At 41.7% G+C, this 72,089-nt stretch overlaps 1 protein-coding gene across 1 annotated transcript; it reads left to right on the top strand.

Annotated features, from left to right (window-relative positions):
- The first annotated feature begins 4,454 nt into the window (after positions 1 to 4,454).
- Positions 4,455 to 48,478, top strand: LOC125461437 (protein-glutamine gamma-glutamyltransferase 2-like). The gene is made up of 13 exons (XM_048550219.2): positions 4,455 to 4,602; positions 10,408 to 10,602; positions 13,907 to 14,146; positions 22,436 to 22,554; positions 30,802 to 30,930; positions 31,773 to 31,950; positions 32,935 to 33,070; positions 34,164 to 34,267; positions 34,965 to 35,207; positions 37,298 to 37,567; positions 40,711 to 40,871; positions 42,817 to 42,953; positions 47,262 to 48,478. The coding sequence occupies exons 1-13, from the start codon at positions 4,584 to 4,586 to the stop codon at positions 47,410 to 47,412; spliced, it is 2,082 nt and encodes a 693-aa protein (XP_048406176.1). The 5' UTR covers positions 4,455 to 4,583; the 3' UTR covers positions 47,413 to 48,478.
- The last annotated feature ends 23,611 nt before the right edge of the window (positions 48,479 to 72,089 follow it).

Genomic DNA, 72,089 nt, shown 5'->3' on the forward strand with positions numbered 1-72,089 from the left:
CATTATGTTCTTAGTTCCAGATATTTACTGGATTCAAATTCTACATCAGTTGTGGCAGGATTTGAACCCCTGTCCCTAGAACATTACCTACTTCTCTGGATTAACAGTTCAGCATTATTATCGCTAAGCCATCAGGTCCTCAATGAAGGTGTAGCATTGAAATATGGAAGCATCCTATAAGTAGATTGGAGATGTGCCATGAAGGACCTTAGAGGTTGGCCGATGTCAGGTGAAAATGTCCGTGTGCCTGGAGTGCACAGAGTGTCCCCTGAGACATTCGTGCCTGCTGTCCAATACAGAGGTCATTTGGAACAAGCAGTGAGTACAACCTATTAAGAACCTGGTCTAGCTTTCATGTCGAGTTTTCCTGGTGTTTAGTTTGTTTTGGTGAGTTTAGGAAGGTTGTAATCAGAATATTAATGAAGTGAGTGTAGGTCAACAAGGACTTTGAGAAACATTAATCATTGTCAATTGGCAAGTCGCTACTTCTGAAATTTTACTAGGCCATTTGTGAAAAGCATTCAAAATGGTATAAGATGATGTCAACTTTGAGAAGAGCGTTGCTGGATTTCTTACAGATTCTGCCAGGTATTTTGCCATAGCTAATGTCCTTCAGACTCCTCTGAGATTCAGTCTATTGGCTTAGTTTAATTTTAGATTTGTTCTGTTGGGAATTTAAGGGCATCTGTTTGGGATTTTGTTTGAATGACTAAATCCCGTAATCCTAGGCATACAAAACTGCATAAATAGGATGGGATTTAATGGGTGTAATTATAATATTGCCCATGGGTTATCCATATGATGGGGAATGCCTCTGCCTTGGGGAGACTCAATGTAACTATGTGTCCATCAGGCACTTATTTGACCACCATTAGATTTTACCTGGGAGTGAGGACCCAGGGACAAACGTCCTGCCTACCAAGCACTGTTTGGCCAGTCAGAGGTCAGTAACATATTATTGCTATAGCACCATCAAGACTGGTGGCAAAGCATTCACTAAAAGTCCAGAATCAGTAAGTAATGCTTAACCAATGATGAGAGAAGGGTGGATGGTGGATCACAGATTGGGGGCTGGGAGAACTGGAAGGTTGGTTGAAAGGGAAAGCTTCCAGTGCTCCCTGCTCCTGATACTTTGCCACTCGACCAAAGGCAAATTTTTCTGAGAAACTTCTGTGAGACATGGGACAGCACGCTGATCTCATTTAATTTCTGAGCATTCATTAAAGTGCAGTGGGCTGAGGGATAATTGGAATCACTGAATCTTTTGTCAATTGGTCAATGAACTCAGTCCCATTATCGGCATGTCATATTCCCCCATCACACCCACTCTACCTCAAGTCAATTGGGGATAGGTTTCTTGATGTTGAGAATCTGTTGTAGATACTACAGTCCAATTCTCCCAATTCCACCACCTTCATGCCCAATCCAATCGTCTTGATTAAGTACCACCCATAGTTTCTCTTCATCTACCCTATTAAATGACCTACACTCCACCTCCCCATTGCTATTTTCCAAATGTTTTGTTGAAACCACTAGCCACTGATTGCATCAATGTGTGGTTAGACATGGAAAAGATATTGAGTTGATGAGTGAATTTGGGTGGAGGATTTGGCAACAGTTTATATGAATTTTACACCTACAGATTTCATAGGAATCACTAGATATTTAAATCTGTTTATAATGTCAGCATAAATTGAACAAAAAACAGTGATATTCAACTGAGTCATCAATCATTTAGAGGGAGATCAGAGGAGGGAAAATTTCTATTTTATTTATATTGCATGTGGAGCTTTAATTTGCCTAAAACAAGGATGAAGCTTGATGAAATATTCCAGTACACAGGGATACTGTCATGTCCACACCCAAAATGATTTCTCAGTTATTACAGCAAAACAATTCAATTATGCCAATACAAACTATGAGGCGTGTTGCTGGTGGAGAAATTCCAGATTTTCATTTCATTCAAAAAGTAAAGTATAAAGCCAAAAGATGTGAATTTCTTTGGTAGTTGCGAGAATGGATTTTTTTTAATGGTTTTGTTCATTAATGATGCTGGAATGGATTTGGTTTTGGTCTCTTATTTCAGTTGGAAGATCAGGTGCAAGTGATTCACACCTCTTGTGCTGCCCATGTGATTTCTTTTCTTAAAATGATGCAACTATTCAGACATAACTCTGGAGCAGGTGGGACTTGGATCTGTGTCTACAGGGCCAGAGGTAGAAACACTACCTAAGGCCTTTGGAAATAATCTTTGCCTTTTGACCCAGTCAGATCAAACAAAGTGCTTTTCAAAGGTCTTGGAGTGAGCATGTCTGTAATCTGTTTGCTTCCGTTTGGGTAAGCTTTCAAGAAGACCTTCAGTTTTTAAGTCTTTTGGTTCTAAGATGTGTGGATAAAGGATACCTGACCCGTTCTGTACACAAAAAAACCTGCCATGTTTACTATGAGATAACTCTGATTGCACGTCAAAACAATTTTATTTGCTTTAAAATGCTTTGTGATGCACTGAGATTATGAAAGCATATCTATTTTCCTTTCCCTTTTCTAGTCCTTCTCGGTTGTTACTGCCTCTTCAGGAAGGCAGGCACACAGCATGCTAAGAGCAGGTCCCTGTGGTAAGTGGAAAGGGGTGGGCTCCACTTTTTGCAAAAAGTTCAATTACCTGGCCCCCAACACCCCATCTTCAGCATGGACGTACAGACCCTGTACAACTGTATCCCCCAGATGGAGGGCTTAAAAGCCCTCTGCTTCTTCTTTTCCCATAGGTCCAACCGGTCACCTTCCACTAACTGTCATTCACTTGGCTGAAGTGATCGTCCCTCTCAACAATCCTTTGATTTCTCCCACATCCTACAAACCAAAGGGATAGCCCTGGTCACTCGCATGAGCCCGAGTTATGTCTGCCTCTTTGTAGAATTTGTGGAACAGCCCCTGTTCCGCACCGGCACTAACACTATCCCTCACCTCTTTCTCTGCTATATTGATGACTGCATTGGTGCGGCTTTGTGTTCCTATGGGGAGCCAGAGCAGTTCATCAACTTTGCCAACACCTTCCACATCGAACTCAAATTCAGCTGGAATACTTCTGACACCTCCGTCCCCTTCCTGGACCTCTGCATCTTCATCTTTGGAAATCAATTCACCACCTACATCCATTTCAAACCCACTGACTCCCACAACTAACTTGGCCACACCTCCTCTCACCCACCTTCATACAAAAGTGCTATCCCATCCTCTTAATCCCACCCCTCTGCCATACCTGGTCCCAGGATGAGGCCTTCCACTCCAGGACATCTCCTAATTTAGGGGCAGTAATTTCCCTCCACTGTAATTAATTATGCCCTCAAACACATTGCCTCCATTTCCCTCTCCCCAATGGCAGTAATGATAGAGTGCCCTTAGTCCTCACGTGTCACCCCACCAACCTCTAGCGCATCATCCTCCAATATTTCTGCCACCTACAAACAGACCCCACCATCAAAAAGATAATTCCCTCCCAACCCATCTGTTATCTAACCCTAACCCTAACCCTATCGCAAGTACCATTCATTCTATGAATCCCTCATCAGATCTATGCTCCCCACCATTTTCTCCACAATAACAAAGTGTGGAGCTGGATGAACACAGCAGGCCAAGCAGCATCTTATGAGCATAAAAGCTGACGTTTCAGGCCTAGACCCTTCATCAGAGTGGGGGATGGGGAGAGGGTTCTGAAATAAATAAGGAGAAAGGGGGAGGTGGACCGAAGATGGATAGAGGAGAAAATAGGTGGAGACGAGAGTATAGGTGGGGAGGTAGGGAGGGGACAGGCCAGCCTGGGGAGGACAGACAGGTCAAGGGGGCGGGATAAGGTTAGTAGGTAGGAAATGTGGATGCGACTTGAGGTGGGAGGAGGGGATAGGTAAGAGGAAGAACAAGTTAGGGAGGTTGGGACGAGCTGGGCTGGTGCCTTTCCCTGCAACTGCAGGAGTCACAACCCCTCCCCTCTCACCTCTATACAAGGCCCCAAACTATCTTTCCAGACAAAGGGTTGTGGCCCACAGAATTGACTTTCCTGTCTCTCGGATGCTGTCAGACCTACTGCGCTTTTGCAGCCTCACACCTTTAGCTTGGAGTAATGCTATAGTCGTTGAGACTGGTTATTTAATTTGTCTAAAAATTCAAATACAAAGAAAGCGTATCATGAATGATGTTCCTGCTTCATAAAAAGTAGACTATGTAGGAAAAAGGCGCTGTGCATTTCTTTTTCAAGGGGAGAGGAGCAAATTGATCTATAAGGATATTCTAATTCTAATTCTTATCTACCTTACTCAAATATTGTGCAATGAATCACCCTTGAGGAAATTTACATTATCGTATGGCAATCGAGTAAATAATGAATTTGAATTTCTTAACAGTGCCATGCCCTTTTTAATCATGACACATCCCACAGAGGTGTGGTAATTCACTACTGGGGCTACAAATAGACACAGACTGTTGCTGTAAACATATGCTCTGGATCTGTGAGCAAAAGCCATTTTCTGCTTGTGCAGTGCACGAAGGAAGTTGGTTTTTTGACAAATCATTTCGTTGAAAGTAATACCATGAGTGACATACCAACACGTAAGTCCAAAGTTTTAAGTCTTGAAGAATCACTTCCATTGATTTCCCCTTTGTCTCTTTTTGCTTAATCTTTGTTAATGGATTTTCTTTTATGCGTCTACGTGTGCTGAGATGAAGCATTTCATGGCATATTTGAAGGATAGGACTTTAAGAGAGGTATATATACTATTGTTAGCTCCAGATTGTACTCTCCTTGCTTTATATAGGAATCTTTTCCCCCCTTTCTTTAGGATCTTTTAGAATGTGGACAGAAATCAGTAGATTGAATATGTACAATGTATTCTGCTGCTTTTTAAAAAATGCATGTTCTTATCTCCCGTAGTACATAACGTTCAATTTTAAATGCATGGTTTATAAACTACCACAACAGAATGCAAAACTGAGTCTGTTTACTCTTGGCAGAGAGTGGGAAAAAGTATCACTCTTTGATGGTTGTCGGTAGACCCAGCCCTGGTCAGCACTATTTAAACCATCTTTCTCCATACAGTAGAATTATACTTCCCTAGGAGGTGTCAATCAGATGACCGAGGACATTTTTGGGGAAGACTTTTGTATTGTTTAGCTTCCATCTGGACTATCACTTCTGTATTGAAGCACATCTGAAATATTTTGCCGAAACCTCTAGACAAAGGGGAGTTAAATGTTTGCAATGAGGCCCTCAAAATGATGGTCACCTTCCTGTGCAGTTGAGTAGGCTCCTGATGAGAAAAAAAAATTGTGATTTGGCATCTTTTTACTGTTACCTGATGTCTGTTGTGCCAGCTGTAGAACTGGCAAGACAGCTGCTCCCTTTTAAGGAAGGCCTGATGGATCACATACCAATCAAAACATGCCAAGGCTACAGGTGGGTAGTCAGCTGGAATCCTCCAGGGGTAAATGTCCTGCTGAGGAAGAGGTGCTGGCCAAACAGAGGCTCGGAATTCTTGCACTCAACAGAGCCATTGAGGAGGCGGTGGCTCCTAATAACTGACCCGCCCCTCCCTACCCACAATCTCTACCACTCCCCGTGGAGTGCAAGATCATCAAGGCCACAGCTAAGAGGTTGTAGTGGGAGGTAGGAGGATTTGTATCTGTCTAAATTGGTGCCAGTTTACCACAGAATACAGTATCACCTTTGTTTTGTGAAGCCGTTGTTCAAAACACATTCTTGAACACATTCATTGGTCTGCATGTGACATCCTTGAGACCCTGAAAGAAAGAAAGAGTTGGTGATCGGACAATTTACGGAGAAGCCTGTCAAAATCATTTGGCAGATTATCTCATCACAAGAACTTTCAAGGAAGCATTAAGGCATAGCTGTGGTGGCAGTGAATAGGGCCCACTCCTTTAGATCCTTTACAAACGCCTCAGGTCTCAGCATTACAGCATGCTGCCCTTATGACCCTGCAGTGGGTAAGAGGTCATTGCCTACTTCTTTCTGAAACATGCCTTTGCAGAGAAGGTCTGGAAAGAGGTGCATTGCTTATTGTCAAGCTTTATTCTGAACAGCTCTGTTGCATAGCGTTCTGCTCAGTGAGCAGTTCCCTGGGTGTCCATGTTGCGGTAAACTTTACTTGTGGCTAGAGGACCATGAGCTCATAGAAAGGTGCTTTATGAACAAAAGCTTGATGGTCTCCCATAGCAAGTCGTTGTTTGTAACTAAGTGCTGTAGATTGGCACAATACAAGAAGATCCAGAGAGTCACTAAAGTCTGAGACGTCCTCTGCAAATGCTCATCGGGGAAAGAACACAGTGTAAGGCTGAAACCCCTCGGACAGTGTGTATCAGACAATGTTTGGTAAAGATTGTATATTATAAGCCTAACCTGTAATTAAAGATGTAGTGAAGCATCTCAATATGCTATTTCGGAAGAAACTGAACTGATCTGCATTTTAAGAATTATCAAATTTAAGCTGAATATGTTTGAAAAATCTGCTTTATATCAATAAACATATGAATATATAGCCATAGTTTTAAATATCACACTGCTGGGGGAGTGGGGCACTAAATCACCTGCTCCAGCTCTCTATACTTAGATATTAACAGAATTTCCAACTGCACACTTTGCTCTATAGTTGATTTCACACTCTAAATACACACATCAGTGTAAATAAATCCCTATGCCACCTTACCCTGCATCAGCCACTGTCAATAGCTCCTATTTGCAGTATAACATATCCATTGTGTGGACTTCCATTAACTTCTACAGTGCAGTAAAGGGTAATATTCAATGCTTAAATGCATTTAGCATATCCCTTTATCTAAATTATTCACCAAGAGAAAATATTGCACCAATAACTCATTCCAGTATGAGTTATTGCTCTGAAGTCATCTGACAAATATCTTGTCTTTTTGTTATACCTTCCACAATATCAGTATATTCCAAATCACTTTACAGTCAATGAAGCATGTTGAGTACTCAGATTGGTTACAGTGTGATTAAGTATGGACAAGCAATGTATTCAGTTGTAATAGTACTGTTATTAACCTATGTTGAATATCAAGAGTGGATTAATCAAGTTGCGTTAAGTCCAGCATAAAGCATTTTGTACAGTATAAGCACTTCTGAGAAAAAGGAAGATCACAAAATTGATCTCACGCTGAAACTGTTGATCTTAACTAGGGAAGTGGTGAAGAAACTGCAACCGACCTTGCTGCAATAGAGCAGCAAAACAGGAAATAAATCAGAAATTCTCTATACATAGTACCATCCAGTGACCTGTATTGGAAAGCCTAAATTTGCTCAGATGTCCTGGATGTGTAGAAGATCTGTAAGGAGGGATGGAAAAATTCTCAACTGTGATGCACTATCGCAATCTACCAAGAAAATTCATGGGTAAACTTTAACAAGAAAATGCCCTTTCAGATCAAATTGCACTCTTGTTTGCATCTTCAGGAAGGGAGAAGTGAAAACTGGATGAAAAAATGTTAAACTAGAATAAATCAAATGTGTAAGGAACTGTAAAAATTATTTCAACCTCAACAAATAGTTGTAGCAAACTTGAGGAGTACAGAAACCCGCAAAGGATAAAGATCACAGAAACTAGTCACGCAACTTAAAAATCCATGTCAGTGTTTACGTTATACTTGATCCTCTGCTTTTCTATTTTACCAAGCGAAACCTATTATTTAAACCATCTATTCCTTCTCTCTCTCTATCCTTGTTTAACTTCTCTTAAATGCTATTTGCTCTGACCACATCATGGGAAGTAAGTATTAAATTGCCACCACTTCTCTGAATTCCCTGTTGGATTTTGTAGAGCATATATTATAACAATAGCCTTGACTTTGTTCTTGGACCCTAAATGGCATATTCAAACAGAAACTAAGAGATACATACTTACCTTGTGAAGAGCGTTTATTGATAATACCAGATCAGTAGCTCTCACACACCAGTCCCAAGCTATTCTCCTCTTTCTATCTGGATATTTTAGTTTTGAAAATACACCACAAGTGAACTAATTAAAACAACTAAACCGTAAGAATTAACAAGCAAAGCCCACCAAGGGCTGTACAATATCAAAAGGCAAAAAGGTGGTGAAAACGAGGGAGGGACAAAATGAAAATATTGTGGAAGGGGAGATTGTAGACTCCAGTCCATGTGGTGCCCACTACATAACCAATTAATGAATGTTTCATTTGAAAATTTTTGCTTCTTAAATTAACATGGTTATGCCCTCCCTCATCAGAGGAAATGTTATCTCTGTACCCATTCAACAAATTATTTTTGACTAACCTGTTAGGATATATCTCTGGAGTAGGTGGGATTTGAACCTGGGCAGGCACAAGAGCCTGAAATGTGATGAGACTGCTGTGATTTGTACACACAACCTTCTGACATGGAATGAGATGCACTTCCATTGCACCACAAACACACCCAACTTTACAACACACCTCAGGAGGACGTGGGATTTGAACCCAGTTCTCTGATTCAAAGGAAGGAAATGAACACTGCCATTCTAGTTTCCACTCCATTGAATCATTTTACAAGACTGAATTTATGCTGAGGCGGGCTTACTGCCGGAAGAATTTTTTTAAAAAGAAGCCTAACCCTGCTTGGCTTAGTCATTTAATATTGACAACCAACTAGCCAGCATTTGTCTTAATCCCACAGTGCTCCCAGGAGAATAGCCATTGCTGGCAATATGGGCATTCCCTTGAATGAGAGGAGCCATGGATCCTGGAACAAGCTGGGACACGGTATTTGGCTCTCTATGTGCATAAAGAAGACTAAAGGGGATAAAAAGAGAAAGGGGTAATTCCTGTGGGGTGCCTCCATTGGGCTCATGGGACCAAAAAGGAGGCACGCTTATCCTTATCCCACCACATGGTTTCTGAATACTTAACACTTGCTTCCCCACTATACAGACAGTCCCAGAGGCAGCAGCAAGATGCCTCTAAATGACCATTAATTATTCACCTGAGGGTCTTAATTGGCCCATGGATGTGCAGGCTATCCAATGTTTCTGCCATTGTTAACATCGCAGTGAGCGTGGACAGACGGAAAAACAAGTAAGGAAAATGTATACTTGTAAACAAATGTTCCTATTGTATCTCCTTTTGGAGGTAGACAAGATGAGTTGGACCACTATTTGTCTTTCACAACTTTTATTGCTTTTCCTTCTGGGGTGTGGTGCCACTGCTCCATTTCAGATCTCCTTACACTACTCCTCAACTCTCCCACACTGTTGTTTCATCCTATGACAGTGCAAAATTCAGGGCATCATTTTAAAGATCCCTGTTGGGTCACCAATCAGCCTTCTGTTTTCAAGGGATGCTGACCTATCCTAACATACATAACCATGCATCTCCGTTATCAGCCTTGCAAATCTTCTCTGCATCCTATCCAGTGCCCCTGTATCTAAGCTATGATGAGGCAGCCAGAAATGCAGGCAGAATTCTATGCTGAGAATTGAAAGCAAAAAAAATCACTACATTATACTCATGAGAAGAGGATACTGATTGGTTAGGCGAGCATTGAGTGGAAATATAATGAGGACAGTTAACAGTCAATCTTAATTATCAGATCAGGCAGCTAGATTTAGGTTGTAGGGATATCATAGGGATGTGACAAAGTCTGGCTGTCTCTATGACCTCTTTTGAAAAGGTTGCAAAATGTGTACAGATTCCTTTTTAATTACATAAAGCGGGTGTTGCATATTTATGTATGTCTTGCACATACAAACGCATCACTTTGTGAGCCCAGCTAATAATCGTCAATCAGTTTCCGGTCTAACTCTTTGCACAATCCAGATTATTTAGTAAACGATTTCTAACAGCCAAATCATATCTAATGGTAGATGTGGTTTACTGAGAGTTGTAAGCACAGGCAAGTAGCATTCTGACAGCTGCAAATGGTCAATGGGACCTATTGTTTGATACTAGCTGCTGGTCATTGCGATGTAGGGCCTACATACTCACACCGGCACTGGAGTACCTACCGCATTACTCTTTTGCGTGGTTAGCAAAACGTCTTTTTGGCGTGGTGTTATCATTCTGTCAGTGGAGAAAACCATTCATGGATTTACTTCAGAAGTCTCCCAGAGTGTTCCTTATGATTCATGGATGCCAGCGTGAAAAGTTTTGCAATAAGCCAAAATCGCATTATGTAGTACGCATTTATTTAAACAGAAATGCACTTAACATGAAATTAATAATTAAGAGTTTTTTATATTGTACTTCTTTATTCTCCTCAGTCTCAAGTGGCTGCTCTGCTGGTAATGAGATCATCATTAAGCAGGGCTCAGCGACGTCAGTGAACTGTCCAACTGCTGCCTTCGGCACAAATGATGCAAAAGCTGTAAATATCATTTTACTATTTTTCAGCTGAGGATTTTAATCCATTTCCTGAAAAGTGCCAGGTTGACTTTCAATTTGAGAAGAATAACAAGGAACACAGGACTGACCAGATCAGCACCAAGCGACTGATCGTCAGGAGGGGCCAAACCTTTAACATTAAGGTGAACTTCACAGATGGATTCAATCCAGAAAGGGCCAAGTTGGAAATGGTCTTTGACGTAGGTGAGCAGGCAAGAACTTTTTAAAAACTATACTACTAATGAAAGCTTATTTGTTTTATAGAGAAACTATATTATATATATTTCTCCTTATTGTTTCCCAATCAAAACTGCTTTCATCATACTTTTTGCATCAAACCATATCTTAAGCACTGAGCCCATGCCTCTTCCTGGTCAATGCACACTTCAGATTGACTATAACTTTGGTATCCTGTTTGACTCTAAGCGACACAGTAAAGTGTCATCACAAAGTCCTCCTCCTTTAGCATCAGTCCACACTTTGGATCAACTACTGCTGAAACTCTCCTTTATGATTTCATCATTTATAGTCTTGATCAGTCAAATCTTCTTCCAAACTGCCTGGGAAAACTTAAACTCATTCAAAGTCCTGTTATTGTGCATTTCAGGTTCTACTTCATCAGAGTTCTACACACGATAAGAATGAACAGTATTGGGGGGGTTGGGGGTGATACATGAAAATGATTAGAAGATTGGCACATGAGCAGGAAACAGAAAGGTGGAATAAAGGGGTAATTTGCAGGTTCACAAACTATATCTAGTGGAGTGCTGAGATGACAAGGTGTGGAGCTGGATGAACACAGCAGGCCAAGCAGCATCATAGGAGCAGGAAAACTGATGTTTCGGGCCCAGACTCTTCTTCAGAAAAGATTTCTGAAGAAGGGCCTAGGCCCAAAATGTCAGCTTTCCTGCTCCTATGATGCTGTTTGGGCTGCTGTGTTCATCCAGCTTTACGCCTTATTGTCTCAGATTCTCTAGCACTGGCAGTTCCTACTACCTCTAGTGGGGTGCTGCTCGGATTACTACAGGGGTCTCAACAATCTATGATTTACTGGATGAAGGAGGCAACAGTGTTGCATTTGCCAACAAGTAGAAGATAGGTTGTGAAACAATTTGAGAGGAAGACATAAAGACTTGCAAAAGGACACAGACAGATTAAGTGAGTGGGTAAAGATCTGACAGATGGGATGTAATGTGGGAAGATGTGAAGCTTCCTACATTGGCTGGAATAGAAAAGCAGGGTATTATTTTCATGTAGACAGTTTACAGGATGTTGCAGTTCAGTGGGACCTAGGTATTGTTGTATATCAACTAAAAAAAATCTTTATGCAGATGCAGCAAGTAATTCAGAAAGTAAATTGAAAGTTTGCCTTTATAGTACGAAGGATAGTATATAGAAGAGGGGAAGTCATGTTCCAATTTTGTAGGACATTTGGGAGACCTCACCTACAGTACTAAATGCAGTTTTGATTTTCTTTCTTGAAGAAGAATTTTCCTGAAGCAGTCCAAAGAAGGCTGAGTCCTGAGACGAAGGGGCTATCTTATGAGCAGATTATTTGATTTGAATTTAGAAGAATGAGAGCTGCTTGTATTGAAACAATTCAGATTCTGAGGGGACTTGATTGGATGGATGCTTCATAAGGGAATCTAGAATGAAGGTTTTCAAAATAAGAGATTTCTCATTTAGAATAGAGATGAAAAGAGATTATTTCTTCAGGAGGGCTATTAGTCTTTGGAATTCTCTTCTGCAGAGAACATTGGATGCTGGCTTATTGATTATCTTCATGATTGGGTTTAACAGATCTTTGATTGACAAAGGAATCAAAGTAATGGGGAAAGATTGAGTTAAGAGCACATCAGATTGGCCAAGATTGTCTTAAATAGCAGAGCTGGTCCAAGGAACACATGATCTATTGCTGCCGCTCTTTTTTGTGTCTTTGTCGGTGTTCTTGCTAACTTGCTCTGTCTACGATTTAAATTTCTTGTCATTTTTTAACTTCCAGCCATGACCTTAGTTCTCCTCATCTCCTACATCACTCCGTCTGCCTGTGATCTGATCCCGATCTCTTATACACCTTCATCTCCATTCAGGATCCCCAGTCTCTTAGTGGTACTATATTTCAGTTCCTTGGTCAAAGAGCACCTTCATTTCACCACTTCTGCACCTTGATCCTTCCTTTCATGAATCTCTTTCAAGCGTCTTTGTGTCATGGCACAGTTTGCTTTGTCTATTGATGTTATGTCCATGCATTTACAGAACAGAATTCTGAGACTGGTAGCTGCAACTTGGGTCTCTATTTGACAGATCCTGACTCACTGACACTTGAGTCCTTGTTCCCAGCAAAGAATTTATACAGGTGCTCACTCACACATGCACAGCACCTCTGCCTGAAGTTAAATGCAACTACCAGCACAATGTGAGGATCCATATCTGCACTAAGTATTTAAAACTAATTGATGATGGGTGCAGAAAGTATCTGTGAGGATCAAAGCTTTAGTCTTTTTTGAACAAAAAGTATTGAATAAATGTGGAGTAAGACTGCCACCAAAGGGAGTTTCAAGGTATACACAATTTTACTTCGAGCAGTTTTGATTGCTCTGTTCATCACAAATCAAATGTGGTTAATTGAAAAGCTAAATACAGTGAATTCATTTCTAATTAATAAATCATTACTGAATTATAGACATTATAGTATTGGACATGTGTTTTGATGTGCTTATGTCAACAAGATGAAAGTATGTTTGAACTTCAAGCTTCTGGTGTGAGTGCTTTATTTCCTTAAACATTGAATGATTTGTTAAGTACATACACACACAAGAATCTCTTTTCACTTGCATGTGTCCAAATGTTTTCAAATAAAACAGCCAGAGCCACCAGTGGCACAAGGTAGCTGAACAATTTTTGACATCATTACTTTACTTTAGAGTAAGGTCAGAGAGCTGATTCTTGGTTTATATGGCGGAGTTAATACAATGTAAGAACCTCTTTAGATTGATGCCAAAGTTCTGTAGACAGTGTATCACAAATAACATGCTAATGAAACATGACAGGGCTATCGTCCTATACTGAGCTCTGAAGTATAAATAACAGTGTCTGAACCCCTCAACCAATATAGTTTAATATAAAATATGACAAGAAGAGTAATTTATATTTATGCAGTGTATTCAACATAATAAAGCATTCCAAGGTGTTTATCATGAGCTTTTCTAAAGCAAGGTTTGATATCAAGCTACATAACGAGATATTAGGCAGATGGCCAAAATCTTGGTCAGAGTTTCATTTTTAAAGAGCAACGGAGAAAAGCGAAGGAAAAAAATCCAGAGGCATTTAAGGGAATTGTAGAGTAAGATGTTTATGCTGCTGAGAAAGATTACAAAGATAGGATGTGGTAACAGCATGGAGTTATTTGAAAGCAAAGATGGAAATAAAGTTATATGATCAGTAAGTATGAAGGCATGGTGAAAAAAATCTTCTTGTTACACATTTATCTGTGTTTGTCTTGCTTTAGGTCCAGAACCTAAGAAATCAAACGGAACTAAAGTAGAAGTTCCAATCACAAATTCAATAAATGTGAAGAGGTGGAGTGGCATCATTTCCTCGTCCACCAGCAGTGAATTGTGCCTAACCATATCACCATCACCAAGGGCCAAGATTGGTTATCATCGTTTAACACTACAGCATTCTTATAAAACAGATGTGAGGTATTACCTTGGAACCTTTGTTGTGCTCTTCAACCCATGGTGTGCAGGTACAATTTCCTTTAAGTAACAGTACTTCTACAAATAGCAAACCACTATATTTTGTATGTTCACTCACAGGATGTGGGCATCACTGGCAAGCCCATCTGTCATTTCCTATCTCTATTAGCATTGAGAATGTGGTGGTGTCTCATCTTTTGGTGAAGGTATGTCCATAGTGTGGTTTGTGAGAATGCTCTAGAATTTTTCCTCAGTGACAGTGAATGAACAGCAATATATCGTGTAGTCTGGATAGTATGAGTCTTGGTGGAAAATGCCTATGCTGATATTTCTATGTCCCTTCAACTCCGTTTTAGTTGGCATCACAAGTTTGGCAGGAGTGATCAGAAAAAAATTGATGAGTTACTGCAGTGCACCTCCTCAACCTCCAGTGAAAAAAGTCTCGACTTATCCAACTTCTCCTGATAACTCAAACCCTCCAGGCTCAGTAACATTCTTGTAAATCTTTTCTGAACCATCTCTAATTTAATATTATACTTTCTACAGCAGGACAACCAGGCTGTACACACCACTCCAAAAGGAATCTTACCAACATCCTGTATAACTGCAATATGATGTCCCATCTCCTATACTCAATGGTCTGAGCAAGGAAGGCAAGGATACCAAATGACATCTTTACAACCCTGTCTACCTGTCATACAACTTGCAGGAACTATGTACCTGAGACCCTAAGTCTTTCTGTTTGGCAACACACTCCAGGGCTTTACCATTAACTGTATGCATCCTACCTTTGTCTGTCTTACTAAAATGCAACATCTGACATTTATCTAAATTTATCCATCTGCCACTCTTTGGCCCATTGGCCCAGTTGATCAAGATCCCGTTCTACTCTGAGACAACCTCCTTCACTGCACACCATACCACCTATTTTGGTATCACCCTCAAACTTACTAAACATGCTTCCTGTATTCTCATCCAACTCATTTATATCAATAACAAACAATAGTGGACCCAACACCGATCCCTGTGGGATACCATTGGTCACAGGCCTTCAGTTCAAAAAAACAGCCCTCCACCACCACCCTCTGTCTCTTATTGTCAAGCTAATTTTGTATTCAGTTGGCAAACTGTTTCTGGACCCCATGCGATCTAATTTTACTAACCAGTCTACCATGCGGAAACTTGTCAAGAACATTGCTAAAGTCCATGTTGACAATGCCTACTGCTCTGCCATCATCTATCTTCGAGGTCTCATCCTCAAAAAGAAACTCAATCCAGTTTGTGAGAAATGATTCCCCAGGCAGAAAACCATGCTGACTATCCCTAATCAGTCCTTGCCTCTCCAAATGCATGTAAATCGTGAGGGGCATAGGTAAGGTGAATAGTAAAAGTCTTTTCCCTTGGGTAGGAAAGACCAAGACTAGAGGGCATAATTTTCAGTTGAGAGAAGAAAGATTTACACAGACTCTGAGGACCAATATTTTCACATGGAGGGTGGTTCATATGTGGAATAAGCTGCCACAGGAAGTGCTAAGAGGTAGTTACAATTACAACTTTTAAGAGGTATTTAGACAGGTTCACAAATAGAAAAGGTTTAGGGGGCTACAGGCCAAATGCAGGAAAATGGGAGTAGTTTCGTTTGGGAAACCTAAATAGCATGAATGAGTTGAACCAAGGCGTCTGTTTCCATGTTGTATGTTCTTTTGTCTCTATGACAGTGTAAATATCATGCATCGCAAACACTGGCAGTAGAGTGAGTGAATATTTAAATTGGTGAATGTGGTAACAATTAAGCAGGTAGTCTTGTTCTAAATGGAGTTAAGCTTCTTGAGTTTGTTGAAACTGTGCTCAATTAGGCAAGTTAACATTCTGGATGTAAGTTTGCTCGCTGAGCTGGAAGGTTTGTTTTCAGACGTTTCATCACCTTTTTTTTTATTTGAAAAGATATACTTTATTCATAGAATGTACAAAAAATAAAACATTTATACACCTACCCAGTCATGCAAGCCACTCCGGGTTACCTGGGGGTACGTACACCAACTAAAGGGAAAAAAAAAACAAAACAGAGAAAAAAGAAAACAAAGCAAAGAAACCGCCCCGGCAGTCGTCACCCCGCACAGTCCCAGTTGGCCCCCTGACCAGTTGGGGAAGGCGCCAGCTGGGCCCAGTTACCAGATAGGATTCTTTTCCCTTTTCTGGACGAGGGGGCTCATACGGTGGTCTTTCCCCACCGCGCCTTGGCGGCGGCTGCCCCAAGCTTTAGCGCGTCCCTCAGCACGTAGCCCTGGACCTTGGAGTGCGCCAGTCTGCAACACTCGGTCGGGGTCAGTTCTTTCAGCTGGCAGACCAGCAAGTTGCGGGCAGACCAAAGAGCGTCTTTCACCGCATTGATGGTCCTCCAGGCGCAGTTGATGTTGGTCTCGGTGTGCGTCCCCGGAAACAGCCCGTAGAGCACGGAGTCCCGCGTCACGGAGCTGCTCGGGACGAACCTCGACAAATACCACTGCATCCCCCTCCAGACCTCCTGCGCATAGGCACACTCCAGAAGGAGGTGATCAACAGTCTCGTCCCCCCCGCAGCCACCTCGAGGGCAGCGTGCGGTGGTGCAGAGATTCCGGGCATGCATAAAGGATCTCACTGGCAGAGCCCCTCTCACCGCCAGCCAAGCAATGTCCTTGTGCTTGTTTGAAAGTTCTGGCGATGAGGCATTCTGCCAAACGACTTTGGCAGTCTGCGTGGGGAACCACACGACGGGATCCACCCTCTCCTTTTCCCGAAGGGTCCCGAGGATACTACGTGCTGACCACTGCCTGACGGCCTTGTGGTCAAAGGTGTTTCCTTTCAAAAATTTCTCCACGAAGGACAGGTGGTACAGGACGGTCCAACTACTCGGAGCGTTCCGCGGCAACGAGGCCAGGCCCATCCTTCGCAACACCGGGGACAGGTAGAACCTCAGTAAGTAGTGACACTTGGTGTTTGCGTACTGAGGATCTACGCACAGCTTGATGCAGCCACACACAAAGGTAGCCGTCAGGGTGAGGGTGGCGTTCGGTACGCCCTTTCCCCCATTTCCCAGGTCTTTGTACATGGTATCTCTGCGGACCCGGTCCATCCTCGACCCCCAAATGAAGTGGAAGATGGCCCGGGTGACCGCAGCGGCGCAGGTCCAGGTAATAGGCCAGGCCTGCGCCACATACAACAGTACCGAAAGCCCCTCGCACCTGACAACCAGGTTCTTACCCGCGATGGAGAGGGACCGGAGCGTCCACCTGCCCAGCTTCTGCTTAAATTTGGAGATACGCTCCTCCCAAGTCTTAGTGCATGCCCCAGCTCCACCAAACCAAACACCCAGCACCTTCAGGTAGTCTGTCCTGACGGTGAAGGGGATGAAGGAGCGGTCGTCCCAGTTCCCGAAGAACATGACCTCTCTCTTACCCCTATTGACTTTGGCACCCGAGGCCAGTTCAAACTGGCCGCAGATGTCCAACAGCCTACTCACCGACCGACGATCGGTGCAGAAGACGGCGACATCATCCATGTACAGGGAGGTCTTGACCTGAAGGCCTCCGCTGCCTGGGATAGTCACGCCCTTCAGGCTCACGTCCTTCCTGATGGAGGCGGCGAAGGGCTCCACACAGCACACGAACAAGGCAGGAGAGAGCGGGCAGCCCTGCCTGACTCCAGATCTAACAGGAAAACTGTCTGATTCCCACCCGTTGATCGAGACTGCGCTAACGATGTTGGCGTAGAGCAGCCGGATCCAATTGCGGATGCCCTCCCCGAACCCCAATTTGGAGAGGACGTCCCTCATGTAAGCATGAGAGACCCTGTCGAAGGCCTTCTCCTGGTCCAGGCTGACAAGGCAGGTGTCCACCCGCCTGTCCTGTACGTAGGCGATCGTATCCCTGATGAGCGCGAGGCTCTCAGCGATCTTCCTGCCCGGCACAGCACAGGTTTGGTCAGGGTGAATCACCGACTCCAGGACAGACATGACCCGGTTGGCAATGACCTTGGCCAGGATTTTGTAGTCCACGTTCAAAAGTGAAATGGGACGCCAATTCTTAATTTCTTCCCTCTCCCCCTTCCTCTTGTAAATGAGGGTGATGATGCCCTTCCTCATGGACTTGCACATTTCCCCTGCCCGAAGCGCACTATCGTACACCTCCAGCAGGTCCTGGCCGACCAGGCCCCACAGAGCAGAATACAGCTCGACCGGTAAGCCATCGCTTCCGGGAGTCCTATTCCTCTGCAAGGACATGAGGGCTCTGGCCAGCTCGTCCAGGGATATCGGCCGGTCCAGCCACTCCCTCGTGCCGTCGTCTAAGACCTCCGTGATAGACGACAGGAACGAGTCGGAGGCCGTGCTGTCCGTGGGCTTCGTGTCGTACAGTCCGGCATAGAAGGATCTGCTGATCCTCAAAACGTCGGGCCGAGACGACGTCACCGAGCCGTCGTCCTCCTTCAGCCGGCTAAGCACAGAGCTCTCTTTGTGCACCTTCTGAAAGAAGAAACGCGAGCACGTCTCGTCCTGCTCCACAGAGCGGACCCTGGACCGGAAGATTATCCTGGAGGCCTCCGCGGCGAAGAGCGAGGCTTGCTGGCCCCTCACCTCGCGGAGGTCCTCCGTGACATCGACCCCCATCAACTGCAGAAGGAGCAGGTTCTGCACCCTTTTCTGGAGTCGCGACAGCTTTCCCCGCCTCTCTCTTGCCTTCTGAACACCCTTGAGGACAAAGAACCTCTTGATGTTCTCCTTCACCGTCTCCCACCAGTCGCCTGGAGACTCAAAGAGGGGTTTCACGGTTCTCCAACCGGTGTACTCCCTCTTAAGCTCCTCGACGTTCTCTGGGGTCAACAGAGTCGTGTTGAGCTTCCACGTCCCCTTGCCGGCCGGCTGGTCGTCCTGTAAGTGACAGTCGGCCAACAGGAGGCAGTGGTCAGAGAAGAACACCGGCTCGACACCAGTGGATCTGACCGAGAACGTCCGTGACACAAACAGGAAGTCTATCCTTGAGCGGATAGACCCGTCTGGCCGCGACCAGGTGTACCTCTGCTGCGCTCCGTCTGCAGGGGTGCTGAAGACGTCGAGCAGCTTGGCGTCCTTCACCGTGCCCATCAGGAATCTGGACGTGACGTCCAGTTGACTCCCCCCACCCGCTGTCCCCATGCCGGATCTTCCATCTGCATCGATGATGCAGTTGAAGTCTCCGCCTAGGATGACCGGCCTGGACGTAGCCAGCAGGGGTGGAAGCCGCTGCAGGACGGCCAACCGCTCACTCCGTACCACTGGGGCGTACACGTTGATCAGCCTCAGGGGAGCATTCCTGTAGGTGATGTCAGCCACTAGGAGGCGCCCCCCCACCACCTCCTGAACTTGAGAGATGGTGAAGTTGTGCCCCCGCAGCAGAATAGCCAGGCCCGAGGAGCGACAGTCGTTACCCCCCGACCAGATCGAAGGCCCACAGGTCCAGGCGCCGGACCATTTCCCGTACCTGCCGAGGTGCGGTATCCCGCACTCCTGCAGAAACAGGAGGTCCGCCTTGATGGTGGTCAGGTAGGCCAACGTGGACACACATCTCGCGGTTGACTTGACGCTGCGCACATTAATGCTCGCAATTCATACCCCCATTGTGGGCAGTGACCGCAGTACCCTCCCCAAGTCCAAGGTCCAGCCCCTCCATCTGTCCCTTCATGCCCATTGCCCGGGCTAACTGCTGGACGCTCTCTGGGCTCAGGAAACCGTCTGTGCTGCCTTCCGGGTGGCATCCCCCCGTCAGGGGTGCGGAGGCAGGAGGGTCCGGCTCCGGATCAGGCTGGGGACGTGCTGTTTCCTCCTTCCCGCCTGGAAGTTCCGGGGGGCCCTCCAGTGCTCCAGCGGCACTTGACTGGGTGTCGGAGTGAGCCTCAGGACGCCTCCCGTCACCTGGAAGCGGGGTGCTGCTTTCCTTCCCCCTCGAGACCTTTAACTTCTGCTTCGGGTGGGCCCTCTCCGAATCCTCCTCGTCAGAGGAGCTCTTATAGCCCCCCTGTAGCTGTCTCTTCCCTCCTGATTGTTGCGGTTCCTGGGCCCGTCGACGCACCTTCCTCCTCGCTTTCCGGACTGTAGTCCACTCCCCTGGGTCACCTGTCGCCGCCTCCATTGGCTCCGGGTTGTCGGGGGGGGGATTGGAGCCTGCAGGGGTGCTTTGCTGGCCTCGGGCCCATCCTGCAGGGCTGGGCCCTCCTGCACGGCCTGGCCCTCCTGCGCATTAGTGGGGTCCTTGCTGGGTCCTGGTGCCTTCCTCTCCTCCGGGGGGGCTGGCCCCGCATTTCCCCTGCCGGCGACCTGGGCGTAGGTGGTACCCCGCCGCGGGCATGCCCTATAGAAGTGGCCCGCTTCCCCGCAAAGGTTGCAGCTTCTCTCTTGTGGGCAATCCTTTGCAAGGTGTCCCTCCTCCCTGCAGATGGTGACTTTGCAGTCGGCCGCCATGTGACCTGACCTACCACAGGCATGGCAGACTTTAGGTTGCCCTGCATAGGTCAGGTAGCCCCTGCTCCCGCCGATCGCGAAGCTGGACGGTGGGTGTGCGACATTCCCGTCTGCGCCCATCCTCAGTGTCACCTTGACCTGCCTCTTACTCGTCCAGATGCCAAAGGGGTCCACCATGTCAGTTAGGTCCCCTTCCACCTTCACATACCTTCCGAGGAAGGTCAGGACATCAACTGCTGGCACATGCGGGTTGTACATGTGTACAGTCACCATACGGCTCCTCTGTGCTGGCATCACAAACAGTGGGACAGCGGTCAATACAGAGAGGGGGCCCTCACCTCCTTTCTCCTTGAAAACCTCCAGGAAGCGCTCGCAAAGCTTGGCACTCCGGAAGGTCACATCGTAAAAACCCCCTCCGGGGAAATCCTGCAGGCAGTAAATGTCCGCAGCAGCGAACCCACAACAGTCCAACAGGACCCTCTTCACGAAGAAGGTGCGGTCCACAGGTGCACCTTCATCCACCTTCTTTACGGAAACACGGATGGTGTTCCAGACCCCCTGACCTGGGGCACGAGCACTTGCCGCAACCATCGTTGCAGGTTGGCTGCTCCCCTGAACCAGCGTTAGGCCGAAGCCAGCATTAAGATCCACTGGTCGCAAGGGTGCACAGCCAACCCGACGTCCTCCTTTCACCTCCAAGACTGGACTCTCGTCCTCTCAGTCCACAAGAGAGTGGGTCTTTATTGTGTTCGAGATGTGAGCTGGTTCACTGAGCTGTCAGGTTTGTCCCCAGATGTTTCATCACCATTCTAGGTAACAACATCAGTGAGCCTCCGGTGAAGCGCTGGTGTTATGTTCCGCTTTCTATTTATGAGTTTAGGTTTCCCTGGGTTGGTGATGTCATTTCCTGCATTGGTGATGTCATTTCCTGTTCTTTTTCTCAGAGGATGGTAGATTGGCTCCAAATCAATGTGTTTGTGGATGGAGTTCCGGTTGGAATGTCATGCTTCTAGGAATTCTTGTGCGTGCCTCTGTTTGGCTTGTCCTAGGATGGATGTGTTGTCCCAATCAAAGTGGTGTCCTTCCTCATCAGTATGTAAGGATACTAGTGATAGTGGATCATGTCGTTTTGTGGCTAGTTGACGTTCATGTATCCTGGTGGCTAGCTTTCTGCCTGTTTGTCCAATGCAGTGTTTGTCACAGTTCTTGCAAGGTATTTTGTAGATGACGTTCGTTTTGCTTGTTGTCTGTATAGGGTCTTTTAAGTTCATTAGCTGCTGTTTTAGTGTGTTAGTGGGTAGCCCACAAACCCAATATCTCATATCAGGAATCCAGCTCTATCTTTTCCATGTTTGCAACAATAAGGTTTGAAAATATGAAGTTTTGCAGGAGCAAAAGCTGATCATTGCTAAGCAGGTCGTTGTGGATGCGCATTAATGTCAAAAACATCTTCCATCACTTAATTTATCATTAATTGCTTACAGGTGTAACTGCACTGAGTGGTTTTTCCTGAGGTGCAGATTGTTCTAGAGCTCAGGTCTTCAGCACTAATACTGGAATGTTATCAGGGCCTACAACCTTTGTTCTAGACAGTATACTTAATCTTTCTTATGTCACATGGAGTAAAATCAATTGCTTGAAGAATGGTATCTCTGATAAAAATTGAAAATGATCATGCCTTAAGTGTTTCCAGTTGCAAATACATGCTATTACTTCAGCTTTGTCGCACGGGAGTGGTTACCTCACTATTGTGTGCATCCAAATAATTTTCGTACATTTATCTGGAATCAATGCATTTCAGTTGTAGATCAATAATTGTTATTTTGAATATATATTCCACATGGTTTTCTCAATATTCCAATACTTTCAGAGGATGAGGTTTTTCTGAACAGTGATGTTAAGCGAGAGGAATTTGTGATGAATGAAACTGGATCTATTTACGTTGGAAGCAGTAACTACATCCACAGTATTTCCTGGAACTTTGGCCAGGTATGTGAAAATGGGGGAAATTTCTAATTCATTTTGAATAAGCAGCCAAAGTGAAACCTTTCAATATTATTAAACATTTACGTGCATTGTAGATTAGAAATTTTGTTTAGTTAAATTACACAACTGATACTAGGTGAAAATTGGCTTTATGCAATGTTTTCACAATGTATAAAATTCCCAAAGATACACCAGGCTTTTATAGCTTTGTGCTGGACGATTTCAGAAAGTAATCCTAAACAGCGAAGCTATCCCATTGTACTTGTCATGTCACATGTAGCTATGAGATAAAACTGTATGTAGAGTCATAGAGTCCTAGAGATATGCAGCATGGAAACAGACCCTTCAGTCCAACTTGTCCATGCAAACAGATATCCTATTTAAATATAGTCCCATTTGGTCCATATCCCTCTAAACCTTTCCTATTCATATACCCATCCGGATGCCTTTTAAATGTTGTAATTGTACCAGCCTCCACCACTTCCTCTCACAGCTCATTCCACATGCACCACCCTCTTCATGAAAATGTTGCCCCTTATGCCCCTCTTATATCTTTCCCCTTTCACCTTAAACCTATGCCGTCTAGTTTTGGACTCATCCACCCTGGGAAAAAGACCTTGCCTGTTTACGCTATCCATGACCCTCATGATGCTATCAACCTCTAACGTCACCTCTGACATTTCAGGGAAAACAGCCCCAGCATATTCAGCCTCTCTCTATAGCTCAAACCATCCAAGCCTGCCAACATTCTCGTTAATCATTTCTGAACCCCTTCTAGTTTCACAGCATCCTTCCACTAAGCGGGAGAGCAGAATTGCACATCAAGTGGAAGAACTGATTTCCCTTATTGGCCTAAGAGGCACTGCATGTGGGGTCATTGGTATAAAGTGGAGGTTGACCCCCTTCTGATAACTAAAACTGAAACGCCCAAAGAGGAGCATCTCGCCTTATAATCTGTTAAAAGGGACTGCGAAAAGTGGTGTAACCTACTCTCAGCAACTTCTAGTGGTTAAATAAAACCAGTCCCTGACACTGACATTACAATCATCGAATAACAATTTATTTATGTGACTCTAACAGTGAATAAATTAGCTGAACTATTAACAAACCAAATAAACCCCTCTAACCACTAACTATTCCTGAATAAAACAAGATTCTGATGATAATAAAATGTGAGGCTGGACGAACACAGCAGGCCAAGCAGCATCTCAGGAGCACAAAAGCTGACGTTTCGGGCCTAGACCCTTCATGATGAAGGGTCTAGGCCCGAAACGTCGGCTTTTGTGCTCCTGAGATGCTGCTTGGCCTGCTGTGTTCGTCCAGCCTCACATTTTATTATCTTGGAATCTCCAGCATCTGCAGTTCCCATTATCTAAGATTCTGATGATATATTGTTCCAATAAATACAAGCCCCACTACTACAAAATTTTAAATAAACACAGACTTCAGCCAGATGACATATCTTCTGTCATGCTCTGTGCCTTCCCTGTTGAATGGCCTATCAGGAACGCCTTCTCAGTCAACTTTTCTGTCTAATAGCTAGTTCTGCCATATGTATTTTTGATTTAGATAGTGCTTTCTCTAAAACTTGGAGAAGACTGTGAGAGCTAATGATTCTGTCTTGAGAGCTGAGAGCTATTAACTCTGGCAGATGGTAGTTAATTCTCCTGATTTTTCCAATTTCCCGTTCCTTTTATACCCTTGATGACATCTCAATTTCTTGCAGCAAGATTGTCCCTTTGTTATCAAAACCATCAGATTTAAATTTACTTGTTTTTTTGGTTTCTAAGTGCCTGATTCAAATTGTTGGCTAAAATCAAGACTTCATAACAAAACAAAATTACTGCTTAGCCTACTAAGATGATGGCTTTTTGATTCAAATGTTTCAATCACACTCTCTGTGCACCTGAAGCCCAAAGCTGCTGCCCACAGGCATTCTGTTTAAATCTCTAAGCAAAGAAAAACCATGTTTTAGGGACTACACACTGCTTTCCCCCGGCATTTATAAACGCCAATATTTTACAAACACCAAATTCCAACGTCTTGTCTCCCAGTCCACAAATACAGTGCCCAATTTCACAATACCTCCCTGCTAAAGGAGAGATCTTTATGAAATTATGAAAAAACCGGCTTTATTTTTATTTGAAACCTTAACTCCATTACACTATTACATCCACAGCTCATTAATCTAGTTACAATTTCATACTAATTCTACATTCATATAACATTGAATTTGTTTCTATCTTATAAAAACATTTTTCCTTTAAACCTGTGTCAATGCATCCACAATAATGCTTTCACAACCTGCAACATGTACAATCTGTAAATTAATAACTTGTAACGTAAGACTCCAAAGAAATAATCTGGTGTTCCTGTCCTTAAATCTTCCCAGAAATGGCAAAGGATTGTGATCAATATACATACCCATCTCTGATGCATTGTTTACAATGCAATTGTCGTAAGGCCATTACCAAACTCAATAACTATTTTTCAATGATGGATATTGAGGTTTTTTTTTGAAAACTAGTTGATTTGACTTTCCACAATCATCCTCCTGTAACAACACAGCTTCAACTCCTACATCACTTACATTGATGGCGGAATTAAATGGTTTCAAGAGATTTGGCATGGATAGAACTGGTGCAGTAGATAACACTGCTTTTAAATTCTCAAATACCGCCGAGCATTGTTCTGTCCACCAAAATTTTATGTTCGTTTTTAACAAATCTGTCAACAGCATCGCCACATTTCTAAAGTTTGGTACGAATTTCCTGTAGAACTTGGTCAATCCCAAAAATCGTAGTGCTTCCTTCTTTGAGGGTGGTTTTGGAAATTACTTGATGGCCTTAATCTTCACTTCCTCAGTGTCATCCGTCCATGTCCAATGTTGTGTCCTAAGAATATTACTTCTGCCTTCATGAATTCTGTTCTTGCCAAGTTTATGACCAACTTTGCCTCCTGTAATCTCTCAAAGAACTCTGCCAAATGCTCTGTGTGATCTTTCCACGAAGGCTAAAAATCACTATGTCATCTGTATAGACAGCACAATTAGTCAATCTGGCAGCAGCTCTGTTCATAGGTCTTTGAAAAGTGGTTGGTACATTTTTCATTCTAAAGGGCATGGCTTTACATTGATACAGTCCATTTGAGGTTACGAAAACAGAAACCTCTTTTGCTTTCTCTGACAAAGGCACATGCCAGTAACAATGAAGTAATTCCAACTTTGTGATGTAAATGGCTTGCCCTACTTTTTCCATACAATCCTTCAGCCTAGGAATTGGGTATGAGCCAGATTTGGTCACAGCATTGACGTTCCAATAATCTATGCAAAATTGTTGAGTGCCATCAGATTTGGGAACCAAACACAATCGGCAAACTCCATTTGATTTGACTCAGTTCCATGGTGTCATCTTGGAGAATCACTTCTTTTTCCTTCTAAACCTGCACTACTTTGTGAGGATTAAGACTGTAGGGGTGTGATTTTATTGGAACAGCATTCCCTTTTTCAACTTTATGTATTATGGTGTCAGTTTTCCCCATCATACTGCTACATATGTCCTCATAGCACTGCAACAGATCTTTCAATTCAGTTCCCTGTTCCTGGAACAGATGGCTCACTATCCTATCCCATTCATTAAGGACTTCTTCGTTATTCAACTTATTCAGAAGAAAATCAAAATCCAAGTCATCTGGATTTGATTCCTCACTCTGAGTGGCATTAACTAATACCTGTTTCTCTGGTTCCCTTCCCCTATCATAGTAATGTTTCAGCATGTCCACATGACATACCCAATAATTTTTACCCCCTATCTGGCATCTTTACCAGATAATTCACCTGACTTAACTTCTTCACAATCTGATAAGGACCACTAAACCTTGCTTTGAAGCATCTCCTACTATTGGTAACTGTACCAATACGTTATCTCCACGGGCAAACATACAAATTTTGGATTACGTATCAGCTTCTGTCATGGAGAATGATCAGGAGATGTAGAGAGCTCTTCAAGAAAATAAGCCTTTATTTGCAAACAAAGGCTGTGACAATCAGTAAGTGGTTTTCCGATCGTCCCCGATCCTCGGGGCTTGTTATCTTTTATAACTTTTCATTTATCATGCTCTTTCTCAGGTTGTCAGCATAACCAATTGTGTTAATTAGCGTTATCTCTCCAAACTATTCATCTGTTGAATCATCTCTGCTACAATTGTTTCTCAACTTATTAGACTATGATTATTTTCTGCCGCAATGGTCTCCCACTCCGCACCTAATTAGTGTTATCGTGGCTTTCAAAATTTGAGATTACATATCACATGATGTTACTATCCTAATCACACTGTGCTCTCATTGTTCCAGTATACCTAGTACCATCTAATACCACCTAATCTATTACATTATGTCATTATGGCCCTCAGCCTGTTCACCTTTATGTCATGTTATTTGACTTAACTAATCTACTCTTACTGTCTTCCATTCATATATACTTAATTTGTTCTACTTAACTTGTTCTATGTAGCCCTATGTCAATTATCTTACTGCTTTGTATGTTCCATTTTATTTTCCATACTTCTTGATTTATTATGTGCTGTGCCAATTTCAAAATTTGTCTAGCTAATTCACCTACACTGTTTATTCTTTCTCCTGCCTCAGATACATAATTCAACTATGAGATCTCTGGATTCAGGCCTATCAACTTTTCTTTAATTAATTTTAAAGGCCCTCCTACTTTGTGTCAAAATATCAATTCAAATGGAGTAAACTGAGTTGAGTCATTTGGAACATCTCTAACAGAAAATATTTTAAAAATGGATGTCTTTATCCCTATTATTTGTGTAATCCTGACAATAAGCCCTCAGCATTGTCTTTAGGGTCTGATGTCACCTTTCCAATGCTCCCTGGGACTCAGGGTGGTACGTACTTGATTTAAAGTATTAGGTGCCTAAAATATCCATGGCCTCCTTAAGTAGTTTTGCAGTAAAATTTGATCCTTGGCCTGACTGAATTTCCCTGTGTAGTCCTGAATGGCTGAAGAAAGGAAGCAACTCCTCCATAACATTTTTTGCCTTGACATTCCATAATGGAATTACCTCCAGAAGCCTGGTATACACATGCATTATAGTTAGTAAATATTGGTTCCCACCTTTGGTTTTAGTGACTAGGCTGTGCACTGTCCTGCAATTCCATGACATCTCTTGGGATTGCCTCCACTGCCTCAATTAATCTCACTGGTTTATCCTCTTTTACCACATCCTTCTTCCCAGTGCCTTTTCTAATCCACCAGCACTGTGACTGTGTGTCCCACCTTCATTATGGTGAAAACACCTGACGTTTTTCATCACTTTTCCACCCGTTGAGTTTCTTTTTTCACTAGTGGCAAACTTTCCAGTATAATCTAAATTTTGTTTTTCATTGAAGAATCTCCATCTTTCCCAATTTCTATCCCTCACAGAATGAAATTGCTGATGGAAGCTAGATTTCTTGTTGTTTTATTTTTCGTTTCCTCAACATAGGTTCTTATCACTTCTGGAAGTGTGCTTTTAACCTTCTCCAGCAAATAACATCTCTAAGATTCTCATATGCCTTTTCTATCTTTAATGCTCTCACCTATTTATCAAAGTTGCTCAGTTTAATTCTTTCAAACTTCATATACGCCTGACCTGGTTCCTTCCTTATATTTCTGAACCATTGTCTATATATTTCTGGTATCAATTGTTGACAGTCAAGGTAGCCTGTTTTACTGCTTCATATTCTCTTGACACCTTCTCTGACGGCACTACAAATTCCTCACTAGCCCCGCCGACCAACTTGATCTGAATTAACATTACCCACATAGTCTCTGACCAGTTCATCTGTTTAGACAATTTCTCAAAGGAAATGGAAAAAGGGTTCTACTTTTTTTTCATCAAATTTTGGTAATGTTTGGACATTTTCTATATATCCCCACTGGGCCTTTAGCTATGATGAGTTTGTTCATCATCACTTTCCTCGTCACGAAGCCCACCTTCAACCTTCAGCTTCATCCTTGTAAATTAACTTTCCTATCTTATAGTCAACTTTCAAAGTTCAAACTCCGTCTCTTTTTTTTCTTCATGTCCAAGCTGCTTCATATTTTTCAACTTGAACATTCTTTCCTGTTGTTTCTTTTCTGCCCTGGCTCTTCTTTATGACAGGTCGGCACAACATCGAGGGCCGAAGGGCCTGTACTGTGCTGTAATGTTCTACGTTCTATGTTCTATGTTCTTTTCCTTTCTTTATCTTCAAACTTCAGTTATCTAATTTGGAATTTAATTTTGTCTAACTCCACTGCACTTAACTGTTTCTCTGATATACCTAATTGCTTGACCAACTCGGTTTTAAATTCAGCTTTCCTTTTATCCCCAGCTAAACCCAATTCTAGCGTGTCTGTAAGTCCTAAAAGTGTTTTCTAAAAACTTACTTTGCAAATTTGAGAAGCATCTTCAAGCCCCAGAACGTCTTTAGCAATATTAACAGCCTTTCCCTAATTTTGATCCAACCAAAAAACAAGCAACCAAGTTTACACAGATTTTCCACTTGTCACTGATATTTTTATTTTCAGAAAAGATCTAGGACACTGGTCTCCACGTATGTTTAAAGCTGATGGGACTTTTCTTAACCTAAATCTGGTCAAAGCTGCCAAGATCGCTCCAGATCTGTCCAAACTGGTCCAAATCCATCCAAATCCTGATCTGGATCTGCTCCAACCTGCCCATATCCCAGACCCAAATTGGCCAGATTCAGGACAAACCCCCAATCTGTTATAAGGCAGAAGTTGACCCCCTTCTGATAACTAAAACTGAAATACCCGAAGAGGAGCACCTTGCCGTATAATCTGTTAAAAGGGATTGCGAAAAGTGATGTAAATTACTTCTCAGCAACTTCTAGCAGTTAAATAAAGCAAGTCCTAGCCACTCACTTTAGAGTCAACAAACAACTATTAATTTGTCTAACTCTAACTATGAGCAAATTAACTAGACTATTAACAAACCAAATAAACCCTTCTAACTATTACCTATTCCCAAATAAAACAAGATTCTGATGGTATGCTGTTCCTATAAATAGAAGTCCCACAACTACAAAATTTTAAAAAATCACAGACTTCAGTCTCTCGAAATTTTAGCCAGAAAGTACATCTTCCGGAATGATCTGTGCCTTCTCTGCTAAATGGTCTGTCAGGAATGCCTTTTTGGTCGAATTCTTCTGTTAGAATTATTAGCTAATTGTGCCATTAGTACCTTTGATTTAGATGGTGCTTTCTCTGAAATTTAGAAGACTGTCAGAGCTAACAATTCTCTCTTAAGAGCTGTTAATTCTGGCAGATAGCTGTTAATTCTCTCAATTTTCCAACTACCCACTCCTTTTATAGCCTTGATTACATCTCAAGTTCTTTCAACAGGGTTGACTTCATGCTGTCAAAACCATCATATTTAAATTTACTTGGTTTTTGGTCTCTAAGTGCCTGATTCAAATTGATTGGCTAAAATCAAAACATGATGTCTTGATAAACTGCAGCTTAGCTTGCGAACTATTTGGCTTTTAGATACAAATATTTTAATTTGAGAACTCTCTGTGCACTTGCAAACCCACAAGCTGCTGCCCACAGACATTCTGTATAAGTCGCTAAGCATAAAACAAGCGCATCACATTCAAAGGGACCATGCACTGCTTTCATCTCAGGCATTTTATAAACACCAATATTTTACAAACACCAAATTGAAATGTCCTGCTTCCGAGTCCACAAGTACTTTACCCAACTTTGTAGAATAATCAAACAGTTTAATTCAATAAACATGGGCACAAAACATTGATCCATGGTGCAGAGATACTTATATGAATTAAGCACTACAGTGGGCCGAGGATTGTAGGATTTTGTTGAAGAAATCAAACCAGAATGTAGTGCACTACGAAGTCTGAAAGTAGGTGAGATGAGGTATTTTGAGAAATTGTATTTAAAAGCTGAAGTTCAAAAGTTTGAATAGAGGAGAAATGTTTGCGAGTAATGAGGTGTTTGATGATTCTGAGACTCTCCGAAAGAATAGACCACTTCAAGTGATCTAAATTTGCTTATTGAGGCAGCAAAGTGAAACATAGTCAAAGTCAGTTCATATATTATTGCTTAATATAGAAAAGAAATGTACAATTAAGTGGAATATTGTTGAGTGAGAGAAACCTGAGGACTGAATTTCATCAATGGCTTCTAATACAATTTGCCAATTGATTTATGTGTATAATTACAGTTTGAAGAAGATATTTTGGACATCTGCCTCACATTATTGAACAAAACACCCACTTACAAGAAAAATGCAAATAACGCCCTTCGAAAAAGAGGTTTTGCAGTTCATATTGCTAGAATTGTATCTGCCATGGTAAGTGTTTGAACAGATCTTGACAGGGGTAAATGGTAAAAATACAGCTGTCAACATTCACAGAAATTGATATAGATCAAAGGGTGAGAAGCTTTCCCTTTGCCCAAATTTTCTGTTTCTTAAGCTGGTTTAATTAGTTCTCCAAATATGAGCAACTAAGATGTTAGAGAGAATTCTATTGATGGCCATTGCTGCTATCATGATTTGATGTTGTCTCCAATCGGGAAATTTTAATGGATGCAGCAATGCTCATGTTAATGCATATAACATAAGGAACTAGACATTTATATTGAAGAAGCCAATGAATGTTTATTACAACCAGTTGTTGTATGAAAACATTACATCCACAAGCTCATCTGTGTTTGGGCAATCACTAAAATGTCAGATTACAGTGGAGAGCTTTCAGTAGTACAAACTAAGACGAGATGGCGTCATAACATAGTGACAATGTCACAATCTTATCTCTTGAAGTTATACTGGCATATTATGTCTCTTAAAGGAATACTGACATACTGGCTATGGGACATAATGCAGTAGTTTAGAATGTTCCAAAGGGTTTCACAACCAATAAAATATTTTGGTATGTAAACGTGCAACCAACCTGCGCACAGTAAAACTCCCCCCAATCTCTCAGCAATTGAAATGCAATGTGGAGTCAATCTTGATCCCACAATTTATTGCAAAAGGCTGAACCAATAAGTGTTATTACCAGACAAAGAAGAGTTTTACGGGCAATCTGTGTAAATGGTTGCAAACTATTGAATATCATTGATTTTATCAGTTAATTTGTCTTTGTAAATATACAGTAATAACAATAAAAATTACCAATGTTATCCTTTCAGGTGAATTGCAATGATGACAGAGGAATACTTCTCGGCAGATGGAGCCCTCCATATATTGATGGAGTGTACCCTGGAAAATGGAATGGAAGTGTTGCTATTCTTCGTAAATGGTTTAAAAGCGGCTACCAAGCAGTTCGCTATGGGCAGTGCTGGGTATTTGCAGCAGTCACCTGCACAGGTAGACAAGGACAATGCATGCTCTACCTCAAAAACAAGATTTACAATTTAAGTTCAATGGTGAATGGTGATATGTACATAGATATTTTGAAATATATTTATACACAGAAGATTTGTAGGAAATATATTAATAGTGGAAGAAGGTTTTGGCCTGGAACGTCCTTCGATTCTCCTGACTTGACAATCATGAGAAACATCATGAGAAACTGCAAGATCATCATTGCAACACTTACATTACTTCTCCAGGATCTTTGCTAATCTTTTGTTGAAGTAATTACAGTTCAGATGAACCCACAAGAAACTCCAGATTTTATTTTAAGGACATGAAATTTCCATTGAATGTTCACTGACACAAAATTGGCTAAAGTGCTGTTGTAGGAAAAACAGGTTCTATTTCAGACTGAAAATCAACAAAAAAACTCTCAAGAAATGCTGGCCTTTGTATCAAAAGAAATAGGAAAATTAAGTTGTCCCTCAGCTGGTCAAATCAAGCCTAAATTGGTCTACCTCCGTGGTGCTTGGAACCTGATGAATAAATTATGAGGAAGGATTAAAAGGTTATGGGCAAGAGTTCTTATTGGCAACATCAAATCCAGCCCAATGCCAATGTCAGAATGGAAAAGACCCTGGTAGAATTAATTCACCAATCAGTGATTTTGCAATAAGGAATGATATTTAATCTTTTACATTAATTGTTGTTATTCGTACCGATGTTATTATGCATTGTGTAGGAGTCAGAAAAGCTCTAACAATTAGACTTATACTGCATGTTAATTTGCTAGCCAGAATCACACTTCTTGCATTAACAGTAAAGTTTACATTGAGAAATGTATTTTTTATATCTATTTACATCTACATTTTGAACACACCGACACAATCTGCATCCAAGTGTAAGATGGTCAAATCAGTTGTGAATGTAACAGGATAGTTAATTTAGCACTATTGAAAATGATGATGTAAATTAATTACCTTTTTCATTCTTTAGTTTTGAGATGCTTGGGAATTCCTACTCGTGTGGTCACAAACTTTGATTCTGCTCATGATACTAATGCAAACTTAACCATTGATGAATACTATACTGTAGGAGGAGAATCTATGCGATCATCCAGTGATAGCATTTGGTGAGTTGAAGACCAAATGCATACTAAAGCTGCATTGTATCTTATTAACAAATGGAAGCTGCATAAAATAACTTTGGCATTATAGTCAAACTTGGTGTGGAGAAAACTTTATGGCATCAATCACTAGGGCTAATGGAAGCAGAAGTGAATGAATAATTGTAATACGAAAACAAAAGTTTGACTGTCCATATTTAAATAGGGATGCAGCAGTCAACATTTCACATGGATTAATGAACAATTAGAAAAGTTTAATTATTGTGCTCTGACAGTTGAGCAGACACGAAAGAGATTCTTAATTTTCATTTAATAAGCTTGTTAAAGGTGATTCATTTGTATCCTCCCATGTTGTGGGGCTGTCCATTTAGCCACCTATTTACACGAGCTTTATCATTCATGGCCCATTAACCTTAGGGTTTTTGCTAAAGTAAGTGTTAATATAAGCAGTGTAGATCAGGGGAAAAAAAAATGAATTTGACAGAAATGTTTTTCATGCTTTCCTGACAGTGCATGCCTCATCACACATGAAGTAGTTATTTGGAATATTTAGTAACCAATTTATTAATTCAATGTTAATTGCAAAAAAACACATTTCTGGATACTGAACATCATTTTCTTTGGGAGTTGGACATTAATTAGTCCCTGATATTGAGCAATGATCAAAGATTTTGAATTTGGCAAGTAAGGGCTAAAATTATAATAGCCATTTTAGAAACGAATAAGTAGTCCTAATCATAACTCTCAACGTATAACAAATGTTGCCAAACTGGAGAGAGGAAGTCTCAACTTATGCATCAGATCTTCAAATTTTTACGTTAATTGTTTTTGCAGTAGAAGCTTTCTGTTGCTGGTTAATAATAATAAATAATTTCTGGAAATACATTCTCATTGTTTTGGGTAGGTGTTTTCTAGAGTGGGTCAATATACGCAATAAAAAGTCATAATCTGTAAATTATTATTGGTTAGGTTTTCTCGGAGACTGTCAGTATTTGGTGTTCAGAATCTGTCAGCATTTATGCTGTTTCCTTGGATAGAATGGATAGATTTTGTGAGAGTTTCAGCAATATAATGTCTTACATTTTTGTTTTGGCTTTAGGAATTTCCATGTGTGGAACGAAAGCTGGATGGCACGATATGACCTGTATCCAGGTTATGATGGATGGCAGGTAGTGGATGCAACACCACAGGAGGAAAGTGATGGTAAAGAACCAAAATACGATTCGGGAACATAGTGTGGATTATGAATGAAAATTCAACACTTTAGGGATATAGGAACAAGGGCTGACCATTCTGGCCATGAAGTCCATTCTGCCAATTGATTAGGTTGTGTCTGATCCAAATCATAATTCTATCTACCTGCCTTGATTCCATAGTCATCAATATTCTTACATAACAAAAACTTAGCAATTTCAGCTGCAAAAATGTTTTGGGGAAGATTAGCATGAATTTTGTGTGAAGAGGTATTTTCTTACATCAAAATGTTCTAGATCAAATTATGACTCTTTTTGTACTCATTCCAGAAAAATGTATTTTTTTCTCTGTCCTCTCAATTCGTCTAATTATTTTAATCTGAATTAGATTGCCCATTAATCTTCTATATAATGAGAGCAGAAGCCTCATCTATATAACGTGCTCATTTCTTAGCACTTTACCCTCATTTAGGAATAAAATGCAGAGATTATGAATTTTTGGTACCAAAGAATAATTGAATTGCAGCATTCTTGTTAAGCTGCAAAGTAATGAAAATTATTGAAATCCTTATTAAAGTGACAGCTCTATGTTCATTGGAAATGCACCTAATGTGAATGTGCATGTGATAAATATCCTGTTTAAGTTCCATGTGCAGACCATAAAAACCTTTTAAAATTCTTGTTATTTTTCTATAATTGACTTTTAGGAATTTACTGCTGCGGACCAGCTCCAGTAAAGGCAATCAAAGAAGGAGAGGTTGATATGAAATATGATTCCCCATTTGTTTTTGCTGAAGTAAATGCACATTGTGTTGATTGGTTGGTTTTTGATGATGGAGAGGAAATGAAAATAGATGTTGAAGAATCACGCGTGGGTCACAATATAAGTACAAAAGCATGTGGTTCTGACGTACGTGAGGACATCACCAGCAATTACAAATATCCTGATGGTAAGAATTAAAGCAAATTACAAAAGGAAAATTTTGTTAAAGCTCTAATTGTATTTAAGACTGTTGTTTGCAAAATAAGTTGGTGTACAAGAGCACTTTGTGTGAAACAGTTGGTAACTGAATCCAGAATCAGAAAATTAGGAGCATTTTAAAAGCTTGGAAGGGTGATCAAAACTAGATCAAGAGCAGCAAAATAAAATATGTAAGTAAACTAACAAGAAATATAAAGGATATGTATTTGATGGGGGAGTAGCAAACCACAGAGACATTAGATTTTTTTGTTTGCCTTTTCAATTAAAGTTACAGAAAATATGTCAGAAATAGCAGGAAGTCATGGATCTAATGAGAATAAAGAAATCAATATTTGTAACAAAAACTGGCAAAGTTAGCAGGAGTATATATCAAGGAGTCCCTGCACCTGATGGTCAACATGTTGCTACTCTAAAAGAAGTAGCTGTAGAGATTTGAAACTGTATTAGTTTTGATTTTACAGAATTCTCTATGTTCAGATGATTGTTTGTGTGCAGTTTGCACGTTCTCCCATACCTGTATGGGTTTCCTCTGGATGCTTCGGTTTCCTCCCACAGTCCAAACTTGCGCAGGTTGAGTAGTTTGGCCATGCTAAATTGCCCATAGCGTGCAAGGATGTGTAGACTAGGAGGATTAGCCATGGGAAATGCAGGGTTACAAGAATGGGGTGGGGGTATTGGATCTAGTGATGCTCTTCGGAGCATTAGCGTGGGCTCAAAGGGCTGAATGACTTGCTTCCACACTATAGGCATTCTGTGAATTTCCCTAAATTTCATCTGCCTCACATTTTTTCCATACATTTAACTTGTCTAAATACCTCCTTTGACTGGTGTCATTGCCATTGCTTGTCTTCACATGTACTTCTGTGTCATCCTCAACCTAAAGGGGAATTTTCACTAAGTTAAGACAAAACTGGTTGTTGCACAAGGTTAGGACACATGAAGGAGTATGTATATATGATTTTACTATGGTTACAAACTATTAAATTCATTTAAAACAGGACACTAAGCGGGATGGTAGTTATTTGTGATGTAAATTATGATAAGAAGCTGGTCTATGTGCATGGTCCATGTAGTAAAGAATTCACTTTTAAATCAGTAGTCTAATTTGTCAATGGCACTGCCTATAAAACTGTCAGAAAAAATGTTGTCAATAGACTACATCATAAAAATAGGCAAACTTGTTTGGTACTGGACAAGTTGAATGAGTGGGCTAATGGCAGATGAAGTGTAACATGAGGTTTTCCACTTTGGTAGCAAAAACAGGAAGGCAGGTTATTATTTAATTGGTGATAGGTTTGGAAAAACAGACATGCAATGAGACCCGAGGGTCTTTGTACAGCAGCAACTGAAATTAGGCATGCAGGTGCAGTAATTGTTGAAGACGGCAAATGTTATGTTTGCCTTCATAGAGAGAGGATTCGAGTACAGCAGCAGGATTGCCCTGCTGCAATTCTATACAGCTTTGAAGAGACAACATGTGGAGTATTGTGAGTAGTTTTGGTCTCCTTATCTAAAGAAGGATGTTTTGGCTAAAGAGGAATGCAAGAAAGGTTTACCAGACTGATTTCTGGGATGGCAGGGCTGATATATGAGGACAGATTTGATCGTTTAGGACTATATTCATCGAGATTTAGAAGAATGAGGGGTCATCTCGTAGACACCTATAAAGTTCTAACAGGACTAGACCAGGTAAGCACAGGAAGGATGTTTCTGATGATTGGAGACTTCAGAAGCAGTGGTCACTGTTTAAGAATACAGTGTGTTTGGAGCTGAGATAAGGAAAAGTTTCTCCCTCCACACAGCTAGTCTGTGGAGGTCTTTGCCCCCAGTAGTGGTTGAGTGTAAAACATTGACATTTTCAAGAAAGCGTTCAACATAATTTTTAGAGCTGAAGGGATCAAAAGTAACAAAGTGGAAAGAGGCTACTGATTTGGAACATCAGCCATGTTGGTGCAGCAGGCTTGAAAGGCTTAATGTCCAGCTCCTGTATCTGTTTTTATGTTTTTTTTTCAGTTTTATATTCTCTCATTTACAAGAGGATTTTTTTAAAACTCTAAGGCTCCCTGGAAGAGGCAGAAGTTTTTGAAAAAGCTAACAGAACACAAAATCTCCCAATGCCAGTCAAGACATTGGGTTTGTCTATGACCACTGAGATGCCCGCTTACAATGGCAAACCAGTTGCTGTTTCCATGGTTGTTTCCAACAAGACAGCAGAGGAAAAGTCCTGCAACCTCCGATTTTGGGCAAAGAAAAGAAGCTACAATGGAATAACAGAGAAGAGATGTTTCAAGAAGCATAAACAGGAGATCACTATTGGCCCCAATAAAGGTGATGAAAGAACTGTTGTCTTCAAACTTAAACATTAGTAGTAGTTATATGGCAGGACTGATGAATGTTTACCGATTTGGATCAATTATTAAATAGTCATATGCATTAATTTAAGTCCCACTTCAGGGTTTCTGCGTAGTTCTGAGGGCGTTCTGTATTTTCAGAAACACTGTCCGTTAGATGAATTGTGACATTGAAGTATTGTCTGCCTGTTCAAGGCACTTATTAAAGATATTTACAGAACAGTAGGTAGTTCTAGTTCTACATTAGTTATCATTCAACTCAAGCAACTCTTTCAAATTATGTTAACTAGTTATCTATTTCAGCACCAAGCACGACTCCATATTATGAGCAGACTAACTTTTATACTCATGTGCACAGCATGTATAACTACAGATTATGCAACAAAAACCAAAGTTGCTGGAAAAGCTCAGCAGGTCTGGCAGCTTCAATGAAGAGGAATCGCAGTTAATGTTTCAGGTCCAGTGACCCCTCCTCAGAACTTTGCAAAATACTTAGTTTGTGCAAAATGGTTTAAGATGATTCTTCTGAATGGCAATTTTTTAATCTATAATTTTTCAAAGATATACAACTCTGTTAAAATAATAAACTGTGATAAAGCAACAGCATATAGATGTTAGCATCTAAGTTAGTTTCTATTGTTGCCGATTACAATTTCTGTTGAGAATTGTTTAAATCTGTAGTGATCTTAATAAATTGAGGATCAAATGCATATAGTAAATCAAAATACCACAAAATCTGAAAATCTGGAAGTGCTTAGCTTGTCAGGCAGTCTGTACAAACAGGCAAAAAAGGATTTATAAACCAAATTTGCAAAGCATGGTAATTGTCCAGGTAATTCCCAAGCCCTGACTTTATACCTCTACTGCATCCCTCACACAAAACTCCTCTTAGTTTAAATGCGCTGAGGAATAATTACGATCTTGTTGTAATATCCTTGGGGAGGAGCCAGGTTTTTGTTGAGTTGATAACTGATTATGAGGTGTGAGGAGTAGATGACATGAAAATTCAGGCCTATGTTTCAGGTCAAAGATCTTCCATCAGAACTGATGAAAAGTCATCAGCCTGCAATGTCAACTCTTGGCTGAATCTTACAGTTTTTTTTGGCTAAGGGTGAATGGCATTGAGTTTAGTGGAGTGGTTCCCATTGCACAGCCAAGCAAGCTTTTTCACTGCAGTAATTACCATTTCATCTCTTACGGTGAGTAACACATCCAACTCCCACCCCACCTTACCACACCCCATTCCCGGAGCAACTCCCCACTCATTGAAGAGTGGACCAGCATCCCTAACAGCGTTGTGCACCCAGACATGCACTGTTCATCTGAAGCTGCCCTGCATGGTTCTTGATTTTTGTCTTCTATATGCCAGACTGGAAACAATGTACAGCCCACTGTGCAGGCATGGTCTTGAAGCTCTTGCTGGAAAGGTGGTACACAGATGGGACTTCCTCTTCACCCAGGACCAGCAGTGGAGTCCATGATGCTAGAACATCCCAGTCTGGTCTGAGGTTTCTACCTGGTTCAGGGCAATGTCGGCATCTGAAGGAATGCCCAGCCTGTAGAAAGAAGGGCAATAACCTTCTCCACTCTGGCCAGGGCAAGTTCCCCCATCTTGTCCTGAGACCTTACTCTCATTGTACTACTGGTCCCCACCTCCCACCAAGGCTCCTGATCTATCGCCAATATATTTAATATGTCACCTGCTTCCGATCGTACCATAATTTGGGTCCTCACACTTTATTAGCAGAGATTTCTGACTCTGACAGCCACAAGCAGGACCTGGACTGGTATAGGGGGCTACCCTTGACTTACTATGCCAAGACCTGTTGAGTGAAGGTGATCCCCCTGAATTGGGCTGAGGCTGCTGGCAACAGTGGTAAAATTCCTGGATTTTCGTCTGCACTAAACAGCAACCCAGACAGCAGTAATATAAGCTAGGTATCTCTGGCTGAGGGGGCAATGCCCAAAAAGGAAATACAGTGCAAGACATGGATACCGAAAGCAACCAGGTAGATTCAGAGTAAGTGAGCACTGAGACCAAAGTGAGCAGCCTGGAGATACAGCCTGATTCAATCCGTGAGCTGTGTGTGTGCCCTTGAGTACAAAGTGTACTTGCTCCACCACTAGCTATCAAGAAAAATGCAGATTGATGTGCAGCATCGAATTGTGGAAGTATCCCTTAAGTGGATCTGAGATGTGGTATGAATATTGGTGTTTGTGTCCATCAGAGAGGCTTCTTGAAGCAAACAATGAATCGAAATTGCTCTGGTTTCCATGCTGAGTTTTTCCAATGGCCAGTTTGTGAGTTGAGTTCTCAGTAAGATTGCAACCTGAGATGTAATAATGACCATTAATGGGGGCATTACCTTTGCCTAGCAGAAATCTTGCCATATCACTTGAGATAAACATACAAGATGTGATGAGATGACCTTGATAGTTTTGACGCAAACATTTTTTTACCGAGAATTTGAAATGCACTGCCTGGGAGGGTAGTTGAGGTGGGAAACATTGCAACATTTAACAGTACTTGGATGAACACTTGAAATGGCTTAACTTTCCAGACTATGGGCCAAATGCTGGAATGTAGCCCTACTACATATTTAGAATAGGTTTTGCCCCCACTGACTGTGGTTAGGCACATGGTGGATGAAAAGCTGTTTCACCACATATGTCAAAAACACATGATCCTCCTAGGATTCCAGATATATAGAGTTAACGTTTTGGGTCTGGTCATCCTTCCTCAGAACCCTTCGGGTCACTGGGCCCAAAACGTTAACTCTGTTTTTTTTCTTCACAGATGCTGCCAGACCTGCTGAGCTTTTCCAGCAACTTTGTTTTTGTTCCTGATTTACAGCATCCACAGTTCTTTCAGTTTTTATTAAATTGCATTGCTGAGGGTGGATGCTTTGTAATAACTTGTCTAAAGTATTATTTCTCCTTGCAATGAGTTCCCATATTCACCAGCAATGTCAGCAAAGAGATTTGATTTGGGTAGGGTCTTTTATAATGTTAATCCATATTTTTAGTAAAGTACCATTTTTATTCATGTACTGTGATTTAATTCTTCAAAGTTTAAACACCTCAATTTTATACTTTTTTTTCCTTGTATCCTACTTTAAGATTTGGAAATCCCTTTGAAAATAGATTTCAAAGAATATGGTTCATTCCCTGACATGTACAACACGATGAAGCTGATGTCTATAGTAACTGATGTAAAGTCAAAGACCAGCGCATCTGCAATAAAAGACATTTCTCTGATCAACCCTTCCCTAAACATTAAGGTAATGGTAAAGAATGGTTCCAGCTCATTGAATCTCCACCATGGAATCCAACATTGACTGAGGAACATTTATTCAGAGTTCAATTTCTCTTTTTACCTATTACATAAGGGCAGAGTTTACTTTTGTGGATTTAGTCACAGTGGTGAGCATTATGATAACAGATCATTACTCAAGTTTGCAAAACAGGAACAGCAACTTGTATGTGTTCTTCTGTCATGAGGGCTTGTGCCTAAGCTCATGAGTTGGGTTCTTGTTCAATACAGACTGCTTAAGAGGGAGACAAAGACAAGAATTGTCTTTGACTTATGCTTTTTAGGAACTCCATTTTTTGCATATTAATACTAAATACAATTAAAAGTGTGAGCTCAAGATATACCAGGCTTTAATGTTATAGTTACATCATTAAGACTGTTTGCTACATGTGCTCTCTCTTCAAATTTTCTATATCTTCAATCTCTATTGAAACAACTCCACCCATACTCTACTATTTATGCCCAACGGGAATCAACCCTGTGACATCATTTCAGACCTTACATTACAATTACTAGAGCATTTAACATCATAAAATGACCAAACTTAATTCACAGAATTAAAAACAAAATTTGATATTTTAAGACATGGGAACAGTATTAACGATACATGACAGGGTGTCTAAAAGCTCGATCAAAGAGGGAGATTATGAGGACCATTCTAAATAAAGCAGCAATAGAAAGACAAAGCATGTTAGGGATGCAACTTCAGAGTGTATGGCCTTGGGATCCAAAGGCATAGCTGCCAGTCGTGGTGCAATTACAATTGGAGATATTGAAGTGTTCAAAATTAGATGGGTGCCATTGTCGGATGGATTAGAAAGATACATGAAGGTTTTGAAAACAGGTCTGAGAATTTTAAAATTAGAGTGTTGCTTGACCAGAAGCCAATGTCGTTCAGTGAACAGAAGGATTGTGAGGCTTGATGTGAATAAGGAAGCAAGGTGTAATAAACAGAACTTGTATGTGTTTACAGCAGGCAGTACTGCATTAGAATAGTAAATCCCATCGGTAACAAATAAGTATTTCAACAGTTGTTGAGCTAAGGAGTGGAACTAGATGAAGAACTGGATACTGTGTTTGAAGCTAGCCAAAATATTTGCCATACAAAATATATAGCTCATCACTAACATACATTGCACAATTTCTCATTGTTTATTATGGGATTAATCTGTGCTTAACATGCACAACCCCCAAAAAACCAACAATGAGCAATTTTAGACATTTTTTTTTCTCTCAGAGTCGTAGAAATTTGCAAAGCTCCCAAAAGGCTATGGAGATGAAGGGAATAGTATATGCCAGAACTGAAATAGTTTGTTGCTTGAAACCCTTAGCAAATAAACAGGAAGCAAAGCTGGGAAAACGGAGTTGAAGTGCAGACCAACCTTAAACTAGTTAAATAGCAGAACAGATCTGAGGGACTGAACATCCTTCCCCCATTCCTACTGTTCTCGCTCCTGATCAGCATTCACAACATGTATTTAGTAGTAGAAATGCTGAAAAGCAAAGCACAGTATGCTAACTAGATTCTGTAGGGCTGGGCCACTCACCTGTTACGCATCTGTTCATCCCTGAAGGCCTTAACTGCCAATGCCAAGGATGGCTGCCTTCACAGACAAGTTGCCTGAAAAGACACTAATGGCCTTGAATGGTCAATGTAGGAGGGACAACTATATTTTCTTCTTGTGAATTGCTAGTTGACCTTTGCCAGCATGTTATGTTATACTTTGGAAAATATCTGAATATAAATCCACATTGTGTAACACAGCATTTATAGGTAGGGAAGACTTCTGTTTAATTCCAAGTATTATGTCACAGATGAGATGTATGTAAAAGGCCATGTAATTATTAATCTTGCTTGTTCAAAGTGAATGAAAGATAGTTTCAGTGTATTTAAATTTGATTTATTTCATTAGGTGTTGAGTACCTCCGTTATGGTGAATAAAGCTGTGTACCTAGAGATCAGCTTTCAGAACACCATCCCTGATACTCTGAAGAACTGTGTCATGACTCTTGAAGGAGCAGGTCTGATTAAGGATGAGCTGCTAGTACCGTAAGTAAAGAATCCTTTAAAATGTATCTTCAGTGTCTGGCTTTTGATGACATTTTATTTGACCTGATAATTTTCCTTTATTGAAGGAAGGATGTAAATATGTTGGAAACAGTTCAGAAAGGGTTTTACCGGACTAATACCTGGACTAGGCATTTAGTCCTAAGCTGAAAGGTTGTACAGGTGACCTTTTGTCTGCTGGAGCTTACAAGTTGAAGAAGCAATTTGATTGAAACACATACATCTTGAGAGGTACTGAAGGGTTTGTTGTGGAGAGGATGTTTCTTCATTGGCAAAAATTAAGACATCAGCATCAAACTTGGGGGAGTTGCTCCTGTAAAATGGAGATGAGGTAGTGTGCAAGAGGATGGCCTTTCTGCCTAGATGCCAATTTTGGTTGTTCAGCCAGTATTTGAGAAAACAAAATTTTCGAAATTTATTTGGAATCTGCCTTATTTTGGTCCCATTCTTTTCTCCAAATCAGTGTGCCATGGAATTATAGCACGAGATGTATGGAATCTTGCAAACCTTTTACATGGGTTTCCTCAGATCTTCCCAAGGCTGCACCACTTACCACTTGTGCCACCATAAATTTTATTTGGGACTAGTTTGTAATAACATTAGTCATAATAATTATGATCAGAGATAATGGGAACGGCAGATGCTGGAGAATCCGAGATAACAATGTGTGGAGCTGGATGAACACAGCAGGCCAAGCAGCATCTTAGAAGCACAAAAGCTGATGTTTCGGGCCTAGACCCTTCATCAGAGCCATAATAATACTGTGTTTTCAGTGCCCTCATTGTCTCATTTAGCCACAAATAACAAAACCTGTTACATCCAGCACATTTAAAAGGTGCAGCAGGATTACTTTCAGTGCTGTTGGAGACTGCTGTCCTTTTTTTGACAGGACAGAATTTAATGAAGGTACCTAAGACTAATGCTCCTTTTAACTGTGTCACTATTCAACTTCTCGGAGGGTCTGCACATACCTTGGTCATGGTCAACTGGCGTGCGAGCACTCTGACTTCAGATTGTGGAATTCACTGTAACATCTGAACCTTGGAGATTCCATGCAGCAGCAAAAATAATTAGAGGGAACATGAGCGGAGACCTGACCAAAATCTGAGATTGTCCGAGTCAGCCTCAGAGAGGCAATGGCCTAGTGATATTGCTGTGAGACAATTAATCCAGAAACTCAGATAATATTCTGGTACCTGGGTTCAAATCCAGCCATGGATTAGAATTGAATAAATAATCTAGAATTAAGGGTCTAATGATGACCATGAAACTGTTGTCAATTGTCGGAAACACTTATCTGGCTCTCTATGTCCATTAGGGAGGGAATTCTGGGCTACATGCGACTCCAGACTCAAAGCAATGTGGTTAACTCTTAACTGCCCTCTGGACAATGAGCAATAAATGTTGACATATCCAGAGATGCCCCCATCATATAAATGAGGAAGAAATACCCTGATCTTAGGAAGACTAGACGGAATTAAATCCCTAACGGACAGCAAGAATCTGCCACGTGTAACTAAGATAACAGGGTGTAGAGCAGGATGAACACAGCAGGCCAAGCAGCATCAGAGGAGCAGGAAGGCTGATGTTTTGAGCCTAGACCCTTCCTCTGGGTCTAGGCCCGAAACGTGAGCTCTCTGATGAAGGGTCTAGGCCCGAAACGTCAGCTTTTGTGCTCCTGAGATGCTGCTTGGCCTGCTGTGTTCATCCAGCCTCACATTTTATTATCTTGGAATTCTCCAGCATCTGCAGTTCCCATTATCTCTAGGCCTGAAACGTCAGCTTTCCTGCTCCACTGACGCTGTTTGGCTTGCTGTGTTCATCCAGCTCTACATGTTGTTATCTTACCCTTGGAAGACTGTTGTTGCACTGCCAGTGTAGATCCTGATGGGGGCAGTGTTGGACCATATCTTTTGGAATTCTGACATGAGTTTGAATCCCAAACAAACGATTTTCAAAGGGAATTGGTATTGTCAAATTCCTCTTTGTTTTATCGACTTGGAAATATCAGCTAAGGTTTTCAGTAAATTTTCTTTATTAATAAAAGAAATATCAGCAATGGTGGCTCAGTGGTTCGCACTGGAGCCCCAAAGCACCAGGGACCCGGGTTCGATTCCAGCCTCGGGTAACTGTCTGTGCGGAGTTTGCACATTCTCCCTGTGCCTGCATAGGGTTCCCTCCAGGTGCTTCGGTTTCCTCCCACAGTCCAAAGCTGTGCAGGCTTGGTGGATCGGCCATGCTAAATTTCCCGCAGTGTTCAGTGGGTGTGTGGGTTATTGGGGGCTGGGTCTGGGTGGGATGCTCCAAGGGGCGGTGTGGACAAAGGGCCTGTTTCCACACTGTAGGGAATCCAATCAATCACCATGCTTTTCCTTCTTCTCTGCTGTTTCAGTTCGGTGGGAACACTAAACGCAAAGTTTTTGACTGTGGGATACTTGCTTAATTTAGGGAATTGAATAATATATAACTGCCCAAAAATGATTGAGTGAAATACCACTTGGGGTCATATATTCTGGAAAGACATTAGAATGCCACAGTGTGAGGGGCAGTTCACTGCAGGCAGCATCTGAAGTTGTGTGCACCTGGACTTTACATACTATCGCAGTGTTGTAAAGCCTAGAAAATCCTGACAGCAGTGAGTGCTTCTACCTGTCCTGTCACTTGATTTCATATGAAGCTGTCATAGGGCCGAGCAGCATAGTTGATGAGGTGAAGAGCAAAGTAATACGTGAGAAATGCCACGTTGATCCATGGCAAACTGGGCACCAAGAACCTCACTCAGCAAAACACTGTTAAGATCCCATTTGATCATACTACCGGGCAAGTCTAAACCTAGAATGTTCTCTGGCTTGATAAGTGAAGCATTTTTATTTTTGTCGACATGGTGGTCATTCACTGAAAAGTAGTCACATGATCATACAGAGTTTCTTCAACACCAGATCAAAGGTTTATTAAACAAGATTCAAAAACACAAGGAAAATAAGCTGTTTAGCTGTGGAAGACAGGTTAGAAAATTTTTAAACAAGTATTTTAATCCATTTTCCAACACTGAGGCTTTCCAGAGATTCAAAACCAGAGAGGCCACCCCATATGTAAAATATTAAAGTTCCATTTAAGTGGTTCCCCTCAGTTTCTGTGAACTGTGGAATCTTCATATGTGAATGCCCACAAAACTGAAAATTTCCTTAAAAGCTAATCATTTCCATCCAAACCCTCCTGATCTCATTTCACAAACTAAACATTTCTACCGAGATGACTGTCCTCCCTGAACTGCACTTTCCTCCTTTCCAGGGGGAAAAAAACTTTGCTTCTGCTTCACGTTTTCTCTAAGCATCCCTAAAGTCTGTCATTCTATGGGTTTCATAACTACCCTTAACGAAAAATAAGCTAATCGCTTTCAATGTTTCCTCTACCTATTATAAAATTACCTAAGTATAAACGTATTTAATGTTTACAGTCACAAACTATCTGACACATACTAAACTAGGTCATTTTTCCAACTAGACTGTTTAACCTAGTTATAGAGTCATACAGTCATATAGCATGGAAACGGACCCTTCAGCCGAAAGAGTTCATGCTGAACATAATCCCAAAATAAATATGTCCCACCTGCCTGTGCCTGTCCATATCCATCTAAACCCTTCCTATTCATATACTTATTCAAATGTCTCTTAAACATTGTAATTGTGCCCACATCCGTCACATTTTCAAGAAGTTCATTACAGATGTAAACCATCCCCTGTTTTAAAAAAATTGCCTCTCATGTCTTTTTTTAAATGACTCTTCTCTCACCTTAAAAATGTACCCTCTCATCTTGAAATCCCCCATCTTAGGGAAAAGGCACCTACCATTAACCTTAGCTGTGCCCTGCATAATTTTATAAACTTCTGTAAGGTCACCCCCTCAACCTTCTATGCCCCAGTGAAAAAAATCCCAGCCTATCTAGCAATTCTTTATAACTCAAACATTCCGTACCTGGCAAGGACACGGCAAATCTCTTCTGAACCTTCTCCAGTTTAATAATATCCTTCCTACAATTGGGTGACCAGAATTGGACACAGTACTCCAGAAGAAACCTCATCAATGTCTTGTAAATCTTAACATGGCCTCTTAACTCCTATACTCTTTTCAAAATTTTTCCAAAATTAACCAATACCTACATAGCACTATTCTGAAAGTTTAATGTATTTTGTGTAAATATACCATTCATCACACTGTATATAGAAAAACTCAGCTTAAAATCTTTGTCTGAGAATTCTAATGTTTTTTTTCTTTATTTCTTCACTTTAGGTGTTCAAATGTACCACCCAATGGTACAGCAAAAGTGAATTGTGATTTTATTCCTTTTAAGTCCGGGATGAAGAAGCTGCTGGTGGACTTTGACTGCAACAAAATGCAAAATGTGAAAGGATTCTTGAACATATTTGTACAAGAAAATTAGAGAAAAGATGAACAAGAATAAGAGCTCAAATACCCAAACGTTTATTTCCTGAATGCGGGGACTGTCATATAGGGATATGTCAGCTGGTTTATTTTCACACAATCATTAGACATAGCAGTCAGTTCACATGCTTAAATATTTTATTCTACTTCCAAGCTAAAGTCATCTTTAACATTACATGTTTTTGGTATAATGTAGGATTGTTATGCATTGGGACTGTAGTTTTAAGTTTGGAGAAAAATAAAGGAGTCATGTGCATTCTTCTGGAGTCTACCTGACAATAGCCATGAGTAACTTGATAAGAGTTCACAAAGGGGAATATTAATTGGGAAGAAGGTGCAAAATACTTATAATTGGAGACAATAATCACAGTCCCTGAGTTCCAAATGAAGAGAAATAGGATTTCTTAAAAGTTGTAGAAAGTTATTAATGGTATCGAGTTATAAACAGTGGTGCTATAATATGTCTTTCCATTTCCAAATTGAAAAGGAGCAGGGGATCAAAAATAGCTAATTAGCAATTCTGTCCAAATTCAAGTTCAGTGTAGTTCTGGTTGCCGTGGAGAAGTGGGCAGAGGAATGCATTTTGAGATTGGGTTACAGGCTTCTCTACAAATCCATATATATCACAGAAAGATAGCCTTTTGTGGGATTGTCAGCAACCTTTCAAAGGGCCAAAGCCATGTGATAAGTAGTTATTCCAAGAGGTGAAGCAGGGACCATTGCTGATGCTATTGTTGGCCATGCAAAATGTAATCATAGCTTGTATGTGATATCTGGGAGGCTATAGGATTTGTTAGCTTGGGATTGAGGGAAGTAATCTACAACGTAACCTCCACAGCAAAAGTCAGCTTTGTCATTAGAAATTACTGGCTGGAAAAATTTAAAAAAATCTATCGTAAGCTATGTGCAATTGTGGACTGTTTGTTAAATAACTTGAATTCTCTTGGAAGTATGAGGGTGATATCAACAAAAGGGGAACAAAAAGAAACATGTTTATTCAATTGTGTCTTATTATCCATTTGTTACATTTTGAAAAATTTAAAATAAAATCTTGTTACTGGAAATTTGGATGTCTTTTTAAAACGTATTAGTCTCTATGGACATAATAGTGGGTGAATTTTCTTACAGTTTAGAACATAGAACAATACAGCACAGTACAGGCCCTTCAGCCCATGATGTTGTGCTGACCAATGATCCTACTAAGATCAATCTACCCTGTGTATCCTACATTTTACTATCCTCCATTTGCCTATCCAAGAGTCGCTTAAAAGTCTCTCGAGTAACTGACACCACTACACTGCCAGCAGCACATTCCACATGCCCACCACTCTGTGTGAGGTATTACAATATTTGAATTGATTTGGAGATGGAAGTCATTTTTCAATCTGTACAAGGATGAGTGGGCGATTAAAGAATCAGTAAAACAATATAAATAGTGAATGGGTTTTCAGATACAAACCATACTAAGGCCAGTCTGTTTTCCCAAGTCGATATAAGATGTTCCATTGCATTCAACAAGAAAAGCCATTAATTTCCTATTCACTCATGGGATATTGGCATCACTGACATTTTATTGCCCAACCGTAATCACCTTTGAGAAGTGGTGTTGAGCTACCTTCTTTACCTACTGCATCCATGTGCTATAGCTAATCCCACAATTTTAATTTGGAGGAAATTCCAGGATTTTGACCTAGCAACACTGAAGGAAGGGAAATATATTTCCAAATCAGGATAATAAGTGGCTTAGAGGGAAACTCCAAGCTGGTGGTGCTCTACTGCTCTTGTCCTTCTCGATGGAAGTGGCCATTGGTTTGAAGGTGCTTTCTCAGGATCTTTGGCAAATTTCTGCAGTGCATCTTGTAGATGGCACACACTGCTGTTTCTGGATGCTGGTGGTGAAGAGGCTAAATGTTTATGGATGTGGTGCCAGTCGAGACATCTGCTTTTTTTCTGGATAGTATCAAGCTTCTTGAGTGTTGTTGGAGCTGCACTCATCCAGGCAAGTAGAGTATTCCATCACACTCCTGACTTGTGCCTTGTAGATGGGAACAGGATTGTGATTCAGGAGGTGAGTTATTTGAGCAGTATTCCTAGACTCTAGAATGTTAATATTTGGGAATTCAGAGATGGTAACACCATTGAATTAATTTCATGGGACAGGAGATAGATTGTCTCTTTTTACAGATGACCATTGCCTAGCACTTGTGTGGCACATCTGTTACTTGCCACTTGTCAGCCCATGCCTGGATATTGGCCAGATTTTGTTGCATTTGAACGTGGAATGCTTCAGTATCTGAGGAGTCACTAATGGTGCTGAACATATTGCAATCATCAGCAAACGTCTCGATTCTGACCTTATGATGGAGGGAACATCATTGCTTAGAAACAACCTGCTCTCTGATGCTCAGTTTGGGTTCCACCAACGCTAATCAGTTCCTGGCCTTATTATAGATATAGGGAAACTCCTTCAGAAATGTCTTGGAGCCTAGGTGACTGATCACTAGCAACCAAGACCATTGCCCCATGTCCCTGCTATGATCCTAACCATTGTAAATTTTCCTCCTGATTTTCTAGTTTTGCCAGTGCTCCTTGATGTCACATTTGGATGAATGCAACCTTGGTGTCAAGAACTGTCATTGACCCATCGCTTCTAGAATTCAAGATAACAAAGTGTGGAGCTGGATGAACAACGCAGGCCAAGCAGCATCTGAGGAGCACAAAAGCTGACGTTTCGGGCCTAGACCCTTCATCAGAGAGGGCTTCTAGAAATCAGCTGTTTTGTCCACGTTTGAACCAAGGCTGAAATGGCATCAGGTGCTGAGTGGCCCTGGTGGAACCCAAACTGGGAGTCACTGAGCAAGCTATTGCTGTGCACATGCTGCTTGATAGCAGTTGCTGTTGACAACTTCCATCAGTTCATTGATGATTGAGAATAGACTGTTGCTTTGGTAATTGTCTGGATTGGATTTGTCCTGTTTTTTATGTACAGGTTACACGTGTGCATTTTTCTTGTTTTGTCAGGTAGATGCCACTGTTGTAACTGTACTAGAATAGGCTGGCTAGGGGCACGGCAAGTTTTGGAGCACTTGTCTTTTGCACTATTGCTGGAATGCTGTTGATGTTGTGATGTTCTCCCTTGTATCCTGACCAGTACATCCCACAGTCAATATCACTAGATTGCATGGTTATCATTATCATTGCTATTTGTTGGACATTGCTGCACCTAAATTGATAGGCATGTTTCTCCACATTATTCGAAAAGTGTTACACTGACTGTGAGATTCATTTGTGTTTTGACTGTGTGAAATGCAGCTGAATTTTTTATTTCTTTTTGAGCTATTACATTATAGTGAAGAGAACCTGCACCATTTATGTTCGCTCTAGTTCTGGTAATTTGCCTGCCATTCTTGTTGTCCTAATGATTGGCCTTTCAACAAGCTCTGCAGATTGATCCATGCAAAGGGTATTTGCTACTATCTGTGGATTCATATGGTTAACCAAAGCTCCTGCCTGCCTTTATCTCTGCTTGGTATGTCTGCTTTTGTTTAAGTTGCGCTACAGCAACCTTGCCAAATACCTATTGGTTTAACTGAAGTTGGGCTATCTGTGTCTTTAGTACTTTTATCTGTATGTTCACTGTTTTGTGTGCCTGAGAGTGTCTATACCTATGATACTTTGATCTTCTTCCTTCCAGTTAGTGCATTCTATCTTTCAGGATATGGAACCCCATGTCAGCAAATCAAATCACCTCTTTGGCTTCACCCTTAAATTTGGCTGCATTTTCAAGTTGTTTTGCAATGTTACTTTTTGTTTTGCCTGCACCAGCTTGAGGCATTCAAATTCATTCTGGTGTATCTATTGCATCAATTTTGGCTGGAATTGGATGCTGAATCTTTGATTTTTGCTGTCCTCCTTGGCTGGTTCCCACCTGTTAAATAAATTTAATCCTCTGCTTCCCGTCCACAGAAGTGAAAAAATGTATTCTACTTTGCTACAAGTGTCTTTTAGGTAACACAAAAGTCAACCTGCATTTTCGATTCAATTTTTCAAATAGTTCTGTGGTACCGTTAGGTCTTGAATCCATCATGGATTGTAGCTTATTTTGTTCTTGCATCAAAATTGACATGGGAAATTTTTGTTTCAAATCAACAGAAAATCTTGTTCAAAATGCTTGTTTACACAAAGAAACAGCCACCTTATTATGTTACTCTGAGTTCTGTTATTTGAACAATCACACTTCAGGCTCAAGTAAGGTGAAAACAAATAATTTAATTCATATATAACTTTAATTCCTAGCTCTAACATACGAGTATATATTCACAATATGTAACAGCCGGTTCATCTGTCCCTAGCCTCTTCATCTCCACTTCATATTTGGATCTTAAGTTCTTTAAATAAAGGTTTACTGTCTCAGCAGCTTTTTTATTAAAACAAAAGATATCTTTTAGACTGACTAGCACTTAACAGCCCTCAAAGGCTCCAGGTAATCAATCAGTGTAGAATCAGTCAACTAACTTCAGAACATAAAATAGGCCAAATCTTCCAATCTCTACATTGTTGGAGACCAAATTTATGACTGCTGACAGATATCAAAACCTTACAAAAGTCCTAATATGCTAACCTACATTGGAATTTTCAGGGACGTTTCAAATTTGAATGTGCAATTCCCCAATTTCTATGGCCCTCAGCAAATGTCTCTGACTCTGGGCTTGTGTCGTGGACGGTTGTGCAATAGTACCAGTAATTTACCCAGGAAGCGTTAGATAAAAATCTGAATTGACATCTGGATAATATATAATAACGGACATTTTACTTTTACTCTTTTACTAAATGCGTGCAAAAGATGCTGTGTCATAATGACATCTGATCACCTGGAATTCGAGGGCTATAGTGCTCCATGGGAAATGTGCGGCCTTAGCATCTGCTATATATTACTTGTTACCTTTTTCTGCCTCACTGTCAAATGATAAGACCATCAGAACATAAGATATAAAAGCAGAATTAGACCATTCAGCCCATTTGAGTCTGGTTCTGCCATTTGATCATAACAGAGTCACCACCATCTGGCAGAAGAAATTCACGCTAATCTCAATTCTATAGAGTTGTCCCTTCATTCTGAGGCTGTGCCCTTAGGTTCTAGTCTCTCCTACTGGTGGAATCGTCTTCTCCATGCCAGTCTATTCAGGTATCTCAGCATTCTGTCAGTTTCAATCAGATTCCCCACTCAACCTTCTGCACTACAGCAAGTATTTACCCAGAATCCTCAACTGCTCCTCATACTACGAACCCTTCATCTTGTAAACCTCCTGTGGATCCCCTCCAATGCCAATGCATCTTTCTTTGGATATGGAGTCCAAAACTGTAATATTCTAAATCTGGTTCTGACCAGATTCTTGAACAGCCTCAACAGTACACTCCTGCTTTTGTTTTCTACATTATGGAGGTGCCGGTGTTGGACTGGAGTAGACAAAGTCAGAAGTCAATAGACAATAGACAATAGGTGCAGGTGTAGGCCATTCGGCGCTTCGAGCCAGCGCCACCATTCATTATGATCATGGCTGATCATCTACAATCAGTATCCTGTTCTTGCCTTATCCCCACAACCCTTGATTCCACTATCTTTAAGAGCTCTATCTAAGTCTTTCTTGAGACTATCCAGAGACTTGGCCTCCACTGCCTTCTGGGGCAGAGCATTCCATATATCCACCACTCACTGGGTGAAGAAGTTTCTCCTCAACTCTGTTCTAAATGGCCTACCCCTTATTTTTAAACTGTGTCCTCTGGTTCTGGACTCACCCATCAGCGGAAACATGCTTCCTGACTCCAGAGTGTCCAATCCCTTAATAATCTTATATGTCTCAATCAGATCCCCTCTCATCCTCTTAAACTCAAGTGCATACAAGCCCAGTTGCTCCAATCTTTCAACATATGATAGTCCCGCCATTTTGGGAATTGACCTCGTGAACCTACGCTTCACTCCCTCAATAGCCAGCATGTCCTTCCTCAAATTTCGAGACGAAAACTGCACACAATACTCCAAGTGCAGTCTCAACAGAGCCCTGTACAGCTGCAGAAGGACCTCTTTGCTCCTATACTCAATTCCTCTTGTTATGAAGGCCAGCATGCCATTAGCTTTCTTCACTGCCTGCTGTACCTGCATGCTTGCTTTCATTGACTGATGTACAAGAACACCCAGATCTCGTTGAACTTCCCCTTTACCTAACTTGAATTCATTTAGATAGTAATCAGCCTTCCTGTTCTTGCCACCAAAGTGTATAACCACACGTTTATCCGCATTAAACTGCATCTGCCATGCGTCCGTCCACTCAGCTAGCCTGTCCAAGTCACCCTGTATTCTCATAACATCTTCCTCACATTTAAACACTGCCACCCAGCTTTGTGTCATCAGCAAACTTGCTAACATTACTTTTAATGCCTTCATCTATATCATTAATGTATATTGTAAATAGCTGCGGTCCCAGCACCGAACCTTGTGGTACCCCACTGGTCACTGCCTGCCATTCTGAAAGGGACCCGTTTATCACTACCCTTTGCTTCCTGTCAGCCAGCCAATTTTCAATCCAAGCCAGTATTTTGCCCCCAATACCATGTGCCCTAATTTTGCTCACTAGTCTCCTATGTCACATGAACACCAGGTTATAACCCAAGAGATTTATTTAAAGTCACAAGCTTTCAGAGTACAGCCTCTTCGTCGGGTGAAGTGAGAGAGAGGAGCACACAGACTCAGAATTTATTGACACTCTTATACTTATCATGTTACTCTAATCACTTAGTTTGCCTCCAGTATTTTTAATTTTTTGTATTTATCTCTCTGCCTCATTTAATTAGATTACAGGTCATCCCTTCACTTGTTATCTAGCTGTTGACACTTTACTCACACAGTCTAACACTCTTGGTTACCTGCAGAGATTTATTCTTCAACAATCCACTCACACCATTGATCTTTTGATCTCTCTGCCTATAGATTCTATGTCCGTGTGTGCTTCTCTCTCCTTTCACCTGATGAAGGGGCTGCACTCTGAAAGCTTGTGGTTTCAAATAATGTTGGGCTGTAATCTGGTGTCACGTGACTTCTTGTTTTCTAGCCTTCTTGAAAGGAACACCAACAATGCATACGCCTTCTTACCCTCCGACTGAACCTGCACATTAACTTTAAGGGAATCCTGAACTAGGGCACCTAAGTCCCTTTGCGCTTCAAATTTCCAAAGCCTTTCTCTGTTTAAAAAATAATCTATGCCTCTGTTCTTCCTACAAAAATATAACCTCATGCTTTGCCACATTGCAATCTATCTGCCACTTCTTTGCCCAGTCTTCTAGCCTGTCAAAATCCTTTTGTAGCCTTCCTCTTTCCAAACATTGCCTGTCCTGCCACCCTATCTTTGTGTCATCTGCAAGCTTAGAAACAAGGTCCTCAGATCTTTTGTACAAATCATTAATGTATAAGGTGAATAATTGTGGCATCAACATTGAACTCTGCGGAACTCCACTAGTCTCCAGTTGCCTTCGTGAAAAGACGCATTTATCCCTACTCCTTGCTTTCGGCTAGCCAGCCTAATCCTCTAACTATACCAGCACCTTGCTCCTATCACCATGGATGATTACCTTATTTAGCAGCCTCCTGTTTGGCACCTTGTCAAAGGCCTTCTGGAAATCCAAATAGATCACGCCTATTTGGCTCCCCTCTGACCACCATGTGGATATTTGGTCCCTGAAAAGTACTCCTTACTAATAACAGAATTGGGAGAGCTGTCTAACAAACTGGTCAAGCAACAGACTGACATAATTACACTCACAGAATTCTAGAAACAATGTCAAACATTGTCCTAGATTAAAAAAAGACAGAAATTGCTGAAGAAAGCTAGCAGGTCAGATCTGAAAAACGGTTACTGGACATGAAACCTTAGCTCTGCTCTGTCATCACAGATACTGACAGACCCATTGACTTTCTCCAGCAATTTCTGTTTTTGTTTCAGATTTCCAGCATCTGCAGTTCTTTGTTTATTTCAATGTCCGAGACACTGCCATCACTGTCCTTGAATATGTCCTATCCCACTGCCAGCTCAGATCCAACAAAGGTGGCACCACAATGAGTAGGGAGACAGTTGTCCTGGGAAGCTTCAGCATTGGCTTCAGACTCCATGAAATTACACAGCAAACAGGGGCACGGAATTACAGTCACAAAAGAAGTTTAAGAATCAATTGTTTCTGAGGGATCTGTCTCAAAGCATAGCCTATTTGCACAGGCTTAAAGCAAAGCTCTCGACTGCAGCACTAAGACACAGAGAATAATTTGATATGCTAATAAGCCAACAATTCTCACTGTGATCCTCAATGGCTGGAAAGATTTAATAATGTGCGATCTTACCTCCTGTGGCAAAACTCTGGGAAGAGTGGGATGATGCAAGTTGTGTTGGCCATTACTTTGTGTGTTCATTTTCTCTTTATCAAATAAAACAATTTAGTAATTCATAGCAGATCCTGTTTCACAAAATGTTTCACACACTGTCTACTGAAGTATTGGAGTGGTGCATTTGAGGGCCGTTAAAGAAGGCACCCGCTGTGATTTTTTTTCTAGATTATTGAGTTTGGAGGCAGAGACTGCAGAATGGGAATGGAGTATATCAGGCTGGAAGTCCAATGTCATCGTGCACTTCCAGATTTCACCAGCAGCAAGAACCAGAGGCAAGTAGTGCTATCGTTATAATGTCACTGAATTTTTCTCAGAACGCAGGCTCTAATCTGTAGTGATTGGAATGAGGTTGTTCAGGTGGATCTCTTTTAGTATGGGATTTCTAATTGGGGCTCTTAACCTGGCCCAATCAGAGAGTTTACAGATACAGGTAGGAGTCTCATGAGAATCCCCTCAGTTCTGGGGAGAACGATGCTGAGCTGGCTGGTCATTGCCAGCGTATTGTACATGATTTTTTAAAAAAATGAATATACAAATAGGAGTCTCCCCACTCTGAGCTGGTTGGTCAGAATCCATGTATTACACACATATAAATAAAGGGTGGCTTGGTTGGGATACTAGCCTATGTGTAGTTGTTTCAGTAGCGACAAGAGAAAACTGTATACTCCTGAAGAAAACTCACTCACAATAGTTATCTTTGAGTTGGGGGAAGCATTTCTGGCTTTGTCTCTTTATTTGGGAAGCTTGACTTGTTCAATCCTGACATTGAACGCTGAGCCAAGTGCTGGAAAGAATATATCAGTGATAATGGGAAATGCAGATGCTGGAGAATCCAAGATAATAAAGTGTGAAGCTAGATGAACACAGCAGGCCAAGCAGCATCTCAGGAGCACAAAAGCTGACGTTTCGGGCCTAGACCCTTCATCAGAGAGTGTTCCCACACATATATATACGTTTTCTTTCTCTCTCCCCCATCTCCACATGCACTCATCTCTCTCTCTCCCTCTCTCACACACACGGTGTGAATTTGTATTTGCAGATACAGTCTATTTTGTTCAAAAATCACACAATTAGAGAGTCAGTCAATGTTACTTGCCTCTTATGAGTTAAATCTGAATGACATCCAGGTCTTCATGCCTGTGGACAAGTATCACTTTAACATCAACAGAATTGTTAATTTAATTTCCTGCAGTGTGGAAACAGGCCCTTTGGCCCAACAAGTCCAGACTGCCCCTTGGGCCATCCCACCCAGACCCATCCCCCTATAACCCACACACCCCTGAACACTAACGGGCAGTTTAGCATGGCCAATCCACCTTGTCTGCACATCTTTGGACTGTGGGAGGAAACCAGAACACCTGGAGGAAACCCACGCAGACACAGGGAGAATGTGCAAACTCCACACAGACAGTTGTCTGAGGCTGGAATTGAATCTAGGTCCCTGCTCTGTGAGGCTGCAATGCTAACCACCGAGCCACTGTGCCACACCTATTTTGAGCATTTTTACAATCTTTTGCAAACATATCCACTTTTGATCTCATGATAGATGGAAAATAATCAAAAAGCAGCTGAAAGTTGCTTACTGTAATACACCCAGCCCATGAACACAAAAATTTATCCCACCCTTTGCTCAGCTATCAACATTCTCTATGCTCACAATGCATACCTTACCTGCATACATTCACCCTAACCTCACCCTGCATTTAATTCTTTTTGCACAGCCTCTATATGACTTCACACAATGCATTTACCAAAATGGTGTTCAGTGATCTTCTCATCAAAAGTGTTCATATTTTGGATGCCATTTGCAAGCTTTTGAAGATGAATCAATCCCAAAGAATCAGATGCTGTTCAACCCAATAATCTTACAGTTAGCACAAGTGCAAACACAAGTGATTAATATCTCACACACATTGTCAGTGATTTATCAATGCAAACTAATTCAGGCCAACATATTGTGCTGCAATCTTTGACACAAATATTCCTTTCTTGCAAGTGAAGGTTATACCATCTGGTTTAATGCAAACATTATCCCTCATAACATGTTGCACAGTTAGTGGGGGTCTACTCAGTCAGATCGCTTGAAGTTAAATTACAATAATAACTGTTTACAAAGCTGTGACATCACAGACTGAAATGAGATTTGTCATTACTGACAGTACAAAACCAACTGACTCCATTATAGAGAGAATGAGAACCGAAAAAGCAGATAATTTTATATTGGAATGTCATATTTGTTATCATGTTTTGAAGGTATAGGTCTGTCTGGTCTGGAATCTGCGTCATAATACAACATCCCCTATTGCCTTTAAAGAATCTGAGCTAATTTCTAACAGCACGTAAAAGGATGCATATATGTAAGGGTCATTGAACGACAGTTAATCTGAGGTAAGGTCTCCATCGCATAGAAAATGTTTTTTCATGGTTTTGAGTGCATTTTCTTCTGGTAATGCTTAGTAACAGCCTTTCATAACAAAATATGAATTTCCATTTCTTTTAAATGAGACCTTCTGTTGGCTTTTTATCAGTCAGAAAATCATATTACACCCTGGAACAGGTCCTTTTATCCACCAAACTTGTACCAACACCAACGGTCTGTTCGCACTGAACAACTGCTCCTCCCAGTCGCGAACCATTTCAACTCCTCCTCCCATTCCTCAGACATCATGTCCATCCTGGGCCTCCTGCAGTGCCACAACGATGCCACCCAAAGGTTGCAGGAATGGAACTCATATTCCACTTGGGAACCCTGCAGTCCTATGGTATCAATGTGGATTTCACAAGCTTCAATATCTCCTCTCCCCCTACCACATCCCAAAACCAGCCCAGCATGTCCCTACCTCCCTAACCTGTTCTTTCTCTCACCTATCCCCTCCTCCCACCTCAAGTCCTACCCCCATCTCCTTCCTACTAACCTTAATCCGTCCCCCTTGACCGGCCTGTCCTATCTCCTCCCTAACTCCAGACCTACACTCACCTTTACTGGCTCCATCCCTGCCTCTTTGACCTGACTATCTTCTCTCCACCTATCTTCTCCTCTATCTACCTGCTATCTGCCTCGCCCTCTCTCGCAATTTATTTTAGACCCCCCTTACCATCCCCCATTTCTGAAGAAGGGTCTAGACCCGAAACATCAACTTTCCTGCTCCTCTGATGGTGCTTGGCCTGCTGTGTTCATCCAGCTCTACACCTCGTTATCTCAGATTCCCCAGCATCTGCAGTTCCTACTATCTCTGAAGGCTTTATTATATGTCAGTTTAGAAAGACCTTTACATAAATAGGATTTTTTTTTACATATTTGCCAAAAATATTGTTTTACAGATGCTCCAAAATATGAAATACCATCACTACTATCAGAATTTGATTTAGTTTAATTTAATTTTTTACTTAAACTCTTTTCAGATCTCCATTTTGAAATACTTAAGGCAGTTTTACAACCTTTTTTCAAAGTCAGGTGGAGGAACTTTTCTCCATCCTTACAACTTGACAACTTTGATATATACTGTCCCAGCTTGGAGGCTACACAAACCAAAACCCTTCTGTTCAAGTGCATTTTCCTGAACTGAAAATTTGATTCATCTTCTCTGAACTCAAACCGAAACTGGGGTCTCTTATCTAACATTTTTTTTCTCCCTTGTAAACACCATACTAAAACATTTCAGCTATTAACGCCACAAGGGTTAGGTAGTTAACTGGATCACGTGTCGCCTGGAAAATATAGGCAGCATTTTCCTCATCTTTCAGAGACACGAGCAATGGTGAGAAATGTGGGAAAACGGCTATTTTCTCCCCTTTGGTCCAGGAACTCCCCACCTACGTCCATGACACCACCCACGGCCTCCACCTCCTCCAGAACCTCCAATTCCCTTGCCCCCAACACCTCATTTTCACCATGGACGTCCAGTCCATATACACCTGTGTTCCTCATGCAGATGGCCTCAAGGCCGTCCGCTTCTTCCTGTCCCGCAGGCCTGACCAGTCACCCTCCACCGACACTCTCATCTGCCTAGCCAAACTCGTCCTCACCCTCAACAACTTCTCTTTCGCACTCCCACTTCCTACAGACAAAGGGGGTGGCCATGGGTACCCGCATGGGCCCCAGCTATGCCTGCCTCTTTGTAGGTTATGTGGAGCAGTCCCTCTTCCGAATCTTACACAGGCCCCAAAGCCCACCTCTTCCTCCGTTACATTGATGACTGTATCGGCACCGCCTCTTGCTCCCAAGAGGAGCTCGAACAGTTCATCCATTTCACCAACAACTTCCACCCCAACCTCAAGTTCACCTGGGCCATCTCCACCACGTCCCTCACCTTCCTGGACCTTTCAGTCCCCAAATCAGGTAATCAGCTAGAAACTGATGTCTATTTCAAGCCCACCGACTCCCACAGCTACCTAGAATACACCTCCTCCCACCCACCCTCCTGCAAAAATTCCATCCCCTATTCCCAGTTCCTCCGCCTCCGCTGCATCTGCTCCCAGGATGAGGCATTCCACTCCCGCATATCCCAGATGTTCACATTCTTCAAGGACTGCAACTTTCACCCCGCAGTGGTCGAGAATGCCCTTGACTGCGTCTCCCGCATTTCCTGCAACACACCCCTCACACCCTGCCCCCACCACAACCGCCCTAAGAGTGTCCCCATCGTTCTCACATACCACCCCACCAACCTCTGGATACAACGCATCATCCTCCGACGCTTCCACCATCTACAATCCAACCCCACCACCCAAGACATTTGTCCATCCTCACCCTTGTCTGCCTTCTGGAGAGACCACTCTCTCCGTGACTCACTTGTCCGCTCCATACTCCCCTCCAACCCCACCATACCCAGCACCTTCCCCTGCAACCGTAGGAAATGCTACACTTGCCCCCACACCTCCTCCCTTACCCCCATCTCAGGCCCCAAGATGACTTTCTATATTAAGCAGATGTTCAACTGCACATCTGCCAATGTGGTATACTGTGTCCACTGTACCTGGTGTGGCTTCCTCTAAATTGGGGAAACCAAGCGGAGGCTTGGAGACCGCTTTGCAGAACACCTCCACTTGGTTTGCAATAAACAACTGCACCTCCCAGTCGCGAACCATTTTAACTCCCCCTCCCATTCCTTAGACGACATATCCATCATGGGCCTCCTGCAGTGCCACAATGATGCCACCCGAAGGTTGCAGGAACAGCAACTCATATTCCGCTCGGGAACCCTGCAGCCCAATGGTGTCAATGTGGACTTCACGAGCTTCAAAATCTCCCCTTCCCCCACTGTATCCCAAAACCAGCCCAGCTCGTCCGCTCCCCCCACTGCACCCCAAAACCAGCCCAGCTTGTCCCCGCCTTCCTAACCTGTTCTTCCTCTCACCTATGCCCTCCTCCCACCTCAAGCCGCACCTCCACTTCCGACCTACCAACCTCATCCCGCCTCCTTGACATGTCCGTCCTCCCTGGACTGACCTATCCCCTCCCTACCTCCCCACCCATACTCTCCTCTCCACCTGTCTTCTTTTCTCTCCATCTTTGGTCCACCTCCCCCTCTCTCCCTATTTATTTCAGAACCCTCTCCCTATCCCCCTCACTCATGAAGGGTCTAGGCCCAAAACGTCAGCCTTTGTGCTCCTGAGATGCTGCTTGGCCTGCTGTGTTCATCCAGCTTCATACTTTGTTATCTAGCATTGAGAATGAAAATGTCTGAGCCTTGAAGTCGCAAGGAAAGTGTGATTTCCCAATCAGGTTTCAGAAGAAAATCCCACTGATAAGCAGCAAGCAGTTCCAGGAATCTTTCTCCAAACTGGGATGCCACCTTCGCTTTCCTGGTCATCTCATGGACAAAATTATTGGAGCAGCAGGCTCTGAAGAGCAGTTCCTCTCTTTGAATTTTTGAATCCTTGTGTAGCTGGGGCTTATGTTTGGCAGCAGACGTGTAAACAGCATATAGTCCCATCACTGTGAGTATTTCCTCTCTGCTGCCATGTGAGTTAACAGGATGGGAAACTAAATGCATAATTAGTGAGGTGAGCTGCATGAGAAAAGCCATCATGAACCGTGATTGAAAACCCTCCTCAAAACTTCTTAAAATAAAGCTTCATTTGTAAAATTGAAGAATTCAGTCGTAAATCTTTCATTCTCAGGTACGAGTGATCTTCTGACCTCTTAAAGAAAAGTCACTGTCACAGATCTAAAACGTCACATCTTCCTATATTTAAAAATTCCTCAATCCCAAATGATCATTTGTATTATGTACAAAAACAAGGTTTATGAGAAGTATTTTAAGCACAATTCACTTAATTCCCAGAAACATTTAAAACGATATAGGAGGGAATTAATCAGTTTTATACTCGTTGGTGGGAACCTGGCTCCTGTGACCAGAGGCCAGAAATTATTGCCCATCCCTAATTACCTTTGAGAAGGTGCTGATGAGCTGCCTTCTTGAATCACTGCTATCAATGTGATGTACACACACTCATTGTTTGATGAAAGGAGTTCTGGAGCCTGAATTTTATCAAAAGTTGGCCAAGTGTCAATTTTTGTGGAATTGCTCTCCATGAACACTTGCAAATTCCTTCACCTAATTCTGTCCTGTTCACCTAATTATGTACATACCATGCTTCTACAGCACTGCACTCAATCTATTGGGCATTCAGCTGTATGAATCATATGAAAACCATCTTTAAAGACCAGGTCTGCACCAGGTCAAATACTGCCAGTCAGAAAAAGTCCTTCACAATGCCCAAAGTGGGAGGGGAATGAGAAAGATAAGGTTATGAGTGCCATGTAGGTCGGCATAAGTGATACTCCAAGGAAATAAAATCTCACACTAATAACCATCAAGAACCACATCTCATCCATCTCCCAACCCCGTGCAGGATGCTTAACTAGCTGAGAATTTCAAGGCAGGGTGCGCTAGCAACTTGAGGCAGGATACTTTGCTCACACAGGGAAAGACATCCTGCACACTGGGCTGGTCCAGTTAACATTCTAAGCCTATTTATTTTCTTTCACAGTGCTGTCACTTAGAACCAAAGTGCATGTTTACAGTATCCATGCCTTGCCTTGCCATGCCATGCCATGCCGCTAGTGTGTTTTTACTTCAGCCTTACACTAAAGCAATCAGTACAGGCACACTGTGTCAGAGCCTTGAGTGAGAAAGTGGAAGTTCAGAATTTTCACTCTTCACTGAAAAGTTGCAAACTAACTAGAACTGAAATTGTCTTGATGTTAGTGGAGCAATGGAATTTTGGCTACCTGCTCATAATTATTTATTGTTCTGTCACTTTGTCAGTCCAGTGGTCGTTCTGTCAAGTTTTGTTGTTGTTGCTAATTCAGTTGTTGCAGTGCAAGATCATTTTTTCTTAGTTCAGTCATTGTGCAAATTACTTTCACAGTTATCCTTGAATTTTTGAATATGTGTAAAAGATTGGCTATAGGAGCTAAAATTCATGCACTGAATCTTTAGGTACCAGTACTGCAAGAGAACTGGAATTTTTCACTCATGTTTAAAATTTTTTTCACATACCTAACTCACCCAACTGAATTGAGGGAGTGTTAGGACTTTTGTAAACAACAATGGAGTCGTTTTATGTGGATCCAGAACTTCCAGCAAGAGTATACCAAAAGGTGGAGAAATCATATTTCAGTGACCATTTGGAATGCCAAATCTGATATTGGATTTGTGGGAAGGGTAGCAACACAACTTATTTGGTCAGTTATACATGAAATGCCCTATTTGTTGACTGCAAGCAGTGAAAATAATATCAAATCATTAAGCTGTATATACATCTATCAACTGGTAACATTTGAGAGACTAATGTTCGTCAAAAATATGAATCTGATATTGAATAAACAATATTAACAGCAATTACTCTTGATCTCTTCTAGCCAGAGAAAATACTCCAAGGCAACAATGAAGCTCATTCCTCGAAGCCTTTTATTTCTGTTTTGCCAAGATATCTATTGTCCAACCCAACAGATTCTGTGGTGCACATGGATGGCATACTCTGGGCCTACCGCAAGAAATCTGTTACTTTTGGGTATAATAATGACTTTACAGTGTACAGAATGTCCAATGGGTGCTCCACATTTTGTTACATGAGCATAAGGATCACAGCTGATTTGTGGGGGCTCCCAGAAAACGGGTGCATAATGATGGGATGCCTAGCACACGAAGGATTAGAGTTAGGCCGACGATGCCCTGAGAAGCCCAATCAGGGACAACTAATAAACGTAGAGATGATCATTCCTTTCTGCTCTGTCTACAGCATATGGAGCAAGTGTGATGACAGTTAATACACTTGATCTAGCCAATGCAGATAATAAATTCAGGGTCTTAATTGAACAGGTCAAGCAGGCCATTGACAGGGAACCAGGCTTGTCACCACCTCATGACTGTACTCGAAGGTCATGCAGAAACCGTCAACCAGATCATCCAGGAAAACATCATGGATGACAGATAAACCAACAGATGGGCACCTCACTATGAATAATGTCTGTACTTTCTCCCCCAGGGGCTAACTGATAAATGGAACTCTCAGGGTTATCACTATTGTCGTTTATATTTGTTGTGCTTCGTGAATATTATCTATGCATCACAACACTGTGACAAGGGTTTTCTTTTTTTTCAGGTACAGTAAAAGCTGCAAGTGCAGCTATTGATACCCAATAGACATCAGAGCCACCTAACACTTCGTCAATATATTCTATAAACAGTTAACAGAATGGTTCTGAGGAACATGGATCTACTGTCCAGTCTCAGTAAAGCAGCCCTCATGCTCACACACCTGCCACTCTGCATACCATTATTGTTGCCTTTCAGCCAGCTTTTCCAGCCAGCCACAGCCCAGGCCATTGGCAGTCTGAAAGCAGGCCTGTTTCTTCAGACCTGCTAAGGTCATCTGCAGGTTTGTTTTCCCTAGATGTCAGTGAGCTTCCACCAGCCACAGTGTGGTCACTGGAGTAGGACTTCACATACCTACTGCACAAGTCAAATAGGCGCATAAGAGCCATAAGTTGAAAACACGCAGGCGATAGCTTAATTTTTTACATTTTATGAGAATGAGTAAACTAGTAAAACCAGATTGTAATGTACAGTTTAAGTCAGCTTTCAGGTTTTAATTCAGGAAATAGGCAGGAAGGATAATGTTCGTGGATAGGGAGTTGCAGCTCAGGTTTAGGACATCGCTTATTAATAATTTGATCTTATGAAGCCTGCGAAAGATGGGCTTTTCTGTGGTGAAATCTTCATTCCTCTTCCACCTGATGCTTATATTTTTTGGTTTGTTGTCACATAGATGGTGTTACCAAACTCTAGGAATGTATGCCCTACTCTATACAAGATCTAGGAACGCCTTACCTTGAGCCCGAGGTTTCAGTCCATGAATAGAAACTGTCAGCAGTGAGTACATTCAATCGTCACAGCAGCGCACTCACTGTCAAGCTGTTTGAATTGACAACTTTACAAAGCAAGAACTGCCAAAGGCGAAGTAGCTTTTGGCAACTTTTGAACATCACTCTGCAAACAAACTCTGGCGACCCAAGCTGAAAGTCAATAGATCAATGGTCCTGCCACTTCCGCCCTTCAAGAATTGGAATGTGTATCAGTGTCCTGCCAGGAAACTCAGTCACTTTCACTTGAACAACCTTTGGAAGCTTCTGAACATCCAATGGCAGAACAAAATATCAGAGACTGAGGTGCTGATCTGAGTTAGGATGTAAAGCACCACGCACCACATTGACACAGTCATAACTGAGATGGGTTGGCCATAGAGCCAGAATGCCGGATGTTTGATTAGCAAAGCATATCTTCTGGTGAGCTTGAGTCTGGGGTCCATTCTCATGCAGTCAAAGGAAGCATACACAGGCACTCTAAAGGCTTCATTTAGGCATTTCGGTCTTAGTTTGAAGTCTGGCAGAAACTCACCCAGGATCACTGCACCTGTGCAACCACATGAAAAGCAATGAGGTCTCCTTCTAAAGCATGCACACATCAGAGGCAGTGAGAAAATACAGGGAAAGGAAATGCCAAGCCAACAATTCACCCAAAACTGAATTGTTTGCAATCAACTGTCCTGTCCAGTTTTCAGCAAAGCCTTCTAGGCATGGATCAGCATGAGTAGTGATTGATGGACCTTCCAGAACCATACAACAACATAAATATTGAATATTGTCATCATCACTCTAAAGGATGAACAAGACGTGGTGCTAGGCTATTTCTTTCAAATGACTGAATTGTGCATGTACAGCACACCAACACAAATCCTGAGACACACATTTAACAGAGTGCTACAGAGATTCTCCAGGTTAGTCCAGACAGCTCAAACACTACTTCATGATGCTGGTCAAATATTCCTTTGGTCAATGTTCCTCAGTGTTTGTTGGCTACATACATGTTCAAGGGTTCCAGACATAAACCCTTTTAACCAGAAGTAAACCCTTGACAATGTGTGGCATTGAAGCAAAGTTAGCTCTGAGGACTGTAACAGAGTGAAGGAATCATGACTGCTCCAACATATTGGCTATGTTGTTTGTGCTAGTTCAAAAGCTGATTGTTAAGGGAGTCAAGTCCCTTTCAGCCCAGGAAAATGGCAGGATAGACAGGCACAAATAGAAAGCAGTGCATTTGCAATGAATGGTACATTGCACCATGAGAAAGCCTGCAAACCAAGCACAACTGAAGGAGCTGGATGCACAATCACTTAAAGCATGACCTTCTTGATAGCAATGCTGTCCTTGCCCTGATCTATATCTGCTGTTACAATTGAATAGTTAGTGTGCATGATTAAGTTTGAAGTGAAATATTCATGTTTCAAACATTGATCCTTGCTGAAAGTCAGGGAGGAGAACTGTACCCTGAAAACTCTAAGTGAGCTTCTGCCTCTGATAAGAGTCTTCTTCTGCACTCCAGCTCTTTCTTCTCCTAGTAGCTTGTCCTTCTCTGCCTTGACCTGTTTCCATTCTCTCAAACGTGCTCAATTTTAAGAAAAAGGACCACCTATGCTTGAAGCAACATATTTCAGCACAAAAAATTAAATTATCAAATATTTCTTCATCACCAGTGTAATCATTTGTTGTATGCCATTAAAGCTCAATTATTAAAACATTCGCAAAATGTGTGAAATTTTACCAAGATTCTGAGGAAATAATTCAGCAATGAACCTAATGGGAAAATGTAGAATATAAGGATATGTCTGACCTGTACTAACAGGCACAGCACACGGCCATCAAAGGTCTCATGGTCATTCTGTCTTGAGTAGCTTTGCAGCAAGATGGAGCCAGAGTAAGATGTGCCTTAAATAACGTTAATGTTTTCCTGGCCTCTGCAGAATCTGTAAATATTCCTTAGTAGCACTTTTAGACTAAGTACATGGTAGTATTGTGGTAATATTCCTGTACCAGTAGTCCAGAAACGTAGAGTAATGCCCCACAACATTACCAGGGTGGTGGGAGACTGGGACTTAGAAACGGCATCAAATCAATATAGCGTAATGATTCATGTCATGATCTGCCACCTCTGCTGTTATCAATGACTATTACAAGTACGAGGACCTTTACAAAATAGTATGCAACACACTTACTGTTATAAATTTACTTGAGTACTACGGGCTACATATTAAAACTATACAGTGTTGATTAGCATTTAAGGAACAAGCATGTCAAAGCACACATTCTCGCCTTGATCTTAAAGGTAGTACCTCATTAGCTGTGCATCACTTTGGAACATCCTAAGGTCATGAATGATGCTCACAAATGCAATCTTTTATAGAATCATAGAATCCCTACAGTGTGGGAGCAGGCCATTCAGCCCAAGCACAAACTGACCGTCCGAGGAGCATCCCATCCAGACCCAACCTCCCAACTTTATCCTTTTAACTCTGTACTTCCCAATGGCTCATCCACCTAGCCAAAATGTCCCTGGCTACTGTGGGGAAATTTGGCATGGCCAATCCACCTAACCTGCACATTTTTGGACAGTGAGAGCAAACCCACATAGACAGGGGAGAGAACATGCGAAACAGTTGCTCTTAATATTCTTTTTAATATTTTTACTATCAGCAAAAATTTCCTATATACGATTATGTTCATATTTGCCTCTTCAAATATTTTGGGTAAACAATTACAGAATTACTCGGAAAGATGGGAGCAGGAAAGATTATCCAGCTACTATGTTATGGGATATATTTGATGAAGGACTGCGTTTATTCCCTGCAGTCACTTTGTTGTTGGCTTGTTCAAACATTGCCAATTTGCATATATGAATTTTCATTAGATATCAGAGAGCTGAATCTGATACATTTGCTCAGAGGATTGCCCAGAGAGGGATGGACTGTTGATGTTGATTATGTCAGGTATCAGTGTGTTTGATTCAGATTGCTTATGACCAGTGAAAACCAGTTCTTAAAATATAAGTGTTAAGCTTTGAATCTTCCCAATGGCCTTCGGAACATCTGAATTTCACCAGAGGTAACATAAAGTAAATTGCTGTTATGAAAGATAACTTGTTGAGACACGGAGGGGAAGTTTGGGAAAGGGTGTGGAGAGAAGACAGAGTGAGCATTAGCTAATACGAAGCATGTAATATGAATACATTGCTGAGCTAAGCAGGAAAACTTATTCAAATGTGAATATTTGCATAAATTACAGGAAAACTGCTAACTTATCAAAATGGCAGGTATTATGCATTCAGTGACCAAAATATTTTCAATACTTAAAGGAATTTAGAACAAAATAAGCATTTGAGATCAGAATCATTTGTATTTTACATTTCCTTTGAGGGGTTAACATTACAGTGTTCTAAGGCAAAGATTGTCCCCTCACACTGGTCTCTGTCCAAGACTCACAGCCTGCATGCTGCTCTGGGGCTGCTTCGAACATACTGCTGCGGGACTTTTCCATGCTCACAGGGCTCACTGCTCATGGTGTTCTGGGGCTCATGGGGCATGCCTGCAGGCCCCTGAGCTCAAGGCCACGTTGCTCGCTCTGTTTGTCTGTGGGTCTCGGCCTGCTCACTCTGGCCCGCTCACTCCGGCCCACCGTGGGTCTGAGTACACTCGCTCCAGCTCTCTGCAACTCCACACTCCTGAGGGTGGGGAGGGGGAGGTGAAGAAAGAGAAAAAGAGAGAAAAAACAAGACAGAAAAGGAATAAAGGACCTGGAGAGCAGAGGAGCTCCGACCAGAGTGTCCTAGTCTGCTGTCATCTTGGACTCATTATACGCAATTACAATTTATATACAATTTGTAAGTTTGAAGTGATGCCACTTGCCACAAATATGCTGATCAGCATTCTTTCCACGCTACATAAAATGTTATCCTATCCCTCACTTTCCACTATATTCTTGAAAATGAGCTGATGATTGCTGTAGTTTTCATTAATGCCACTTGTTGTAAAAGCCCATCTAGTTCACACATGTACTTCAGGAAATCTGCAACCCTTGCCCAGGTTAGTCTACATGTCATTCACAGCTTGGAGCTGGAGGTACACAGCAGGCCAGGTAGCATCAGAGGAGCAGGAAAGTTGAAGTTTCGTGGCAGGAACGTTCTTCAGGAATGGGGAGGGGGAGGGCAATTCTGAAATAAATAGAGGGAGGGGGTGAGGCTGCAGAAGGTAGGTGGGATGATGATAGGTGAGTGCCAGTAGGGACTGGTGGGGATTGGTCAGTGAGGTGGGAGGTGCAGATAGCTGGGAGAGATGATGAAGTGGTTATGTCAAGGCAGCGTGGATGTGAGGAAGGGTTAGTCATGGGATGAGTACCACTGTGACAACATCTCCCTGCAAGGGAGAGACAGCACAGAACATCTCTACGTTAAATGGCACAGTTGCATCACACTCCCATAGAGATAAGGTTAGGTAGATTGACGGAATTTGTAGAAAATGAGTGAGGTTTGGAGAAGAGATGACATGATGGCTTGGTCTCATCAATATCTATCTACAAGAAACTGTGGATCCTCAAAGGCTGATTATCTTGAGAAGCACCATAGGTAAAGTTACAGGAATGACTGAGAAGCTATTGTTGCAGTTGCTGTAATTTTGTTAGAAGTCAATGATTTATTGCGAGGGATGGTGAAGTTCTTACTTTGGGCTTCTCCGCTGACTTTTGTCATGATAGTGAAATTGTTTCTTCAAAGGGTTGAGACATTTCAACTGTTAGGTGTCATGCTTCTAATATTTACAATATTGTTTTGCTCTCTTGACTTATCCCTACAATTTCCAGTGCAGCAATCCTCGCAGTTGTGAGCTCCTGAAAATTGGCCATTCCACTAAAGTTAAAAAATTGATGTCAATTTTTCAGCATACTCTTCTTTGGCCTGTTACGGAATGAGGGCTGGGATCTCCAATCCCCCATTTCTTCAGGAAATTTGTCAATGATGGAAACAGAGATGAAACATTTGGCCATGCAATATCAATGCCAAATGTCAATTTTGTTTTGTGCTTGTCATTTCCATTCCATACTGCTTCAGGCCATTCTCAGATGAATATTTAGCTCCTGCAGATTGCTGAAGTTATGAATCTGACCATGAATAGATTGCAGTTGTACTGTCAAACATTAGCGTGCCCGAGGGGCTCAATTAAAAAAACACATAAAAGTATTTTGTTGTTCATTTGAGTCACTGCTGTAATCGCTGACACAGTTACGTTATATTCAAATGACCTGAGACAGCAATAATACATGGCAGCAATTAAACCATGGTACTCCAAACCTTCAATACCTTATTACAACCATTTTTAATGACTTTTTAAAAGTAAGCCAGTGCAGCTAATTTTCATATTCAATCTTTTCAAATACAAATTAACAGGAGAATTGCAGAATCATCATACAGAGTACGGACAGGAGTCTGTTTGTTTTATTGCAATTCTGCGAAGTCTTTGAACATTACATTTAATTATCTTTCGTCTCTCCTCATCACTCTTTCTTTCTTTTCAAGTATATATTCAATTCTCTTTTGAAACTTACAACTGAATTTAGTTCCACGATCTTTTCAGACAATAGATTCCATGTCATAAAATCCCTGTACATAATTTTTATCTCCTTATCGCTCCTCTGGTTCTAATGTCAATTATCTGAAACCCATATCATACACAATGTCTTCACAAGATGGCCTTCATACAATGCCAACAATTTCTCCCTCTTCGATGACAGAAACTCCTACATGTCATCTTAAGCATTTTTTTTGCTCTGAGGACAATCTTGCACATACCCATAATAACTGCTTCATTAAAACAAAAACATTTTTCACAAATCTAAATGAAGCAACAAGCATTTTTAGAAAGAAAATCAGTATTTGTTTTATTGTTCAAAAATGTACAATTGTGACAACACAGAAATAGCAAGCCAAAACAAATCAGCTTTGCTTTCGGTGATAATAGGAACTGCAGATGCTGGAGAATCCAAGATAATGAAATGTGAGGCTGGATGAACACAGCAGGCCCAGCAGCATCTCAGCAGCACAAAAGCTGACGTTTCGGGCCTAGACCCTTCATCAGAGAGGGGGATGGGGTGAGGGAACTGGAATAAATAGGGAGAGAGGGAGAGGCGGACCGAAGATGGAGAGAAAAGAAGATAGGTGGAGAGGAGAGTATAGGTGGGGAGGTAGGGAGGGGATAGGTCAGTCCGGGGAAGACGGACAGGTCAAGGAGATGGGATGAGGTTAGTAGGTAGGAGATCTTTCGCACCTACACAGGCCCCAAACCCCACCTCTTCCTCTGTTACATTGATGACTGTATCGGTGCCGCCTCTTCCTCCCCAGAGGAGCTCGAACAGTTCATCCACTTCACCAACACCTTCCACCCCAACCTTCAGTTCACCTGGGCCATCTCCAGCACATCCCTCACCTTCCTGGATCTCTCAGTCTCCATCTCAGGCAACCAGCTTGTAACTGATGTCCATTTCAAGCCCACCGACTCCCACAGCTACCTAGAATACACAGTTCTTCTGGTGATTGACCCAATTCAGCATCCAATTAGCTGCCAGTCTTTCATTATAACGACATCTCAGTGCTGAATCATCAGCAGTTTTCTTAGGGTAGTAAATAACCTGCGTTATCATTCCAGGCCAGTTCTTAACAACAATCGTCAGTCTTTTGTTCTCTCCTCCCCTTTTGTTAAAAAAAATGCTGCTGCTATTCAAAGTTCAATTCACAACTTCAATTCAAGTTCCAAATCAAAAACGATAAAAATAAAAGAAAACCTGGTAGCACAGTGTGGAGCTGGAGGATCAAGAAGGTTTCCTGATCCTATGATGCTGCCTGGCCTGCTCTCTT

Source organism: Stegostoma tigrinum, chromosome 19 (assembly GCF_030684315.1).
Source record: "Stegostoma tigrinum isolate sSteTig4 chromosome 19, sSteTig4.hap1, whole genome shotgun sequence".
NCBI lineage: Eukaryota > Metazoa > Chordata > Chondrichthyes > Orectolobiformes > Stegostomatidae > Stegostoma > Stegostoma tigrinum.

What these genes read in the sequence shown, in the direction of transcription:
- LOC125461437 (XM_048550219.2), top strand. An exon ending in TTTCCTGGAACTTTGGCCAG is followed by an intron (nt 22,555 to 30,801) that starts GTATGTGAAAAT and finishes GTATAATTACAG; the next exon opens with TTTGAAGAAGATATTTTGGA. An exon ending in CACTATTGGCCCCAATAAAG is followed by an intron (nt 37,568 to 40,710) that starts GTGATGAAAGAA and finishes TCCTACTTTAAG; the next exon opens with ATTTGGAAATCCCTTTGAAA.